Source organism: Uloborus diversus, chromosome 3 (assembly GCF_026930045.1).
Source record: "Uloborus diversus isolate 005 chromosome 3, Udiv.v.3.1, whole genome shotgun sequence".
NCBI lineage: Eukaryota > Metazoa > Arthropoda > Arachnida > Araneae > Uloboridae > Uloborus > Uloborus diversus.
Window position 1 is genome coordinate 102,968,068 of NC_072733.1, and position 72,089 is coordinate 103,040,156.

Consider the following 72,089-nt stretch of genomic DNA (forward strand, 5'->3'; position numbering starts at 1 on the left):
ATTGATATGGTGAATTTTGATTACTGTCATGTGTTTAGTGACACTCCCAAGGTTAAGACAAATCGATTGACGTAAAAATTACCAAAATTGACCAAGGCGTTTAGCCCCTAGAACGCCACATAGAAACAGACATACGTACGTAGACTGATAAACACATTACTCTCCTTTGCGTCGTGCACGCGCAGTCGGGTAAAAATTGTAGGTAAAAATATTGCAAAACCGATGGTATAGGGTTGCCTAAGCAAAAGTGCTCCAATCATAGGGTTGCGGCTATTCGAAGTTTCAATACTGAAACTTAGAACAACGTGAAAGAAGTAGAAATTCTTACTTTCACGTCTTATTTACAACTTTTACTCTTCATATATGGAAACAATTTTAGGGAACTCGATGAGGGTAGGTCAAGCTTAGTGGGATCCTAGACTATTATTACGTTTCATCACAACGAACTTCAAAGAAACGCAAATTTGGTTCATTGTAATGGTAATTTCGTTGAAATGGAATAAAAGTAATGCAGAGAAGATTAAATTGGGACCAAAAATTTATTTCGTTGAAACGGATATTTCGTTGTAATGGTATCTGTTGTAACGAGGTTTCACTGCATTATAATAAAGTCTTGATCTCGTAATCCGTAAGCTTTAAACATTTAAGCATTATTCAATAATCTGTAACGTACAAGCTTTTAGGCTAAATGGCAACCTAAAGGGTAAACGTTATAAACCTTTAGAATTATACATTTGAGTACAGAAATTGAGTTACGAAGCGTTTATACTCTTCCCTCTTTCATGAGTTTAAGATAGCACGAGTTTCAATTTAAAGCATTACAAAATGGGATTTGACTTATCTCGCTAAAGCAGCTAGAGATGACATTAAATTTGGCGTTATCCTTCAATTACTTGATATGGCGTTTTGGATAATGTATAGATAGTTGATATAAACATCCATTGCTTTTGAAACTGTTATGCAAAGCTTACTCAGTAATACACTTGAGCATTACTGAAAAACAGGCAAACTTATTTATGAAAGATAAATAATAGCGAATAATGTTTGTTTCGTTGTTTGCTGGTTTTTATGCATTAGTATCAAAACCAGCTAAATCTATATTTTTTAAATTTTTTTATCATAATTTGATACTTCTTTGGCGATATTGCCACGCCCAAAGCAATTTGGAATGAATCCCTTTCAATCGGGTCGAAAACAAGCGCCAAAAACCAGTTCATTTCAAGAACAGCTCAATTCAAGATTTCACTGTAAAAACGTACGTTTAACATTAATAATATTGTTAAATAAATACTTGTGTGCTAAATAAAACCTGTGTGTAAAAAATAATGAAGTCAAAAAGCGAAGCACAAATTGCAGATTAATGCAAAATGCAGTAATCTGCAATTTGTGCTTTTTGACGTTGTTATTTGTTATTTCAATCAAAAAAATTATTGCATTTTTTAATTGCTTAATCAGCTCACTTTTTTGTCTGTACAGGCAAGCACATGGCATGAAATTGAGATACTACATGAAGAATTTGAATGGAAAATTGAAAAAAAAAAAAAAAATAAATAAATAAAAAATGCCGAGTTAGGTACTTTAAAAGCAGTTTAACCCAAATTATTTTTATTTCTCAATAACTAAACAGCATTGCTACTTTTGAAGAGAAAAAAAAAGACATGAAATCGTACACCAAATGTTATTTAAACGGAAAATCATTTGAAAAGTTGAAGTTGGCTCATCGTAAAACGTATTTTGTTTCGCTTGTAAAGCGTTAAAAAATGAATTGAACTGGATTTATTACTAAACGCTTTAGATCAGGGCCTGATTACTGCATCAGCCAACTAGGCCTGGGCCTGAGGCCCCATCTTTCTAAGGGGCCAATAATTATATATATATATATATATATATATATATATATATATATATATATATATATATATATATATATATATATATATATATATGTGTGTGTGTGTGTGTGTGTGTGTGTGTGTATGTGTTTGTGTGTAGCATAAAAATCACATCTTTTCAAGAAAATAATAAAAAAGAGATTAATGATTTATTAATTACAAAACCTCTATTGATACTTTATTAGTATAGATCTTATTTAGTTAGTTTTATATGAGTAAGGAAGCCTTATTTATTGAGAGTTTCATGCAAAGTTAGGCATAGTTAATAGGTTTATTTTTCCATAACTAAACTGACTTATGATGTAAAAAGACTCTTAAGAAGGAATTGTTTGGTAAATGGCCAATTTTTCTTCTGAATATATGCCTGCGAGGGAAGGGGGGGGGGGCAATATTTTCTTCCTTATGTAGTTATGTTATAAAAGTATTAGTTGTAAAATGGATGTAAAAGCAGTGGCGGTGCTAGGCATGTGCTAACAGTGCAACTGCACTGGGCCTCAAGGCCTTATATATAAGGGTCCCTGCAAGGGCAAGCACCAACACTGTAAAAAATTTAAACGTTATGTTTCGTTCACTAAAGTAGTAGAATAGAGAGGGAGGACCTCCACATTGTTGTGGGCCTTGACCTTCACTTTTAGTTAGTCGGGACTTGCCTCAGATAACTTTTGTGGTGTGAAAACAGTTATAAATACAAAACTCAGTCTGAATATATGCAAAAGCATGTTTATTAGCCAAAAACAAAAGTAACGTAAAAATTATTTTATGTATCCTCACTTGTTTCAGTGTTTTGTGTAGATTAAAAAAAAAATCTAGTTGCGTTTAAGAATTTTTTTGAAAAATTTAATAAGTGTAACCAAAGTAGTAACCAAGTGTAACGAAACCCAAAATACACCAAGTAGCCATAACAGACCAATAGTCTCAAAAAAAGAAAAAAAAAAAAAAAAAATCAAGCTTTGTTCTCAATCAAATACTAGAATTTCGTTAAAAAAACACACAGATAGAGATCATTTTTAAGATTATAAAACCTTCACTTAAGTAAAAATAAAAATTTAAAAAAAAAGTTCCTTCCTGAAATTGGATATTCAATATTGATGTGAGAGTGTCATAACATGAACTTTTTTCTTAAAATTTAATTCCTTACAAAAACTTACAATCAATTAAGATGAAAAATTTCATTTTCTCTTATTTTGAAGCAGTTTGATTAAAGTTCAGTTCTGTTCAAGCAGAAATAAACTTTAGTTCATAACCATTTTAAACTCTTCAACAACTTCCTAATCTTGTTTCATAAATTTCGGAAAACATTTCCAACATCAAATTAAATTCAACGACATGATACTTAAAATTCAACAAATATGCTTTCATTGACATAAAACGAATTTTGAAATGACAGTTTACGTTGAACGAAAAAGTATTTCTACGAGATTGTTTGAATTGATTGTGTTGCCGGAAGTAATTAAAATATTGTTTCGCAAGATCAGAACTGTTAACCTTCACTTGAATTAAAATTCGAGACATTTAGCATAGAGTATTTAAAACCCTTTAAATATTGATTAATAGACAGCAGAATGCTTGGTGTGCGGAAACTTTTTTAATAATAATTAATTTTTATTTGCACCGTCGAATGAAAAATATTCAACACCTGAGTAAAACCGAAATACTTGAACCCATACAAAATAATAGTTAAAAAAAAAAAAAGAAAAAAAAAAAAAAAAACACGCTTTAGCAGCAAATGAACTAAAAAGTTAAAAATAATCTTTGGATAATAAGCATATAAAGTAATTGACCAAGTACTTAATTTTACTGTAATAAAAAAAAAGCGTGGGGGGCTGCCTATTAACATTTTTGTATGGAAAACAAGTGGAAGAAAATTAAGACAACTGATAAGAAGCCCCCCACGCTTTGTTTCTATTACAGTAAAATTAAGTGTTTGGTCATTTACTTTATACACTTGTCATTCAAAGATTCCTTTTAACTTTTTAGTTCATTTTGCTACTAAAGCGTACTTTTTTTAGTGTTTTAAACTATTATTTTATTTTTTTTTTTTCAAATAAGATTTAGATACTAAATATTGTTAACTCTTAAATGAAATCTTTGGGCGTGTGTTCGATTTTTTATAATGGAATGTATCTTAGTATTCAATTGCATTATTTGCATCAGACATTTTGAATACTTTCTGGTAAATTCATGTGCATACATTGTTACAATCCGCACCTCTGATTTGTACGTTGTAAGTAATTCTGATAAGCCACTGGCTATTTGTCCAAAGGAAAGTTGGACCCACAAACATACAATTTAAGCTAATAAAAGCGTGTTAATTAGAATAAACCAATAACTTATCGTTAATAAATTAATTTGATCATAGAATATTGCATTCTCATCGGGTCTGAGGTTGCATTCCAAATTTTAAAGAATCCGATCACCAAAAGTGGGCGAAAATTGAGTTGCAAGATTATAAATTTAATTTCGGTGTAGCCGGGATTAGAACGCACGCCCAATGATTCCCGGAGATGGACGTCAGCGAAGACCTGCGCCTTAGACCGTTCGGCCACGAACGCACTAGCTCTTAGTCCAAAGGAGAGTTACTCACAAACATACAAGTGAAGCTATTAAAAGCGTGTTAAAAACACGTTAAAAAATAAAACGTAAGAGGTTATTGTTCAATTCAACTGTAAAAACCTTAAACTATTTTCCCTGTGCCCTCTTTTGGATTTTTTGAAGCAATAAATACCGAACTAAAAATACTCCCATTTTAACTCTTCTCAATGGTTAATGGCTCTCCGTCGATAAAGGTACCTCGCGAAAGAAGAGACGCCACACTTTTTGTTTGCAAATGGTGAGAAACCAATGCGCAGCCCCGTAATAAACAAACAATATAATTTTTCTTTCACGAGCTGCAACCGATCATTTCTGGGGCTATGCACCACAAATTAGGAAAACATAATAGTAAATTAGAATAAAGGATGAGAGAGAGAAATAAAACTAAACAGATAATGAAATGAAAACCATAATAGCAAATACGAATGACGAAATAATACCTTTGGGCTTGAAAATTAAATGAATGAATTATCAATGTTTTGATGCACAAAAATTGCAAATTACTGCAGACACGTATTTTTGTGTTACAAGGAACACGTTTTCAATGCAAAGATGTGTGAGATACTTCACAGGTTCAAATTTTTATTTCTGCAAATTCATTAACTGTAAAGGAGTATTTTTTGCCAGCATTTTAAAGCCAGTTTCAGATCTTCAAGAATTTCAATCAGGGTCGAACCACAATCTTGATAATGTGATACGAACATTATCGAGCTAGAATTAGAGGAAACAGAGTATTTAGAGGGAGAGAGAGCAGTTGCCACAGGTACGACAATTGGAAAATGCTTAGTTTCACAATATAATGTTGAATTTCAAAGTATTTTGTGGTAACTTGCTATGAAAATGCTTATTAGCATATCTACTATTTCAAATTAAGGTACTACTGAAGACAATGAAAATATCACAATTGTTAATATATAATACGAGGTCTGTTCAGAAAATAAACGAGCAACGGAGATATTTATCGACGTGCGTTGGTAGTACACTATTTTGCTTCATTTCTTCATTTCCTTCTTAAACATATGATCTTGAATAGTTGATATCTCGTTTACTTTTAGTGTTGTTGAGATTTAAGTAAGACGTTTTTAAGGGCTAATGGCCGTTTTTGTGTCTATTGATTATTAATTTACCATCCAGGCGTTTTACAATGGTTGCGAGAAAAAATTCGACCAGATTTGTAACAAAACACATGGTTCCTTCACCATGACAATCAACCCACACATTTAGCTTTGTCAGTTCATTAGTTTTGTGCCAAAAATTAGATGAGTGTCCTCCTTCAGCATCCGAACTCACCATCAGTTCTGGCTCCTTGCGATTTTTTATTCCCAAAATTAAAATCGGTAATGAAAGGAGCCATTTTCAAAACTGCTGATAACGTTAAAGAAAATACGTCACGGACCTCGTACTTTGAAGGGGACAAGGATTAGTAATCTGAAATTAATAATGAAGATTCAAAATCAAAATTTCGGTTATATTTTGTACTGATCTCGTATTTGAGATCAAAGCTTTATTAAAAAGTAATAAAATTCAACAATGATTAATTTAATAATTTAGTTTATTTTTGTCAATGATTATGTTCAACAATTTTTTTCAATTAACTAGAAGCTCGGAAATCATATCATAAATAAAGATTCAAAGCTTAAATAAAAAGTGAAATTTTTGTGAGTAATGCAGAAGTAACTATTTTTCACTAAAACTAGATTGCGTAAGTCCCGCATTTTAACGCAAGGACTCTGTATTGTACCCGTATTCCGTAGTTTCGTAGATTTGTGTAAAAATTTCTTTTTGCCCCACTCACGTTGGTGTTTTGGAATCATGCTCTGCAAGATACGATAGCTAATTTAGGAATGTTTTCTGGAAACAAGCTAGAAAATTAAGATGTTTCTATAAATTGGGAGAAATCTTATACCTGTTCACTGTCACTGACGTAATATTGCGTGAAAGCACAAGTTCAGCCTCTTGAATGTTGTATATAAGGTGTGCGTTCAGATTTGCCTCGGTAGGGGGGGGGGAGGTGTTTATCGAAAGCAAACGAGTTCAATGAGTTTCTTTGGTGTAAGTTTGAGACAATACCTTATAGCCTGCATTATCTCGAATTTTCTTGCATTTACAAGTATAAGGGCAAAAAAAAAAAAAAAAAAAAAAAAAAAAAAAAGAAAGAAAGAAAGAAAACACACACACACACACACACAGAGTTTATTTAAAAAAAAAAGGTTTTAATCTCTCATTGCAAGCAGCAATTAGCTGTTTCTTTATATTCATACACTCGCTTAGAACTTAGCAGATTTCATTTTCATGAGACAGAAAGTTCTGAAACGTGTATAACAACCGCTTCAATTCTTAAATAGTTGTATTAAATTCTTCTAATACAATAACTTGCCCCACGAAAGGTGAACTCCGCTTGAAGATTGGCTGGAATTTTAATGGAGAACATCTGGAATGTAGCCAATCTGTTTACCTTTCAAAGAATTTGTTTTAGAAATCTATTTATGTCCGAATTAAATTGCTAGATTGAAAGAGAAACATTAGAGTTACAAGTGTAGAAGAGTACTGATTGTAAAATTGCTAAGCGAAATCGGACCAGGAAATATATAATTAATTCCAGTTGCTCGAAAGTTTCAATGCGAAATCGATTCCGTGAAAACTTTAAACTTGTGCGTGTCATGTACAATTGCGTTAGTTTAACTGAGTTATTTTCTTTGAAAATTTATTTTATTTATTATTTGTAAGTTTAGTTTTGTACCGTAAAATGACAAAACTTTGTACCAAGGGGGAAGCAATGGGCCACTGTTGCCATGGTTATGATTTTGCTCTCTAGTGGCCTCTTTTTTGAACTTACGAGCTCCAAAAAAAAAAAAAAAAAAAAATTCACCAGGTAGTGTAACCGTTTAGGCAGCTAAAAACGCTTTATCAGAGATTGCCGTTGTTGTTGTATGCCTTAGACAACTTAGTCGTTCTTAGTGCGTGATTCGACTCTCTCGTGGATGAGCCAAAAGTCTCCTTTGGACAGACCACTTATACTGTTTTCCAAGATCTGGTAAGTTCAGATTTGCTTTACTATTTTCTCAGTTATGAATTAAGACGCTTGTTGACTTAAAATGCTTCATAGTTTTTACAAGCTCTCAACATTTATCGAAAATGGAAATGTTTGGGTACAACGACGGGCCACCTATTTTTCAAGGTTTTTACTGGCTTGAAACCTCATTTTATTCTCTATAGGGATGCTTTTGTCATATTTTATGTTATTTATTGTAAATAATGGCAAGAAAAGACAGAAGAAAGCTTGAGCTACCCTATCGCCCGTATTCATGGGAGTATTTGAAGAAGGTGCTGAGAGAGACTGAAATCCGAAACAAATATAATTTGAGATAATTTAAAAAAAATAAATATTTTAATGAGTTTTGGAATGTGAAATGTGATTTTACATTTCAGTTTTCAAAATTTTTGTTGATCTCGTTTAAAACTTGTCTGATCTACGAATTTTCTGAGACCTAAGTATAGGTACCTAGCCTTTAGTTGGTGAGGTTTTCTAGTTTTCAAATGTTTTTATGTCAAAACCTACGCAGAGGAAAAAGAACGTTACCTACATTTACCATGCTGCACCTTATAATTCACTCAAGACGAAAAATGATGACTAAACATTAAAAAGTTTAAAAAAAAAAAAGGTAAATGACGGACTAAAAAAGTTTTTTATGCAGTTTCAAGCAGAGGGTAACTTGTAGCCTCAGACAACAATAGGAGAGATCAAGTTTTAAATGTGTTTTCCAGGTTAAAATGAGGTGGCCCATAGTTGTACCAAAGATATTTCACACGCAAAGATGTCTCACTTCGGTAGAAACGTATGTAACCTTCCTTTCGACCCCTGACGGAATAGTGGTTCGACCAAAAAGCCGACATCCAGGAACAGATTGGCAAGACAAGTTTGGGAAAAAGCGTGCTTGAATGATCGAAAAGACACTAAATCGCCAATGCTGATGTCGCTGCATTTGCAATGCGAATCCGGAGGTGAAGATGTTTTCTCTATTCTCTCCCCTATGCGAAAGGGCTGAAAAGGAGGTAATTAAGCCTCATTTGTCCGATGGTTCATTGCTAAAGGGTAGTAAAAAAGTCATTGTAGAATCGTCAAGCGTAAGTTATTACGTTAGCGACACGTGATTTAAAAGAAATGGGGCGAAATTAGAATGGCGCAAAAGTATGAAACGAGTAAAAATTTTGAATCCTTAAAATAAATTAATTTTTCAGGAAAAAAGAAAACATGCGTTGTTTTTAAATTCGAATTTTTTTTTTCTTTGGTCCTTTTTTTAAATCACAATTTGCTTAAAACCAGGGCCTGTCATCAGTCGGTGGACCCTGGATATCAGATATTATAAAGAAACCGCTTTTGAACCCCCCCTTTCACTTATTAATTTTTACGCGACATTTTTACCTCTTACATATCCCCCCCCCTCTCTTAATTCTAAAATGAGAGTACTAGTGGGTTGGTAAGATAACTTTATATCAAAAGTACTAAATAAACGATCAGCAAAATTTCAACATATTAATTAATTAGCGTACTAATTTACATCAGAACTAGACATCCGAAATCTAAATATTTTATTTAAGTTACTGGAAAAACCAAAGCATACTTTTTCATTGTGTTCGTGTGTTTTCCACTGTGGATTTTTGTAGTCACAATGTTCTAGACTTTTGATAAACGCTAAACACGTCTTATTTGTTCCGAAACGTGCTAAATACCCCTTATGTTGTAGTAAAACAATTGTTAGAAGATCTTCGAAAAAAAAAATCAGCATTTATTGAATTACCTTCTCAAATCAATTTGGCCAGCCTGAAAAATTGAGACGGATGGACATTCTCCCTATCCAATTCTAAGTTCCGCAGTAATTCTTAAAGCACGTGAATCAATTATATCACTGATATAGTAGAGATAGGCAATTTGCAATTATTCAAGCACATATGCATTTTCTTAAAATCTGAGCTCCCGTTATGTGTGTGTGTGTGTGTATCTGTCTGTCGCACTTTAGCGCCAAAATGGATGGACAGCTTTATTTAAAGAAAAAAAAAATTCGAAAGGAGAGTTGATCGGGAGTGTTTTTAGCTAGGTTGCGTCTTTGGATGACATTAATTAACAAAGATATTAATTAAAAACCTCTAAAATGTTTTTCGCGATTTTTCCAGTGAGAACATAGTTAAAAATTTTAAAATTTAATACCAAAATAGAGAATTTTTTTTCCGCGTCTGATAAAATGTGTTTGGAGCTTCTATCTTTCATAAAATTCGAATTATGACGTTTTTTAAAGCAGATTTTAATAACGGCTAAGCCTTTATTCACGCGATTGAAAACCGAATTGGGTTGTTTCCTTCAGTCAAAAGTAGTACTTTTAGTCACTAATATTGATAGAATAAGCAAAATAAATAAATAAATAACACAACATAACCCAGAAAATTCTTTCATTTTCCCAACAGTTATTTTTTAATTATTTTTTTAATGTGTCCGATTTTTCAAACAAGGCGTGGTCGTGGTGACGTCACAAATTATGCTCTTTGACGCAACTTTGTACCGTGTTTCCACGTTATGATAATCAAGAAGCGAATTCTTCTTCTTCTTCTTCTTCTGGAGTTCCCGGAAGAAAATATTGTTGAGGACTGCGTACGGAGCACTTTGCCTCCCTTTCGTATCTTATTTTGAATTAAAAACAGTTGTGTTAAGGCAGATCTTTTTATAGCCGTCTTAAATATGTTAAAAATTGCTTAGAATTATATATACTTATATATATATTTATTCATTTGTTTATTTATTTTTGATGGGTGAAGCAACTGCATTAATGTGAGTATAATATGCAAATAACTGAAGTAATCTGACAGTATAAAAGTAGAGCAAAGAGAGGACGGGATCAGAAGAGGGCGAGGATAGCCCTTCCGTATCTTGGATCCTTAAGCAAATCCAGACTAAAAATGTCATTTGAACATAAGTTATTAGCCTTTATAGTTTTTATAATAAAGTTCCTTTGTTCAATGTTTTTACTACAATTCCATATTACGTGCTGGGTATTTTCTATTTTTTGGCAGGTCTCGCAGATGGGGGTATTTGATTTTCTTAGTTTAAACAGTTTTTCTTTAGTTAAGAAGGAATCGGTTAGGATTCTATTCAATTTTGTTTCTTCGCTTCTGTTCTTAATCCACTTATACTTTTCATTGATTGAGTTTACAATGTTTTTGTATTTGGAGAAATATTTTGATCTCTCCCATATGATTTGCAACTCTTTATTCCTCTCTTTTTTAATATAATTTCGCGTGTCATTCCATGTACTGATAGGAGACATAGGTGTTTGGGAGCATGACTCTGCTTCTTTGGCTAGTTTGTCCGCTTCTTCGTTGTCTGGAATTCCCTTGTGCCCAGGGACCCATACTATTTTGGTTTTGTTCTTTTTTGAGAGTTCCGATAAGTGGTGTCTTGTGTTGTATACCAGTAGGTCTTCGTTTTCGTTTTCTTCTTTTAGTGCTGTAATGGCTTAGGGAATCGGATAAAATAATGTTTGGGGAGTCATTTTTAATAAGGAATTTTGCAGCGTACCCTAGGCAATAGTACTGGGCAGATAGCCCCTAGTTCCGCCGTGTAAACTGAACAGATGGGTGGGATTTTTATTTTCCTTTTTAATCCTTCCTTTTTGTTATAGATAGAAAATGCTGTATTATTTGATTTTGAACCATCAGTGGCCCAGATGTTATAATTGAGGTGTTGTGTTTTGAATTCTTCAAAGGTCTGCCTGATGATGTAGTCTGGGTTTGGTTTTTGAAATTCTTTATTCTTCAGGATATACTCGATATTGCTGATGTCTGTTTCCGATTTTATGTATTCTTTACATATGCAATTTTCGTTCGCCCTGGTTTCTCTTTCTATTTTTTCAAGGTTAGTGACTATTTCAAACATGTGTGGTTGGTTTTTTTTGGAAATTTTTGATTGAAGTGATATAATTTTTATTCTTTTTAAATTTTTGTTTGCTGATGTATTTTATGTAATTCCATTTGATGCGGGTTTCTATGTTTTCTGTATCTGTAATGATCCTGATTAATTTATTTGGAGCGAAGGTATTAACCCCTAGTGCTTTCCGTAAAGCTTTATTTTCTGTTGTCTCAATTTGTTTTTGATTCGCTTTTGTATCTTTGACTCTGATTGTAATTCCGTAATTGGCTTTAGCTATAATTGTTTGCTTTGTGACGTTGAGAATATTAGCGTAACTAGCGCCAGATTGAATGCTCCCAAGCCAATTTATTACATGCAGCATTTTTTTCATTTTTCCATTTAGGTAATTTGTATGAACATTCCACTTTAGGTTGTTTTGAAAATATGCTCCTAGGATTTTGTGATTTGTTGTCCGTTTGATGCTTGTTCCCTGTAAGTTAAATTTTGTGGAGTTTTTCTCGTTTTTAGGGGAGAAGTCAATTAAGACGGTTTTTTTTTTTGTTGAGATAGTTATTTTGTTTTCCTTACTCCATTGTTCCAGGGATAATAAGTTTTTGTTCTTCCCGGATACAATGATTGTCATGTCATCTGCATAGTAAAATATTCTTCCTTTCTTTATATAATTTCCGATGTCGGAAATAAAACAGTTAAATAGAAATGGTGATAAAATTGACCCTTGGGCTATTCCTTGGTTAATTATGGCTTTTTCTGAATTCCTGTTGTTCCAGCTTATTATTATCTTTCTATTGTGGAGGAAATTTTGAATCCATTTTATAATTTTGTAGTCTATTTTGAATTGTATGAGTTTTTGTATCAGCTTTGGTATCCAAACTTTGTCATAAGCTCCTTTAATGTCTATGCACTGCAAAAAAAAAGCTGTTGTTTTTACAGTAAAATACTGGCAGCTCGCATTCCAAAGAAAAACTTCAAAAATTACAATTCTAAACTGTAAAATTTGCAGTAATATACTGTTTTATAACAGACTTTTACTGTGAAATTTACAGCGATAAACTGTAAAATTAGCAGTAATATACTGCTTTTTAATAGAACTGCCCTGTAAATTTAACAGAGATAATATGTAAAATTAACAGTTATATACTGTTTTGTAACGGAATTGCCATGCAAAATTAACAGTATCAAACTGTAAAGTTAGTAGTATTATGCTGCGGAATCAACTGAATTGTGCCATAAAAGCAGCAGTAGTATACGGTTTTATAAATGATTTGTACTGTAAAATTAACAGCAGTAAACCATAAAATGAAGTTATCAATTTTTATGCAAAAGGGTTTTTTCACCCTATCGTTTCTTTTCATAGCCGAAATCACTGCTTTTACAGCTGAAGAACAATATCGAAAAGTAAAGCAATTGAGTCAGTATGTACGTTGTATAAATCAGCCTACATACGAAATCTGTTCCTTTTCTTAAGTTTTTCAACAACAAAAATAATGTTTTAGGCTATGAAAAGCGACAAATAAAGAAATATAAAACACTTTTACATAAAAATAGTTAACTGCTGCTAAATATATGTTTTATTGATATTAATTTCCTTGTACACAAAATAAATCAATGCCCCATCTCAATATTTTATAAACACATGTTAAAGAAGAAAAAGTGGTGGCATTTTCATTTCTACAAAAAACTTTTAGCTCTATTACAGACTTAAAAATTTACAAATTGAAGGAAATTGCAAAATATGGTCTGAAGCTTTATTTTAAGAACAGTTATAGCTTTTTCATAATACAAAACTTTTTGATCCATGGAGGTAGTAAAAATGAGAAAGGTTTTTTATATATAACTGAAAATACTACATCGTATCTTCACTAAAAGTACTTTTTTCACTTCCAGCATTATTGTAATGCTAAAATGTGCAGCATAACGTGAGAAATGTTTTGCAATATGCAATCCATTAAACATTTAAGTTTATTTTAACTTGATGCATGCAATTATATGCATTTATTTTTCTTTTATGGTAAAACAGAATATTTTCATGGTTTTCTTCTTTTTTTAATGTTATAAGTTGCATTTGGATCTACTTTTATTTGAGAAATACTAGTAACAAACTAATTTTATTTCACACCATATATGCAGTATACAGCATTTAGACTGCACAGAATGGTTTTTATTCTAAACTGATTATTATAGATTAGATAATACTTTATCCTATTAACCTTTTAAAATTAACATAGATGAAAACTATAAATATGTGACGGTTTAAAATTCCAGAGCTACTAAACAGAAACAATTTTTCACTCGGTATAATAAAATCTGCAGGTTTATGAGTACTAGTATTAAAGTTAAAAATTGGTTTTACTACTCCAAAAATTATATAACTTTATATTATGTTATACTGTTTTCATGAAAAAAATGAAACATTCACACCATTAAAAATTGCCAAATTATTTTATTTCGTATACATCACCTATAAATATCGATTAGTAGTTTTTACAGTGAAATTGCAGAAATTCATTTAAAACCGAATGCTAATTTTTTCAAGGCCAATATTTTTACATTACAAACTTGATTCTTCTTTGTGACATCTTTGCCGACTTAGGTGCCATCATTAGGCCTTATATCATGAAAGCATCTGTCAAAATAAAAATTGTTAGAATCTCATAAAACTTGTGGACACCAAAAAACATTCATGGAAAAATCAAATTACGTAGGTATAAAAATACGCCCTAAAATGATTAAAATTATGACTCTGAATGATCTGAAATTAAGATTGCCTTGGGAGTTGCTTTTATTTTGAAACCGCTTAACATATACCTAAATTGTAATTGAATCGTTTATTTCAGGAAACCACTTAAGAGCCATTATTTTGAAGTTCAGACAAGGTGTGGCAGTGACCATTTTTGATTTTTTATAATTTTTTTATATGTCAAAGTAGGTCATGAGAAGTGAACATTCTGAAATTTCTAGCCTTCCAAAAAAATTTTTTCGCTCGTTAAAAATTCCCAAAGTTTGACGTTTTGCAGTGCTTTTTAGAAAAATTCTAAAAGTCGCGTTTCAGTGCGCTTTAGCTCTTTACAGAAACTCCACCCCACGGTTATGTTTATATTTATTAGTTGTACTATATCTAGTGATGATGACTTCATAGTTATTTTGGTTGGGGATTATTGCTTTCTTCAGATAAGGGGTCGCAAAGTATGGATTTTATCCGTTTTCGCGCAAGTTTAACCAGCGTTATTTCCCCCCAAAAGCCATCCCCCCGAAAAAAATGTAACATATACTGAAAGTTTTATACTATGAAGAAAGTAAATGACACAAAATTTGTTTGAGGTTTAATTTTTTTTAGGAGAAAAATGCCCTGATATTTTTAAAATTATCAAAAATTGTGCTTTTTTGATCGCAATTAACTCAAAACAGCATCACTAGGAAAAAAAAACCTTTTATATATTATGGTACCTGGCTATGTGTAAAACATCATGAAAAAGAAAGCAGCATGGGATCTCTTCTTGTTTTCCCAGAAAATAATTTTTTTTGTAGCTCATTTTATGCGTTTTCTCGTACGTAAAACATGTGTCCAGTATGCAGATTAGATCTTCTATAACTTTAAGGATGTAGTAAGAATGTATATATGCGTGTATAGAGAAAGAAAAAGACTAGTAATACTTTATTTTCTGATTTTTACAAATTGATGGTATTTTAATTGCAGGTAATTCAGAAAACGATAAATCCATATCATATATATATATATATATATATATATATATATATATATATATATATATATATATATATATATATATATATATATATATATATTTATATATATATATATGTATATATATATATATTTATATATATATATATATATGTATATATATATATATATATTTATATATATATATATGTATATATATATATTTATATATATATATATATATGTATATATATATATATTTATATATATATATATATATATATATATATATATATATATATATATGTATATATATATATATATTTATATATATATATATAAATATATAAATATCATGAACAATATCTGCTTCACTTTTCTCTAAATGTCTATTTTCTATGTCATCTTCAAATACCTCTAAAAGGCTGTCAGTTCTTGATAAATCAGTATTATTCGCTTCTTCTTGCTTGGGATATCAGCTAAAAAACAGTTTGAATTTGACTTTTTGTCAGATATTCGTTCGGTTGGGATATTTTTATGTCTTCAATCATCTCTTGTTCTCATTGCATGTTCTACTTGGTCGGACGTCTGTTTTCTGCCGGTTTTTTACCATAAAGGAACTTTTCATAAAGAAATTCTATTTGTTTCAATGAAAATTGTGTACTTTTACGAGTTGGGACAGCCCACCCCTCACATGAGATTTCCAAAATGTTTTCTTCTTTGTTTTTCTCTTTTGTTGCAGAACATGCAATGAGAATAGAGATGATTGAAGACATAAAAATATTCCAACCGAACGAATATCTGACAAAAAGTCAAATTGAAGCTGCTTTTAACTGATGTACAAAGGAAAAAAAAAGCGGATAATACTGATTTATCAAGAACCGACAGCCTTTTAGAGGTATTTGAAGATGACATAGAAAAAAGGCATTTAGAGGAAAGTGAAACAGATATTGTTCATGATATTTCTTCTATTGCTACGGACATAAATAAGAAAGAATTATTTTGGGATTGATACGATAAATCTATCTATCTATCTATCTATCTATCTATCTATATATATATATATATATATATATATATATATATATATATATATATATATATATATATATATATATATATATATATATATATATATATATATATATATATATATATATGATATCGATTTATAGTTTTCTGATTTACCTGCAATTAAAATAACATCAATTTGTAAAAATCAGAAAAATAAAGTATTACTAGTCTTTTTCTTTCTCTATACATACATATATACATTCTTACTACATCCTTAAAGTTTTAGAAGATCTAATCTGCATACTGGACACACGTTTTACGTACGAGAAAACGCATAAAATGAGCTACAAAAAAATTATTTTCTGGAAAACAAGAAGAGATCCCATGCTGCTTTCTTTTTCATGATGTTTTACACATAGCTAGGTACCATAATATATAAAAGGTTTTTTTTTCCCAGTGATGCTGTTTTGAGTTAATTGTGATCAAAAAAGCACAATTTTTGATAATTTGAAAAATATCACTGCATTTTTCTCCTAAAAAAAATTAAACCTCAAACAAATTTTGTGTCATTTACTCTCTTCATAGTATAAACTTTCAGTATATGTTACATTTTTTTCGGGGGGGTGGCTTTTTGGGGGAAATAACGCAGGTTCAACTTGCGCGAAAACGGATAAAATCCATACTTTGCGACCCCTTATCTGAAGAAAGCAACAACCCCCAACCAAAATAACTATGAAGTCGTCATCACTAGATACAGTACAACCAATAAATATAAACATAACCGTGGGGTGGTGTTTCTGTAAAGAGCTAAAGCGCACTGAAATGCGACTTTTAGAATTTTTCTAAAAAGCGCTGCAAAACGTCAAACTTTGGGAATTTTTAACGAGCGAAAAAAAATTTTTGGAAAGCTAAAAATTTCAGAATGTTTACTTCTTATGGCCTACTTTGAGATATAAAAAAATTAGGAAAATCAAAAATGGTCACTGCCAAAATTTCCGTTTTTTGTCTGAATTTCAAAATAATGGCTCTTAAGCGCTAAATATGTTGTTTTAAGGAGAAAAAAAAAACTGCTGTGCAGCAATTTGGAAACTACGCAATTGAAACGGTGGTTTATTAGTGTCTAATTAAAATAGACCTAATCTGAATACTTTACATAAGAACTCAAAAAAGAAAGAACATAATCTTACATTTTATCTTCCATGTCAAGAAATGCACTTATACTGGTTTCTGAAAACCAATTTAAAAAAATCCTTCTAACTTTCGGTAGTTTTGAAGGATTTTGTAATACATAGGAGACCGTTGATTAAGAGTAATATTTATTTTTTTCGATAGGATAACTGAAGTGATCGGTGATCGGGAGAATATATATCTTAAGGATAATAAAACTTGAAACTAGTTTCTTCTTATTATAGGCTCCAGATTATTGTATTGCAATATGTTTACTTCAAAGCAATAATTAGGATGCGGTAGAGAATTATTTTTTTAGAAAATGGAGCAAGGTCGACGTTTAGGACAACCAATTGGGAAATATTGAGGTATTCATTTAAAATAATGAATACTGCATCTAGCCTCTTTTAGCCCCCCCCCCCCCCTCCCCGAGTTGCTATAGTAGCACTGAAAACCGTAGATGTTTTTTCTTTCTTTTTCTTTAACTCATATTCCATTCCAATACTTGTTAACAGCTCGAGCTATGTTCAACTGATACCAGCTTCATATTCTTTTTCTTCGACAGCTGCCCATAGAAATCTGAATATGAAACAATGTGTGATGTAAAATAATTTAGATTTCTGTACTTAATATGAAATATTTTACTTGTAATTTTTTTAAATATTTTTTTTATATGTTTTATTCCACAATTGTGTTATTATATTGTTTAAATTTAATTTTTTGGAGCTTTTTTTCTAAGTACTAAGGAACTGCATAAAAAATCATTTGAGTTGAAATAAAATAATACCGTAAGAGCATTCTATCTTATATCTGTCTTAATATTTAAGCATAATTTAAGATGTTTCATTTATATTTTATGTCTTTTAAAATGTGGACGCCCCCCGTTTGAACAGCTATCGATATCCCCATTTAATCCACCAGCGGCTTTTTTTTTTAAGTGCTACTTCTTTTTATAGGATTTAGACAATTTATCTTTAAGTTTTGTCAAAATTTACCTGAAACTCGGAGGAAATAATTCTATATTCCCAAAATCAAGATGACTTAGTTAAAGTCAATTCAGTAAAAAGTGAAAATCGATCAGAAAAGTTGAAAGAAATTTTTAACAAAAGAATAAATCGACAAACATGTCAAGAAATAGATTAAATCTGATACTGCCAGTTCTAATCATTAAGAAATTGTAAGTCCACATTTGGCCCGCCGTCCTTGTTGTAAACAATGCTACCCTTCTTGGAAATGCTTGCCAGAAGACCGCACCTCCTTTAACTGTAAATTTAAATATGCTCATATTTGCAAAATAACTGCTTTTTATTTCCATTACAATAAAAATAATCTATAATTTTGTTTGATAAGTGTCACAAGTCTGAATATACGAAGAAAGTTTCATACGCTGTAATACATCGTACTTTAAACTGTAATCTTTATTGTTGCTCTCATTATAAAGTTGACTTCAAATTTTGTTCCTTTAAATTTTTACAAACGTACGTACAATAAATAATAAAGTACTTAACATTCTGATTTGGTTCCTTCAATTTTACTAACATGTAAAAACAAAGAATCAGTGCCCCAAAATTTACTGGAAAATAAAAATAAAATAATAAATAAAATAATAATGAAATAAATTCCGTTTAATTTAGCACTAACAGAAATTTCTAAATTCCGGTGATTCTTGAAATGATATTATTCAACTACCCATAAAAACCAATATTGAATTACAAGTTTAAAAAACCCAGACGTAAATGAATTGTATGATCCATCACATTTAAATCAAAACAAAATTTAGTTTATCTTGTTACAATACATAGTTCTTGATTGTAACATAAAACCTGACAACGGGCACACAAAAATCAGCTTCAGGGGCCCAATATGGCACACAGACCGTAGGATAGGCTTTAGTGGCTAAGAACGCTCTAAAGCTCAAAAGCATTTGTGATTACAAATTACATCCTAAAACATAAAAATATAAATGAAAAAGGTACTTATAAACTTCCATTACCGGCATTCATATCACTAAGTGAATCATCGCAACATCGTTCAGACTAGAGGCTTCTTTGAAATTCAAAGCGGAACACAACCACGAATTGCCATCTTGATAAAATGAGACCATCCATTTAATTCTGGTCACAAGTTACGTAGTTCTTTACATTTGCATACCACTAAACTCATAGAAATAATATTGCATTAGTGAATAAATTTAGATGAAGGAAATTCAGGCGGCTGGAATGAAATACTTTAAGACATGAATAAAAAAAAATAGAAATATATTACAGGTCATACGTTTGTGTGCACAAATTATAACTTAAACATAATGGAATAATTGAAACATTTCAAAAAAAAAGAAAAAAAAAACCCTAGAAAAATATGTCATTGCAATTCAAGCTTTATGTAAATTTTCCCTAGAGAAAGGTTTTGTAAAACAATCAGCTACATTAATTTTAGTTTCAACAAATTGTATTCCAAATTCATTTTTATCAATCAAATTCCTTAGGAAATAGTACCCCACATCAATCTGCTTAGTTCTGCAATTTTCTATTGCAGAACTAGAAAAATCGATTGCAACTAGATTGTCACAGTACAGAGTACTATTAATCAATCTAAAATTCTGAACTATTTTCGTAGCCAATTGATTTAAAATTCCTTTAACCCACATCCTTAGATTATTCACTAATTGAAATATACTTCGCTTCCATCGTTGACAGTTGTACGCATTTTTGTTTGAATGTACCACCATATTATTCATACCCTATCCAAAAACACTACAAGCCCCCCTCCCCCCCCCCCCCCCCATTGAAATCCGGTCGTCGTGATTCGAGGCGTAATCTGTATCAGAATGACAATGATTTATTCAATTTACAGACAAAATTTAGATTTCAGGGACGGACAAATCTTTCAAGTTGTCTCACAAATCTCCTCTTTTACATCCGCATATAGATACGCATTGCAAACATCTACATGGAAATGGACTCAATGTAGCTTATACACAAAAATTGAAAAGAAAGCCTTAATCAAAGGAAAGGAAATTACTGGAGAGAACACTTTCGAAAAGTACCCCCCCCCCCACCCGGTGGGTATTTAAAATTACCAGTCTGGTTTTGAAGCGCATTATTTCATTCTGCTCATTTGTTTTTTAATAAAAAAAACCATCTGTACCCTTTTTTCTTTCTAAAACTTTCATTCAGTGGAACCAATACGTAAACGTTTCTTTCTCATATCACCTGAATTTCTTGAGCCATTCCGTTTTGCCAATTTTAAATCTCGGAAATGTTAGCTTCTAGCATACTTGAATTATCCCCCCTATCTTCATAAAAATCCTATACTTTTCTTGAATTATCATCACAAGTGAAATTAAAATATTTTGTGTCATATTCAATGTTATTTTCAGAACAATAAACCTCGGCTTCACGATTCGGACTTTAGAACCGTCGTGTCAATAGAATAATACTTATCCCTGTATTCTTTATTTTGCCTTGGACTTGCTTTAACCCATTTAATTCTCAACATGCTATTTTATGATTTTCAGGATATTCTTCTTCTACTTCAGATTTACTCAGTAGTGAAATAAAACTGTGTCCCTCTGTTTCTCGTTCCTGGGGGGGGGGGGGGGGGTTCGTCCAGAATTTATTTTCATCGAATTTAACATTCAGCGTTTCTGTCACTTCACGATTTTTGAGATCCCGAATTCTGTAACCTTTCGTATGAAACGCATATCCTACCATGACTCCTTGTTGAGTTCTCATATCCAATTTGTTTATTTTCTGTTTTGGAAGTCCAATATACGAAATGCATCCAAAAAAACCCCGGGAGTGTTTAATAGATGGCTTTCTTACCCCAAATAGATCAAAATAGGTTTTGTTTAATAGATGGCTTTCTTCCCCCAAAAAGCTCAAAAAAGGGTTTGGTTTTTCCTTTTAAAACCGCTCTAGTCCGTAAGCAGTGGAAGTACATAGCTGCTTCGGCTCAAAACTGCTGAGGCAAACTCGATCCATTCCAAAGTTTCCATTCAATTAATGTTGACTTATAGTGTTCTATGACGCTACTTTGTTAACTAGAGGATTTGTTGGTTTTTTCGATTCTTATGCTTTGGTCGCTAAGGTAAATTTCAAACCGGGAGTTCAGAAATTCCTTTCCGTTATCGGAGCTTTGCCACAAATCTCTCTTATCTTTTGAAACCTGACAAAATGTTCTTAAACCTCACTTTTCTTCTTAAAGAAATAAACTGGAGAGTTTCTTTGAAAAATCGTCTATTATTGTGAAAATAATCCCCCCCCCCCCCGCTTTAAAGAATTCAACTGCTAAGGAACCCATCGTATTCAAATGCAAAAGATCTTACCGGGTGTTGGCTTGAATCTCCGTTACAGGTTTAAACGAAATTCTCCGATTTTTTCATTTTACACGGATAACAATCTGACATATTTTTACTTTTGATAAGCAGTGAAAGACAGTGAAGTACAGAATCACACTTTTCATTATTTATAATATACTTCTTGTCTTCATCCTGAACATGTTGATGCCAAAATTTAAGACTCAAAGTGTTCTAAAAGTTAAAATGTAAGGAAACTGATGAGTTTCAAGGTTGTAAGAGTTCCAAATTCTACTGTAGTTCTCGAACATCTACTTTTCTAAATGAGCATGCCCTTCAAAGCGAATAAAATATGACAAACATTGCATAATAATGTAAATATTCTACTTTAAATTTAAAAGCTGTAATTTTGACGAGAACGAAACACTGTCAGATCAGAAATGATAAGCTGAAAATTTTGAAATATAGCCAGGCACGGCCTGAACTTAAATATGTTGGGAAGGCGTATAATCTCAATTTGCCAAATCGAACTTAAATATTTGCCGATTAATAAAATACTGGTAAATGCACACATTAAGTACGCACAAATAAGTACAATATCTAATGAAATTTGCACATTCGAGAATTTAAAAATTGCAACATTACAATTATTTCCCCAAATTTGCCGAATAGCCAGACAAAAATTTCCCAGTATGGCATTTTTGGGGAGGTCATAGAGACTTCCCGTGACCTCCAATCGAGTGCCTTTGAATATAGTTTCTAAAATTATTTTTACGTTCCCAAGTTTCAATGGTAGTAGTGCAATTTTCCTGAAGTAAAACTTTAATATCCTGCTGACGCAAATGTAAAACTTTTAAAACACAAGGGTTTCGTGTTTGTATTTTAAGATGCTTATTTTTTGATTTTTTTCTTTTTTTTTTTTTGAGTTCTTTATTGATGATTTTTTCAATTATTATTATTTTACTTTTGACCGTTAAGTATGAAAGCTGGCTCCAGATTTCGGAGAATTTTGAGTCGTTCAAACATCAGAGTATTGTATTTCCACAATGTCAAATTCTTCAACAAAAAATATCAGTAAATTGTATACTGTTTGCATGTCTCTCTGTCACGTTGTTATTTTATTTGGAACAAATCTGATATACCCCCCTCTTGGCGACTTTTTCCTGTTGGCGACAAAAAAAGCGTCGCCAAGAAAACTATGTATGACGTCATATGTCATACATCGTTCTTAGCGATGCTTTTTTAGCGCCAACAGGAAAAATTCAAATTATGTCATTAATTATTTAATGAAATTAATGCATTAATTTTTTTCCGTTGTTTCTCCGGGATACGAGCCCTCGGTCTCATAGTACTTTCGTAATGAGACCTCGGCTCGCCGGCCCTGCCTCGGTCTCATTACGAAAGTACTATGAGACCTCGGGCTCGCCAGGACCTCGCTGCCGCTCGGTCCGTTATCCCTCCGACTTTTAATATACATCACAGTCGGATATAAGTCACAGATCTCCTCCGTTCAGTATACAATAAAGTCACAGATTTTATGTGAAATTAACACCATTTTTGTGCTACAAAAATTCCAACCAGACCAAACTACAAACTACCAGAAACACACTAAAAACACAATAATTCAAAATATGTTCACTTACCTTTTTTACTTTTCTTTTACTTCCTCACGTGAGGCAGTGCACATATGTTCCGCTCTTAGGGAAATTATCCCATTTTTTATTATCATTACTTTACAAAAATATTTAAATATAAAATATATATATAAAAAATCTATTTAGGACTCCGGTACGTCCAAACGTTGGACGACCTGACGAAAAAGAAAAAGAAGATTCATTCAAAAATTTCAATTGATACATTTGGACAACATCACAAACCGAACTCATAATTAAAATAGAAAATTCAACTAAATTAACATTAAAAAACAACAAGAAAAAGAATACTCTAAAATAAAGTTTGAATTGAAACTTTATTTTAGAGTATTCAACTTAAAATCTCCCTAAGAGCGGAACATATGAGCACCTACCTCCTACCACACACACACGTGCAAAAAGAGACTTCGAGAAACTACTTTCCAGCGTTCAAGTTGCAAGACCAGGGTTGCCAAGTTATCGCCTTATTGGCGATTTTCGTATCGAGCGAAAAATTAAAATCTCGCCAAGAGGGGGGCATATCAGAGGAGAGCCTTTTATTTATTTTTATTTTATTTATCGAATTATGTATAAAAGCTACTGATGCTATAACGTAAAGTTTTTCAATAAAATGGTTAAATGCAAAATGTTAAAGAATTTAAAACTGAACATAAGAAAGAAAAAAAAAACAGAAGAAAGAAGTCAATCGCGATATGTTAAAAATTCACTAGAGAAAATAAAAATTTAAATTTTAAGTACTGACATAGTATATAACACAAAATATAATCGTATACAAAGTTTAATGTTCTAATAACTTTAAACACGATCAAGAAAGGAATTGATTTATTTTTAAATAAAATTTGAGTTTCAGAAAATGTTTAAAAACTATCACACGTGCAATAAAATATTCAGAATCACAACAACTACTCGGATTTTTGCTAGAAAGCAATCGCTACAACTTAGCAACTATAAGAAATTGCAAAGTCAGCATCAACGAATATTAGGATACGAATTGCGATTTCAAAATAAACTGTTATTTTACATACATTCTCGATGATAAAGAAAACTATATTTTGAGGAAAAGGGAATGAATATAATATAACCAGCACTTACCTTTAACTTGGATTACAGTTGAGCAGTCCTGCCTCAGCACACCCGAATCATCAAAAAACATGGCTGCCAATATCTTGAATTCATTAGTTTCTGTTCCCGTATGAAAGAAACACCTTTTGCGCATCGTTTTGCGCAATCTAAAATATTTTTACAGTTTTTCTCTGTTATTTAGTAGAGCAGTATTAAACTGTAGGAAAAAGCAGTATATTACTGTAAAAACAACAATTATTTTTTGCAGTGTGGCGATGGCGTACACAAATCTTTTTTTTTCCCCTTAAGTAATAAATTAAGTTGTAAAGGTCATAAAGATAATCTTCCGTACCTCTTTCTTTGACGAAGCCATATATGTAGTTTGGAAACACTTTAGTTTTTCTTCTGTTGATTCTGTATAATATTATTTTCTCTATTAGTTTACTGATATTTTGGGTTAGTGCAATAGGTCTATAATTGTTGATCTGATTGGGGTTTTTCCCAGGTTTCTTAATTGGGACTATTTTTGAAATTTTCCAGTCTTCGGGAATTTTGGCAGTTTGAATGCTTTGATTAAAGACGTTTCTTAATACTTCCAGTCCCTCATCTGGTAGAATTTTACGAACTTTGTTTGAGATTTGGTCTGGGCCTGGGGCTTTATCCCTTGTTGTTTTTAAGGCTTTTTTTATTTCTTCAATGGTAATTTCCTCAGACATTTTAAGTTCTCCTTCTTGTTGAGAGATGTTGACTGTGTCGACCGTTTTTTCTGTATTGTCACTATTAGAGAAATGTTTCGGAAATAGATTTGCCTGTTCTTGAATATCTGTTACCTTGGTTCCATTGATTTCTATTGTTAGGTTGTTGTTTGTGTATTCCTTTTCTAGATTTTTTTTAATTCTGTTAACTGTATTGTAAAGCTCTTGAGGATTGTTTATTTTATAATTTTGTTTTCTCCAGTATTCTCTTCTTGCTTTTTTGATATGGTGTTTGAGTACGGCGTTAGCTTTCTTGTAGCTAATCCAGTCCTCCAAAGAGGAGGATCTTTTTGCTTTGTTTCTCTTCCTATCTCTGTCTGTTTTTGATTTTGCGCATTTTGGGTTCCACCAAAAGTTGTTGTTCATTATTTTGTAACTTATGCTGACAGAATGTTGTCTGATCGTTTCTTTTATATTTTTGGTTATGTGGTTGTATTGAGTGTCTATGGAATTTAGTGGAGGGTTCGTGGGAAGTTTGTTTTTTAGATCCTCTGTGATGTTTTTCCAGTTTTTGTACGATTTAATAATATAGGTTTCGCCTTTCTTTTCTATGTTTGTTTTTATTAAAAATGGGTAATGGTCGCTGCTTCCATGTTCGTCTAGGCGTATCCATGAGAAAATTTTATTATTACTGTTTTCTATTATTGCTAAATCTAGGATGCCATCTTCTTTGCCTTTATTTATTCTGGTTGGTATATTTTCGTTCAGTATATGTAGATTATTGTCTAGGACCCAATTTTCTAGTTTTTTCCCACTAGGGGTGGTAAGCCTGTCTCCCAAGCTTTGCGTTCTGCTATTAAAATCTCCGACGAAGATTGAAAATTTGTCGGTTATATTGTTGAGTTCCCCGATCGTCGTGTCATTGAAAACTCCTGGAGGTCTATAGCAATTAATTATTTTGAAGGTCCTTTTGTGCAGAACTACGTGGATCATCAAGGATTCCATGCCATGGATATCGCAAGGAATACTATAAGAGGGTAAATTGTCTTTGACATATGTACACACTCCTCCACCTTTATGGGGAAAGTCCTTTTCCTTACTATAAACTGTGTATCCTTTAAGTCCGGGTATTTTGCTATCGGGTAACCATGTCTCTTGAATGCAGATGATGGGGGGGTTGGACCAAGCGACAATGAATTTGAGAAAATCAATGTTGGCAAGAAGTCCTCGTAAATTCCAACAAAGAAGAAAAGTAGACCACGACGACATAATTACGACAGCAAAAACAACAGAACACACAACAGCGAGACTAAATATCTCCCGTATCCAATTCAATGTCTTCTGTGTGAAATTCGTTTTGTTCGAATGGGCTCGAGTAAGGTAAATCGGTGACAAGAGAGTGATCCCTCGCTTGTCACTGAGTTATTCAGTTTGAAGATTTCTATTTTTAATTTCTCTATTTCCGCGCTTTTTAGGTTGCAGCTTTCGCATTGATGTGATTTAATTTGATTGGTTAATGTTATCAAGACTTTTAATTTTTCGATTTCAGCTCTCAGTTCTTTGATTTCCTTATCTCTGCTATCTAATTTGTCGCTAAGTTCCGTTATAGTGATATTTGCATTGTTTTTTCTTTCTACCTTGTTGTGCCCCTTCGCAGGTTCTTCTGCCTTGGCAACGCTGGCCCAAGATTTATCAGGGGTGTCGGTTTTTAATTGTGTTTGGGTGGCTTTTTTGATTTTTTCTTTGTATACTGAGCAGTTTTTGTCTGTTGATAGGTGATTGCCTTCACATCTTATACATTTGGGGTCATTTTCGCAGTTAGCATGATCCCCTCCGCATGTCATGCATTTTGTTCTTCCCTTGCAGTCTTTCTATTGATGTCCTAATTTTAGACAGTTATAGCAAACTTTCGGTTGCTCAATGTATTTTTGCGTTTTGTATATGATCCTCCCGATTTTTACTTCTTTTCTGTCAGTTTTCCCAAGCTCTTTGACTAGAATAACTGGTATCGGCTCTTTGGATCCTTTCCTGTTGAACCTTATTATTTGTGCTATTTGAACTTTGTCCTGTGTCAAGTATTCCGCTATTTCTTCCAATTTTATTTCTGTGTCGACATTTTTGATTATGTACTTTGAGGTTACAGTCTCGTCAATTATTCTGGTAATGATTTCTGTGTTGCAAATTTCTTTGGTTTTAGAGATATTAATCACTGTATTTAAATTCTTGGTAGTGATTACTAGGTTTTGTTTGCCTGTAAGATTGATGGTGTCATCCGCGGCAATTATCTTGTCTAGTTGCTCGTTAAGGGTTTTAGTGTTATTTGTGGGGATTTTGTTGACAACGCCTGTTATTATCAGTTTTATTGTTTCACAGTCATTTTTGGATGCTATTTTGGCTTTTTTTACTATATTTATTGCCGGTTCATAAACGTTATTGTCAGTTTTTATTTCTTTTTCTCTGCTACTTGCAGATTCAACATTCTCTACTTTTCGTTTGGACGAATTTTTCATGTTGAACTCTCATAATAAAAGAAAAACGGGACTTACCGAATGTGGTTCTAATAAGAAATAGATCAGTAGAGTTACCTCCGCACGTGTCGAACGTGCAGACAAAAGTATAACACCTCCGTACGCAACCTTGTGCAGGTTCCTTCTTTCCAATGCAACACTCCGCCACGCACAGCCTGAAAGCCTTCAATTCTCCAAAAATTTTTGACATGCAAAAAACGCCCAAGAAGCGAATTAAAATTGCGCTCTGCGCTTGCTATTAACCATATCGTTGCCAATACACGTGAGTAAAGATGCGAATTAAATATTTTGCTCTGTGAATGGCAACACAGAATGGCATTTCATCATTTGTGATGTCATAGGCAAGAAATGTAAACAATGAAAGCGCGCAGATTTTAGAGTTTTTTTTTAAATATTAAACTTAAACAAATTATTTAAAAAATGGTCAGATCCTGTGTTTTTAAGCATGCTCTTTCAGAAAAAAAATACTTTAAAATTTTGGAAACGACCCCATTTATTGTTGGCCAACAAGGAAATTAAAAACAGTGATTTAAAGTTTTTATCTGTTGCCAGTTTCTATTTAATAGCAAAAAAAAAAAAAAAAAAAAAAAAAAAAACTTGATATTGATTTTTAATAATATAAGACTTTTAAAAGGATTTTCAATTTTCCCTCTTGATTCTGCAGTTGCGACTCAATCGGGGTTTTTTTAAATTTTTAATTTTATCGTTCCTTGTCAATATACGCATTTGCGTTTTATTCCGCAATTTTAACTTTAGGACAATAAAAGTCTTCAGATTTCAAACGATAAATGTTCGCATTGTATCCTTATCAACTAGAGTTCAATCCGCAGACCTTTTCCACGACATATATAGTGACCTTTATAACTTTTTCCTGAAAATCACCTTTTCGGACAGCGTTTTTATATGAAGAAGGTTTTCCAAAAAAAGTACAGAAATAAATACAGAACGTCATGTAACACTTTTAAGAGTTTTTTTTTTTTTTTTTTTTGAACTACTAAAGCTTAACAAAGAGTAAATATTAGGTTTATTTTGCATTCAATATTATAATGCTACTTGAGAACACAAAAAGAGTTTCCCCAATAAGAAAAATATGCATGTTTGAGCACTCAAAGTTATGATTGAAAGCTAGATAATGATAAGAAATTCTCTTCATGATTTGAGCCGCACTTTTCTTCGTCTGTGGTGTCATTTTCTTGGAATTTTCGAAAACTACAGGAATGCTTAAATTGTCCTTTCTGACCCAGAAAGGTTATTTTGTCCTTTTGAGGTGCGTTATGAAAAGTGCTTAGTATTTAAAAAAAAAAAAAAAATTCTGTTATTTAAGCACTTTTATTATACTTGGCCTGATTGTCTCGGAGAAATCTGAGGCCTGTTTTTGCTTATATCTCTGCTATTAGACCACTTAGAGACTTCGGGATTTCACTAAATGATTTGCTTAATCTTAAGATACAACTTAGCGCTGAAAAAATAAAATTCTAAAATAAAATTATTATTTCAGTTAAGATGGAAAACAGCAAGTTTCATGTAATTTTCCCATTAAATGTTTAAATATAAAACCCATTGTTACAAATTTTGTTGCCTTTCAACACTAATGTTAAAAGCAATCATAATGAAAATTTTGAATCAAGGCTCCTCTGAAGCAAGCATGAAATTAGCAAACATAAATCCTACAGAGGAACAAGGATTAAATTTTAGTGCCTACTGATTAAAGTTTTAGACACGTACATTAGTAGTTTGAATAAAATATTTTCTAGATCTATCTCCAGTTCCGTCCTTTGGAATATTTTTAAAGGAGGGGGAGACACAAACGACGTACTCTTCATGCAAATTTTGTCGAAAAATAACAAAAAGCACTTCCACTTTTATGTGAAAACATTGTTTTTTCAAAGTCATGGTGTGCGTGGGGGGGGGGGGGGCACTGACACCCCGTTGAAATTCCTTAAATGACGGGCATGCCTCTTTCTTGCTGTCCATCTGCTATATCGAACTCTATATTTGTCTATCTATCAATCTATACGATCTGCGCATATCTACCTCCTGACAGTACAATATTTTTTTATTTATATAAGTACTAAGTCGAAAGCAAAAACATTATGTGTCCACTCAACCTCTATCCATCTCTGTATCTACCTAACCTAACCGCCAATTCGTAACAGAAACGAAGATCATGCAAAAAATCGCGGGCTTTATTTATTTAATCAAAATAGCCCTCAAAAATAAAGGATCTATGTTCCCCGTAGTGTTCAAAAAGTAGCGCTTGCAAAAAAAAAAAAAGGTGAAGGAAGGCAAACGATTTCAGTTGGATCACGTGATGAGGTAAGCTCAGAACTCAGCCGGCAAGCGAACAGCTCGTGTTGTGTTCTGCCATTTAAAAAATTGTAAAAAAAAAAACTATTGCGTATTTTTCAAAACTTTTTTCTTCTGAAGGGGGCGGAATGTTTTTACTATAACCAACTAAAATTTTAGAATTGGGGGTTCAATACTTGTCGCAGGATGGGTTTCGAAAAAAACTAAACCCGGAAAAAAATGTAAAATAAAGGTTTTTTCAAAAATCTATAAAAAATACAAAAATTGTTCTATCTTCAAAATTTTTTCATTCATCATATTTAAAATTAAATTTCCTACACAATAGTAGAAAAAACATCGGTCTGGCGCGATTGATTCGGGATCTGTGAGGTCAAGAGTACTAAAAAGTGCTAAAAATAACATAAAACATTAAATAACTTTTTTTCTAATTAAAATATCAAAAATCGAAGCCCGAGGTGCACATTTTCAGCAAAAACTGCACCTGTGTACCAAATTTCATCTTTCTAGGCCTTACCGTTTTGCCAGGATGCGCGCCACAAACACACACACACACACACACAAACATCTTGTTTTATTATATGTATAGATATGAGAGTAAAATTATTCTATTTCTGAAATACATTTACACTAAAAAGAATAAAAGAACAGAACGTTTTTAAAAATACCAAGCACTTTTCATAATGCATTAAAAAAGACAAAATAACTTTTCTAGATCAGAAAGGGCAATTTAAGAATTCTTACATTTTTCGAAAATTCTAAGAAAATGACACCACAAACGAAGAAAAGTGCGGTTCTAGTCATTTCAAACCAAACTTTCCCAATAAGAAAAATATGCATGTTTCAACACTCAAAGTTATGATTGAAAGCTAGCTAATAATAAATCCTCTTCATGACGTGAGCCGCACTTTTTTCGTTTGTGGTGTCATTTTCAAAAACTACAAGAATTCTTAAATTGTCCTTTATGACCCAGAAAAATTATTTTGTACTTTTGAGTTCATTATGAAAAGTTCTTGGTATTTTTTTAAAAAATTCTGTTATTTGTTTGTTTACAAAATAAGTCAATTTTCGTTCTGCGCACTTGATTTGTAATGGAAACACAATGTTGTCAGCCCCGCTTAATCTTGTAACGGATAAACGAAAACCCCGCTTATACGAATAAAATCTCCAGGAACCGAATATTTCCCAATTTAGACATTTCGCAATGTTAGGGATCCCGCTTAATCGAACAATTTCTCCGGTTAATCGAATAATAGTGATCAGCTTTCGCATATGTTTTAGCTGAGAATTTTTTGAATACATTAAAAATTAATTAAGAGCAATTACTGACGCAAAAATTAAAAATTGTATTTTTCGGCAAACAACCGGAGGGGAAAAAACATTCATAATCCATCAAAGCATATCCACTATTCTATTTATTTTCTTTTATCGTTGCCATTACCAACAGACAGTTTATAATTAAATTGAAAAACACAACGAAATATAAACATTGCAGAAGATAAGAAATTGATAGATATTAATTGCGTAAAGCACGGTAATTGAAGTTAGAAAGGTGTTCTCAAAATTACCTTGAGCAAGGAATTCACTATTATGGACTGTCTCCAAAAAATATTAACTGAAAAAAGGTGTCGAAATAAAGATTCACTACCCACAGTTGTAAGTGACATATAATTTTCATACGTACTTTTATTTACTTAGCTTATTTAAAACGCTTTTTAATAAAAAACATGTTTCTTCTATTACTTAGATATTGATTTATTATAACGTTTTAAGACAAACGTTGTCAATCAGGAAAAATAAATAAAATTTCCCCGCTTAGTCGAATAATATTTCTTGGAACTCACGGTATTCGTTTAAGCGGGGCCGATTACCAGTTTTCCATTCAGTAGGGGAAATTCATCACAGACCGCCAACGATCAAGAAAAAACCATCGTTCAGCTCGCCTTAAAGCTTATTATAGTATTGCACCATTAATATCCTTAGACCTCATTAACAATTTCGGGGGAACTAACCTTACGGACATAGCTTTTTCTTCCGTGCCTCTGGGGGTGATGGGGTAGTGATTGATACCTGGATGGAAACAATTAAGAACTCATGCTTAAAACTATTTTCGTCCAGAAATGTACTCGAGAGAACTCGTACTGAAACTTCACTTTGACAAATTCAACAGGTTCTGATAAAAGTGAAAGTGTTTTAGATTGTGCAAAAAAAAAAAAAAAAAATAAATAAATAAAAATAATAAAAAAAACAATTTTAACAAAGGTCGTTAACATGATAATGAGTGATAGTCTTTCAATGATGAAAAGTAATGAAAGATGTCTAATTAAAAAAAAATTTCGCTTATTATTGCCATCATTTTGCATCGCCTTCTTCGAAGCTTGTTGCGTATTCTAAAGAGAGTTGATTGTAGAAACATATATGATTTTTTGAGTAATTTAAAAGTTAAAAAATAATAATAAAATAAACCTCACAAATTAAGAACATACCCGTGTAGGTAAAACTGCATTTAAAGCACCTCTAATCTGGAGACGAGTCCGCACAAAGAATAACCAGTGACTTTCACCAGAGAGACAGTTATGAGAATTTTCAACATTAAAAAAAAAAAAAAAAAAAAAAAAAAAAAAAAAAAAAAAATCCAAAATAAATTTCGATACATTTTTATGAATAAGTCGTATGAAATTTTTAAACTTTATGCAGCCACAAGATGTCCTGTGTCAGAGCTTAGTTTGCATAGGAATTCTCAGGAGCTAAAAACTGTACTGATTTTATTAGGTGATTTTTTTACACGTTAAGTAGAATTCAGATGATTTATAGCTAAAGCTTGTTGTCAGAAGATCAGCATAACGCATTTATTTCGCTGTACAGGTTCGTATTTTCTTAGCTCCCTTTTAGTTGCGTTTCTATTTGACAAGGCTAGGGTAAGGTGGAGTCTCGTTGGTATATGTTCTTCCGTTGACTCGATTAACTTCTCGGTGGACTTGAATTCTACGTAAAATGCCCTAGTGAAGTGTGAAGTATTGCATACGATGTAATTAAGACTTTGCTTGTTCCTCCTTGTTAAGGAAAACAGGGAAATCGGAGTACGGTTGTGTGTGCGGGGGGGGGGGGGAGGGGTGAGATGCTAACACATTTTATTTTAGGTGTAATCTTTTATTAGAAGGAATGTAACTAAATAGTCTGAAGTTGCATTTTCACGTTGCATCCGTTTCACCAAAGCATTTCTTACGGGGCATCAATTTTTGCGCAGGAGCTAAAATTTCTAAAGCATAACATTGAAATATTTGTGACATAGATTAAAGTTACATCTATAGATCAAATGAAAAACAAATAATGGAATTTTTATTCATAGTGTATTATACAAAAGAATCAGAGCTCAATTACCAACCAGACCAATTAGGCTGTTGACCATGGGTCCCCAATTTTTAAGAGCCCCAAAAATACTAAAATTGCTGTAGTTTCTATTTAAGAAAATTAAGGTACCCTTCTGAATTTATCTGCAGTTTTTTATGTTTACAAGTGTGGGTTGCTATGAATAAGTGCTTTAACACCTCAACACCCCTGAAACTACCAACCCTGATTCTTTATTAATGCTTTTGTTTATAAGGTTTGACTGTAGAGGACCCCCAAAAAAGTTTGTTTAGGGTCTACATTAGTCGCGCCCTGAAAATATAACATACAAAGATCCGTCACACATCACGCAAAGCGAATATTTGCATTGCAAGAACTTACAAGTTGACCGTAATTCGTTGAAGCCTTGTTACTAAACTTGCTACATATTTACTCCATGTAGTGAGTTTTTCTGAATGTAACTAGACTGCAAGGGCGGATACAAGGGAGGGGCGATGGGGGCGATCGCCCCCTCCTTGAGCCGAGAAACTAGTACTTTCTTCAAGTATATTTTCAATATTAAAGTTCCATAAACGCAATTTTACATAATCTTCGATGGTGATAGAAGAAAGGGAGCTATTCTTTGGAATTTTTCCGGAATCGAAGTTTTGAAAACGCAATCGTAGCCCATCTCTTATTACTCTGGGGATAGGGACTTGAACTTTCAATAGGATTTTTTTTTGAAATTGAAGTTTTAAAATCTCATTTTTAGACGATCTTAGATAATAACTAGGTATAGGTTCAAAGGCTCACCCTGAATATGTTTTAAAAGAAACACAACAACTATAGGACACCTTTTTTTACATAAGGGTAAGCGATGGGGTTCAGTACACTCCTTTGAAAGTTTTAAGAGATCGAAGTTCCAAAGAGTGAACAGTAAAAAACAATCGCCCCCTCCTTGAACATTTTCTGGATCCGCCCTTGCTAGACTGCAAACTGACTATAGCAGAGCAAATATGCTGGAGGCAGTCCTTGTTTCAGAAGCCTACACTTTGATTTAGAAATGCATAAAATGGAGTTAAAACTGCATAATTTGGGTAAAACAGCTGAAATTATCTGAAAACTAGAGCTGCTAGAGAAAAACTAATTTCATATTTTGATTCAGAGACCCAAACAAATCTAAAATCAGTCCTCAAACTCTGGGCACCAAACATACAACATTTTTTGTGCTGTAAAGTAGATGCTGGGACACTTGGTGTTTCTGTCAAAGGGGTAAAATTAAGCAAACAAAATATTAACTACTTTTAAATTTATTTCTTCGTTTAAACCATTTCTTTAAATAAAAAAAAAAGAAGAAGAAAAATACTCCCCTAAAACTACTCCCGTAGCAGAACAAAAAGGTTATTTTGTTTTTACAACCTCAATGATATAAATCAGCAAAAGTGGAAATAAATAATAATGTTTCTTCCCTCAACGATCAGTAAAAGGGGAAATTTAGGGCGAATTTATTCTGATTAGTAGATGCATCAGTTCGGAACTCCGTAATCGACACAACGCAAAGCTGCCCCAAAAAGAATGAAGAAACAAATTTCCCCCATCAACACAACGCTCAGGGGTCGAACGGCACGATGACACTTCTTCCAGGCGAAAAAATTTTTCGCTCCAAAGAGAAAAATCGCGGTATCAGTTGCGGTTTTTCAACAGTAGCAAATGAGTACATTAGTTAAAAGAGAAGAACGATTGAACATCTGGAACTCTTCAAATCCTCAGATACAAAAGGTTTTAGAATCTACAGAGGGGTCGTGTCTTTCGACTCCCGCGAGGAAATGGCAACCCTCCGCCAAGCCAGTTCACCGTTTTTGACGAATTTGTTCCTAAATGTCGGCTTTAGTCCCAAAACATGTTTTCGTTAGTATTTCTTTTTCTCTGCGGAACTTACAAACTCGCCTCGAAGTGGAACTTCTTCTCCCTTTATCTATATTCTTTGGTTGTACCTCGTAGAGGTACAGCTATAGGCCACAGACAAAAAAGTCCCTTTCTCAAGGCCGTATCCAGAATTTTTTTTTCGGGAGGGGCCCGGATTCGCACATTGTCCTAACACATGTCAACGATTTGACATGATGATACATGATGATACATATAGTCACACCTATGCATAAAAATATTAACACAGAAGATGTTTTTTGTCTCGATTTTTAACGATTCCACTGTTTTTGGACTGTTTTATTTTAATTTTCTTCTTATTTTTTTATTCACCTTGTAGTGGTAAGGATAACAGGAGAGTGTCCCTTTAAGTGGGATGTAGAACATCCATAATTTCAGGGGTCCGGGGGTTTATCCCCCGGGAAATTTTTTGAAAAATAAATATAAAAATCTGTATTTTGAGGCCGTATATGGGGTAATTGAGACTACAAAAATATGAAGAAAAATAGGCAAACAAAGTCTTTTAAAAGTTTTGCATTCTTTTGCAAATCAAGATCAATCAAAATAAAAATTGCTTGCTCGACAAATCGTTGACATTAATCGACAGAGAGGAAAAACGAGAGAGGAGAAAAGAGAAGCATTGAATTGAATTCGGAAAGAGAGCAGGAAATCCTTATTATAAGGGTCTAAATTTCAAGTATGCTTTGCAGCTAATGAGAACTAGAATTGCTTTTGCTGTATTTCTTCAAATTTTCACTCATTTAGTTGTTTCAAAGTTAAGCATAAAAAAAACTTCGTTATTTTCCATTTCTGACATAAGACATTAAAAAAAAAAAAAAAAAAGACTTTCGTATGTTTTACGGTGCAAAATATTTCGGATTTCGGGAAGGGGGGGGGGCTTCCCCCCCTCTGGATACGGCCCTGCCCCTTCCTCTTCTCTCCAACTTAGATTTTTTTTTTTTAATTTCATTTGAAGGATGAGATGTATAGCTACCGTAAACTGGGACTACTTGAGCCTCCAGGAGCTACTGAACCCATAAGGAAAAAAGTGTTTAAAATCTATCTTGGTCCTATAAAACATGGTAGCAGTACTAGGCAGAGGCTGGAGCATGAAACAAAGTTTCTGCTTTTTCTGATTGAGGTTATGATTGCAAGTTGTTTTAACAGTTGTTTTTAGTGTTTGCAAACTTTTCACATGTAACTTCCTGGAAACATCTGATATCATCAAGGTGAAGATAGTTTTATGTTTGCATTCTATTTCTTAATAAAATAACAGTGTTTTAAGGCTATAGCTATATAATTAACACGGTAACTAATATAAGTCAGTAAAAGTGCATTGCTTGCCTTAAAATGGGGCTACTTGAATCCAGCGTTCAAGCAACCCCAGACCACATTTCATCACTAAATAATGTTAAGTAACGTTTGTAATCTTTTAAAGTAAAGAGGTTAGTTACTATTTATACCCGTATATTTGCAGATCTTGAGATAAAAATTGTTCGAACGTAAAGAGAACCCTTGGAAGTAGGAAATATGTGGATTCTTCAGAGGAAAAACTACAATTGTGTCCAGATTCAATTAATTTCGGAGAAATGTCTCAGAGAGTGGCCTCAGCCCATTTTGACTTAAGTATATCAACTCTAAAAAGGAAATTAAAAGATCGTTCACAAAACAAGCCTGGGAATCCTCTAGTATTTAGTAGCGAGGAAGGGCAAGCATTCAATATTATAATATTAGAGAAAATAAATCCACCCAAGCTATATATTAAAGAGAGTAGTTTTCATTCTCTCTAATGTTTAAATAATGCACATTTTAATTGGTTTTAGCAGCAATTTGATTATATTCCTATTTGAGAAATTGTGTTTACCTAAAAATATTTTTTATATATACGTTGATTTTATAATAATTTATGTAAATAGTTAGCTCACTAGAATGTAGTTTTGAATTATCTTTCAGTTATTGGTCTTTCTTGATCCTACCACCTATTTTACAGCCTTTTCTAATGGATTTGCTGAGCTGGACCATGGATTTACTGAGCTGGGTTCAAGTAGCCTCAGCGCGGGGTTACCTGAACCCAATTTTTAACGAGCTGATGTGTGCATCACATGACTTCCTTTTACTCCAATTTAATGTCATTTCCCCATTATTCGCTATTTTAATGTGATTCAATATTTATTCTCTAAATATCACCAACAATGGCCAAATTGAAACCAAAAAAAAAAAAAACTCCGCCAAATTTGTCGCCAACTTGGCGACAAAACTTGGCGACCAAAAGACTGGCGATATATCGCCAAGTGTCCGACAAATTATAACGCCACTTGAGTTTACATCGAAATTAACAATGATTTCCCCCCAAAAAGGTGCAAAAGACCCCCTTAGGAACATCCGAAAGCAACCAAAAGGGGAGGTGCACAACTAGACCCCACTACGAGTCTATGTACCAAATTTCAACTTTCTAGGACATACCATTTTTGAGTTATGCGAGATACATACGCACATACGCACATACGCACATACGCACATACACACATACGCACATACATACAGACGTCACGAGAAAAGTCGTTGTAATTACCTCGGTGATGGTCAAAATGGATATTTCGCGTGTCTATACATTCTTAGGCACTTTTCCGCATGTGGTCGAATCGAAAAAAAAACTCAACATTCATTTGGGGGTGAGCAAAATGGAAATTAAGGGCGATTTTTGAGTGAAAATTTTTTCGCGAATACAATACTTCCTTTTTTGTAAAAGGAAGTAAAAATAGGAAAAAAATATAAAGGTTCAAAATTGTTTTTTAGAAAAGACTTAAGGTGGTAGCAGAACGTCTGAAAAACGGTAAAAACAAGGTTATCAGCGCATATTATGTGTTTAATCAACAAATCAGTATAAAACTCGATAAAAATCTGAAATTTCGGGTCCAAGTAGCCCCAGTTTACGGTACCACTGCTAAAGTCCTTAAATTTCTAAATCAATGATGTACACGAAATTTTCATTGAAAAAATCGAAAAATGGCCCATAGTTGGACCATTTTACGGTATTTTCTCACTTGACAATTAATATAGATAAGTAAAGGAAATGCAGACCAATTGTTTGAAAGAAGAGATTTCACACCTAAGTTTACAAATCATTTGTTGTTTAAAAAAACATCTTTTTAACTCTCAATTTCATACCAGGGTAACGGCACCAGTAACAGACATGCTTATGACATCGCTCTCTGGTTAACTCAATTTTCTGAACCTTCTAATGTATTTAAACTTTTAAAACTATTTTTCTGTCATGCAACTACATCTAATCTAACGTTTGGCTGCTTCTGAATATTCTGAATTATTCAATTTTATTTTTATTTTCTCAATTTCGAAAAAAGGTCCAACCTCCAGTAACAGACAACGAAAATCTGATGATACCCAGTAACAGATAGGATAAAGAAAAGATGAATAATAGACAAAATTCTCTTTTTCTCTTCAAAATGTGCCAAAGTTCTTTATTTTTAGAATTGAAGCCTTATTAAATTTAAATGAACGTGAAACACCATCTGACCTCTTGGTGGTTGTTCCTAACCTTCCACCACTGCTTTCTAAATACCAAATGGCTCATAAAATTTACTCTGATAACACTAGATGGTTGCAACGTAGTCATGGGCCACAGCAACATCAATTTTATCCGCCCGAAATTTTTATTATTAAAACCCAAACTTACGACTGTCTGTTACTGGACCCTTGTCTGTTCCTGGCGCCTTTAACCTAACCCCTTTCAACTATTGCATCTGTTATACATATTTATTTACCAGGGATGATCAAGCAGGACTGGAAATAGGGATATATCGGACAAAAAATGTTGAACTTTGCCGCTGGTAACAGCAACTGGCCGAACTGTGTCGTTTGTATTGAGAAAAATTAATGTATGTAATAGGTGCAAAAGAAATGACAAACAAATAAGTACTTTTAAAGCTTAGGTTCATTTTATTGCACTGATTAAAAGTCCTCGTAGTTTTAAAACGCGTGTCTGAAAATTTTATTGAAATCATCAATTATATTTAAAGATTAAAATCCATGTACTACACAACTTTCAAAAAATAATATTTTCTGAAATACTGCAGATTCAAAATATTCTTTTTAAGTATTTGTTGGATAAAACAGCATCAAAAAATAAGCTTGCGATATATTTTATTATGTTATAAAGACAGGTGCGTTTCGTAAAATTGAACTTGCTCCTAAGATTTGAGTTTTTTATTCATTCAAATGTTATCATTTTTTAACTGTGAAGGGATCGAATACCATAAAAGGTTCTGGATAGTCTTAAAAGCAGAAATATTTGTGAGCATTAAGTGGAAAGTTTAACTGTATCAGTTTCACAAAAGTGAGAAATATTATCTTTACCACAGTTAATCTTGGAAATACGAAAAGAAAAAAATATCGTATAACAACTTCTAATCATAAATATAATTTCATTTAACTGCAATGTACTTTTGTAAAAAACTTTTCTAAAGCTTTTCCTCTCAGAAACATTTTATTTTAATTCGATTTATTTTTCATGCTTGATTTACAACAAATAAATACATGAAACTAAAGAATGAGTGGTGTTCGTTTTTCAAATTAAAAGATAAAATGAAAAGGAGATTAACCACATTGATGTGAAAGCAAGAAAAATAATGTTTCCAGCATCTGAAACATCCCTGCTGGGATATGTTGTAGAAAATCTTTTCATTATACTCAATAGAGTATGTCATTTCTTTTTGTTAAAAAATACATTGTTTTAAGTACGATTTGATGTGCCGCATTATACCAGCGATTAGCAAGATTTGAACTATAATAAGTACAATCCCTTTTTTAAGTACATACGGGTACATCTAATAATATTCCACATACAATTAAAAAAAGACAATTTTTACTTTTAGAAAACAAATGTAAATGTCTCATTGCTTTTTTCTTCAGTTCTTTGTATATAGAGTACGAAAAATCAAATACAGAGTGAAGCAACACAATTTCGTACATGGTGTAACTTTTAAAAAATGAATACCAAAAAGTGAAAGTATTATCTTACAGTATTATCCAGGGATTGAACACTTTACACAAAGCGATATAAGTATTTTCAGTATTTCGATTTTTACGCTGCACTGCGTGACGCTACTTAGCGTATAAGAAACAAACTGGAATACTTTTATCCTTCAAAAAACGTAGCATTAATCCTTTGGCATTTTTCTTCGGTTGTTATTCCGAAAGAATTTCTACCATTTTCAAACTCTTTCATCTTAGTTTCGAAAACCAAGATTCAAAAATTGTGTATAATATTCCAAAGTTCTAAAGAAATAATAGATTATTTTTTCATCTAAATGATGTAATCCGCTCTTTCTCCCTTATTTAAAAATTCCAACGCTTTAATAAAAATACAGATTTAGATTTATTTCAAAATTCTTGTTTAAGAAAAAGAAAAGACATTTTTCAACGTAGAAAACTCTCCGTTTATTTAGCTCATGATATAGTCAACCAAGTTTCACTATTTTTACTTTTTATTAAATAAAATGAATAAAACCGTACGTCGTATTTATCAAAGTTTTTTTTGAAACGCATACTTGTAATTTTTTTATTAGCAATACTAATCTTTAAGAAGGAAAAAGGCTTGGTTTTTTATATTATTCCTCAAATTTTGTTTTCAGTGATTATTCCTCTTTAACCTGCTTGGTGACAGGTACATGCTCCCTCAATGTTCAGCTCCATAATGCTGCCCGGTTTTATTCAGGTTTGCCGTTTATGAGGTTAATGGTTAAAATAACTGTGGTAAACTCCCGATTATCGGCGGTCGAATTATCCGCGGGTTTTTCAAAAAAAAAAAAAATGTTTTTTAAACTTATGATTGTGTTATTGTTGGCTTTTAGACTTTACACACATTTTTTTTCCAATGCTTGTAGAGGCAAGGTAGCAGTGCTTTTAGTTATAATTTAAATGTCTGTGTGAGTGTTATCAATATTTTTTAGCTATTGTATGTACTAAGTACCGTTTTTTTACCTATTATTAGAATTATCTGCGGTTTTCGCTTATCCGCGGTTACCGTGCCACCTTATTCCACGGATAATCGGGAGCTTACTATATGCTTAAAGGAGAACGTCTAATCAAACAAATGAAAGTAAAATTTATAAAAATAATAAAAACTTGAATTATAACATAAATAAAAAATTCCTTTAATCCTTCAAAAATCGGTTCCAATTTTTCCCCCAGCAAATATAAATGAATAGGCTTTTATTGTTACCGGGGAGCAAAATACATTTCTATTTGCTGATAAAGAAAATTGGAGCCGAATTCTGAAGGAACAAAGGATTTTTTTATTTATGTTTTAATTCAACTTATTATTATTTATTGTTTTTATAAATTATACTTTTATTTGTTTGATTAGACGTTCTCCTTTAAATACCTAGTTACTTAAATCCTCAGTAACAATAATGTCATATATCAAATAAAGATCATTGGAGAAAATCAAGGTTTTTACAAAATACTGCCTTTTATTTTATACTATTTTTAATATTATAACATATAAAAAAGTGAAGCTTTTAAAATTTTAAATACCCTTATTGTTACACTTCATTTTAAAAATAACAATGAAGAAAAACAAAAAATAAGAAGAAAAACATCGTAAAAAACAATGCAGAAGATGAGCCAAATCAAGTAGTTATTCAGGGTATTTTTCAGCCAGTACGGATAATTTTGCGACAGCTCATATTTTCTAGTTTATTTTACTTAGGGGAATAAAAACAGAAGTCTCAGTGATACAATCTTGCTGGTGAGATTATAAAATAAGATTTCTGCTCTTTATGATTTTCAAATGTATTATAATATAAAAAATACGAGGAGGAGCAAAGTTATCCGGAATGGCTCAAATGAATGACTGAAAGGAATATTATAACAAATAATAAAAGAGAACATTGAAACTCCTCCTATTACAGGAGAAAATAATCTTAGGAGAAGCTTCTGATTTTAAAAGGTGGAAAAATGCGGAAGTCCGCTCTCAATTGTGGATTATCCCCATTTTTCCCCAGTGTATAGCGATTGAAGTCAATTGTGCTGAGCGGCCGAATCATCGTATTAGAGGGATTTTCGTAATAATATTATTCGAAATAAAATGGGTTTATTAAGTCATTTCAAGATTATTCTGGCATAAATTTTTGTACAGAAATATGTCATTGACAGTAGTTTTTTCTGGAAGATTGAATAAATAGTTATGCAAATATAAACATGTTTGTAGACAAATAAAAATCATTTTAAGTTTTTACTATAAATGTGAGGAACGGCATGTCTAGGAGATTGAACCACGACACAATGACGACATCGTAAACGAATAAATATTCAATTACTGACGGCACAAGACAAAGACATGAAGAACATAAATCACAAAACAACATCAACCTTCTCAACGTCAACGCTTCAAACTTCTCATCTCACGACATTCTCTCACCAACTAAAGCCGCGCTACGCACAGTCTCACTACGTGCCTAAGAATATGGAAATATATTTCATAAGAGTTCGAGTTCTTAATGTCCATATAAATGTCTCATTAATTCTTACATAAATGAATATGACCATTCTTCAACACATAAAAATTCTAATGCCTTAAGGGGAATATTTAGACAAATACTATTTAGACAAATATTTAGACCATATGTTAGACCATTGATTAGACTTCCTGTTGCAGATAGAGTCGGTGTTAGTGGTAATAGATGTTATAATAGAGGACAAAAATTAAAGCTATCCTTTAAATTTGAGCTTAAATGTTGAAGTTTAAATAAAAGCTTCACTTATTTTTAAAAGACTTTTCCCTGAAATTAAAAAAAAAGGCAAAGCATGAATATTTCTCTTAAAAATATCAATGAAAAAATCTTGAAATATTGAAAAATTAAAAATCTGAAAGTATACCTGTGAGATGGGGAAACGGATGTCTGTCGGTCAGCCTGTCCCTTTAACTTTTCGAGCAGAACATTTTTTTTAGTCGAAGATAACATCATAGCAGGTAGATTTGCTTTGAGAACACTTCATTGGAAAACAAAAGCAAGAAATGGTTTTTCAATTGGATTATTTTAACGCTGTTTTTGAATAGATCACAAACTTTGAACATTAAAGTCTTTTTAAAACGCTTAAACATTTTCTTCTAAGAATGATAACATTAAAAACCATATTTTTTGCTAGAACACATTGAAAAACTTCTGAACATCTGAATTTAAGTTCAGTTTTTTTCTTCTAAGTAGTAGAAAAAAGTCATATGGAAAAAAGAGAAGAGTTCGAATCAAAACAAATTTTTTCCTTGGCATAAAATTGTCGAAAATTAGGTATTGATTGTTTGAACCGCGAGTACATTTGAACTTAAAACTTTTTTTAATAATACTTGACACAAGAAAACTGTTATTTAACAGAATCTTTTCAAACTCTATTAAGGAGCTTGTTCATAAAGTGATTACCACAACCTGTTGAGTTTATTATGAATTAACTATTCTTACAGTCTTTTCTCTTATCTGAGTTTTAACTGTTTACAGCTCGAAAAATCATATTAAATATGAAGCGCATAAATAATTAGGTTCCCTTACGACCCTGGCTATAGTGCTATATGATATGCGATTTAATGATGTGCCCCTGTCTATAGATAACACTGTAGACCTCAAGTGCAAAAATAGTTTGGCCTCTTTTGTCAAGCAAAGATAAAAATGATAATAGTAGGAGGTCAAATTCTGCGCACTTAACTTCACATAGCTGTAATACCTTAAATATAACCACGACCTGTATGATTTTTTAACATTTAAAATCTTTCTAAAATTTGCTTTAAAAGCATTGAGTAATTTCGATTTATAATATGAAGTAAGGGCTCTGCCCTCTGCACGCTTCGCTCGCCAATCCCCGTTCGCGATAGTTCATTGCCACTTGCGGAGGGTGACAATTGACAACTTTATTGCTTTTCAGTGTGTCAGGACATCCCTGGATATCTGCAGAATAGCCTCAGGACTAGATATCCCGTCCCTTAAAGTTTAGAGGGGCGACAAGGCAGAATTACTAATTGGATGTCTTGTGTCCAACTGGACCTGCATTGACCTGGTAGCCGTTACCTGTCAGGAGAAGATTAGGGTTACAGGCATACACACAGACGCGCTCAGCTTTTAATAAAACAGATTAAGAAGACAAAAAGTAAATACTCGCTTTCCACAGAGTTACCCTACCTAATCGGAAAATCCTGCGTACCTCATCTGCCTAAGAAAATAAAATAAAAAAAATTGAAATGTAATTGCAATTATTCACTAATAAATGAGTCTTTACTTTTTCAATCACAGAAAACGCCTTTTAACGTATTGCAAATTATTAGATTTGTTTGTGTTGAATGATTCTCTTTACCTCATTGGAGAGGAAGGCGCCATAAACAATTCAAGTCTAATGGTTTGAGTTTATTACTTGTACGAAGTAGTAGAGTTAACACTGTTGTTACATTTGTTTGAAATTGAATGTTTTAACGAAAATGTGGCAGGAGTGATGATCCAAGATCCACAAAATAGGATCTACTTTCCTTGGCTAAGTATTTTGGACAAAGGGCTGAAGCCAATCAAAAAAGAAATATTATTTATCCGTCCGATCTTAGAACAGCTATAAACAACTCTGATTGGACCTCCATGTTGAAGCTCAAGAGACATTCTCAAGATCGAAGATACACTTAATAGGAATGAACTGTTTCGGAACTAAATTGCGAATCAAATGGACTTCTTCAGAAATTTTCGAAAATGGATGCTCTACAGTACTTAATAATTCAACTGTAAACACATAAAACCCGATATTAAAACATTAGCGCTAGTAACGTTTAAAAATCTTTCCAAGTTGTTAATGAGCAGAATCACGCCACTAGGACTGTTCAGAATTATCTTTAAAGACAGACAGTCTTCTATTTTGCAATTCGGTTGCAAAACGTGTTTGATTTGATTACATTTGCTATGAAAACTCAAAACCCATCACACAACGCCAATAATTATGTAGCTGAAATAAAAGAAATACACGTAAACTTTTGTAGTTACATTTTATTTTGACAAGAAGATTTCTATAAGAGAAATGAGAGGCGAAAATATTATCATTCATTCAGACAAAACAAATGAGTATAATGTAGAACTCTTTCTTCACAGTATGATCTTAAGTTTTCCTGGAAATGGCAGTATTGTACACACGACATATGTGTATTATGTGAACACGGGAAACACTAGTGTGCAGAATGAATATTCTGCGCAAAATTTGACCCCTTTCCCCTACTCATTCTTGATATAAGCCGCATATTTTGAAAGTAGGGAAAGTGCATGTCTGAAAAAGAATTTGAAGTATAAATTTTGCATGATTTTTATCTGTAACAATTTAGAGCCAAAAAAAAAAAAAAAAAAAAAAACAGAATCATAATTTTTTGATAAATGGAAGTTTTAGCTTATCATAATGAAACTAAATATTTAATTGCCTAACTTTAAATATTTCAGAGTAATAAAAACTTGATTTGCCTACACTTTCAGAATAAACAGCTCATGTATTCAATTTATGTTCAGTAAACTCAAGTTCTCAAGTTCTTCCGGACATAACATGTAATTAAACTATTTTGGCACATAAAGAGCAATGCACATAAACACAAAATTTAATGACAAATGGGGATTTTACTAAGCATTCTTATTAATAAAGATTTTCACCTTAATGTCAGGAATGTGTGAGAGTACTTATTTTACCTAAGAACTGCTTTTGTTCGCAATAGATATTCTTCTAAATTTTCCAATGCAACGTTTTAATTTTTTCCATTCAACCAAATATGACAATTAAAATTAACTTGGATGACATTTCAAGAGAATGCACCTAACGCATCCATTTTATCCTTGACATCTGTTTAAATATTTGAATTTACTGATGCGTTCACGGAAAATTATAAAAAGCATAACATAAAGAAAAAGTGACTGCAAAATGTTTTTAAATACGCTGGTATTGATCAAAGCCTTCTCTTTTCAGGAGCTTTCTCTTTTGCTAAACTTTTTAATTAGGCCATAGCTTTCTTTGCTAGCTTGACTTAGAACTTCATAATGAGAAAGTATAAGCGGCATAGGGTGTCTGTTAAGAAGTTACGTAATCTTTCTTCCATACTCCTGAATGTTTTAATAAATTGCTTTTTATTATTGAGACTAATTGCTTACAAAAAGTTTATGATTAGTTTATGATTTTTTAAGTAAGAAAGGTTTCTGATTTTTCGCTATAAACTTTGAGCCTGTGTTTAGTTTCTTAAAAATGAAAATTAGCATTTATGGATCTATGCATTTAGGTTTGCAATTTTAGGTTGCCTAATTGCGTATTGAATTAAGTTCAAATGTCAAATGTATGCAGTTTATTTTCGAGAAAATAGAACTATACTTATTCTTACGTTTTAATATATAACTCAAAGATTTTTAAGTGAGAATACGCATCAAGTTATTGGTTTTTCAACATCATTTAAATTTTTGCCATTGAAACAATTGTATTCAAGCAACAAAAGTAAAAGGAAGTGCAATAAGGCATAAATTGTAATTTTAATTGAAATTTCTGCCATTTTATGTTGTTGAAATTCGTGCTATATCCACTGCAAAACTTTTCTTCTTTCAATAATAATAAATGTTATTAAAAAAGTTAAGGTAATTATTACCACAGTGATTAGTGTGACATTCTGAATCAAGAAAATTCATAAGGGATTGCTTTTATGAGGGTTTGAAAAAAAAAATCAAAAGATGGTAATTTGACCACCAGGTTAAATTAGACACAGACTTACGCACCTCACCCGGTTAATGAAAATTTTTTGTTCTGCTGAAATTAATTGAGAACGTTGTTAAATTGTTCTTCGTGTCAGAATGAGAAATTTCTCAATAGTTCCACTCATCCACTGGCTACAACGGGAACAAATGCAGCTCTAATTCGCTTTGTCTGCGTGGAGGAAATACTCTCCTTTTTCCTCTTCTAGCTTTTTGTGACGGCTTTTTGTGAGATTTCTATGTCCGGCTTTCCTGCGTCTCGAATTTCAGAAAAACAAGAAAACGTATGTTAGATAACTTATATATCAATCGTACATGTGACTCACTACAACTACAGTCCAAGGTCCCACAGATATTAATATTTCTTCGTTTTTTCCAACATCGTCTTCAACTCCCGAATTACTTAACTTTTACTTTAACCAAAGTCTGTAAGAGGTATTTTTACCATTCAACGCCTGCCTTCTTAGTTATGAATTATTATGTCTTCTATAAAAGATGTTAAAGCCTGACAGTCTTTTAAATGACCACTGTCCATTCTTCCTCGATTGCACCAAGGGCAGATCTTGTCAGTAGTAAGTTTATTATGACGGTTGTTTTATAAGATAGCCAGTTATATATGAACTACCTATTCTCATTGGTAAAGCATACACTGCAAATAAACCTGCACAATTTGGCACACTTTGTTTCAGAAAAAGTGATCCTAATATGTGAATGTGCGCTATGAAATGTTCTGAATAAGCTCCGTCAGAAGGAAAGTGTTCCGAATGTGTTCTGGATACTGAACCTCGAGTGCCAACACACGAGTCCAGGCAGCAGATGGTTCGTCAACACATTTGAAAACATGTTTGGTCACATTTGGGCACACTTGTAAAATCATTGCTTTCTTTGCTGCAATGAGAATGGCTAAATGAAGATTGGTTGGGTGTACTATATACTGTATGTATGCACTATTAAATTAAATGACGTTATTTTTACTGTAAATTTTGTTACATTTTTTCAATACCCTCACTCATAAACTTAATTGAAAGAACTTTGTGCTATGAAATTGTGACGTATTTCATCACGTGTGCCAAATTCTGCGAAGCTTTGCAGAAAGTATTAGTAAACATTGATGTCGATTTCAGAATTTTCATCTGTAACTGTTTTGGTCTGATTTGGAATAATTTCATGCAAGTTACTTATTTCCATTACTAATCATTACATAATGCTCAAACATTTGAAAATTGACTTAGCACTCGCAGATCGTTGAGCTCCATATTTTGTGTTTATTATGCGTTAGCATTTGTACATTAAGCATTTGCACATCTCTGAGCATTCACATTTTGTTTTAAATAAACTTTTATTGATCATACAGTGTAAGTTGTAGAAGAATCTAAATAACTAAATTTAAAAATCATACATTTGTGATCCAGATGTTTGACTATCGATTATGCTTGGAACAAGGATCCGTAACCTTTATTGTTATTTGTTACACTTTATAAATTTATGAAATTTGAGTTTCACAATTTAAATTTAACACAAATGCGTAGTAAAGCAAAAAAAAAAAATGATGTTTGAATTTCTGCTCTGAGCTCGAAATATATGCAAAAAGTTACATCAGCTATCTTGGTCTGATTTCTGAAACTACTGAAGCTTATATAGTCTTGTATAAATGTATGTGTGTCTCAGTACATATATCGGGCCTGAAACTGTTCAAAAATAGGACTGGGAAACAAATCGTTTAAAATCACTGGTTTAAAAGATAATTCTGAGAAATTTACCCTTTTTTGCCTTATTTTAATCAATTTTTCAATTTGCTGTTCGACAAGTTAATAAAAAACTTTATATTTTGAAAAATTACCATGTCTTATTTAAGAAAAATGTACAACTTGATGAACTAAAATTAAATAACATATGATGAAAATTTTGACGAAACACGTGTAATTATTGGATAAGTAAAAAAGTTCATTCTGTTGCAGATATTAAAGAAATATTTCAATGTTATACATATATTTCATGCAAACTATTTAACACTATAAAAGAGAGGCTCAGGGGACCACAGACTGGAATACTCGGAATTTTCAGGGCTTTAAATTAAAAAAATTCTAATTTTAGCTTTAATAACGTAATTTTAGGCCACATTTTGAATGTTCGGGCAAAGGTGTAGGGATACCTTCCCGAGATATTTGCTGAAGCTGATGTTTTGAAAATAACGTTTAAACTGTCTTTGGGTGATGTAAAGGTGAGAAAATGAAGGGGGGGGGGGGTTCTAGAAAAATGAATTAAACTGGAGTTTTAAAATTGCAATTTTAGAGGTAAGAGGGGGGTAAGAGGTAATTTAAGGGTAAGAGTTTCCATGAATGATCCCCTCCGAAAACGATTCAGAGGTGAAGAATTAAGAACATTTTTAGGGAACTTAAGGGGATATTCAAGCTCAATGTTTCAAAATGTAATTTTAAAAGTATAGTTTTAAGCTGAACTTAAAGACGTTAGAGGAAGGAGACTCGGAGAATCTCACCATAAATTAAAAAAAAAAAAAAAACAAAAAACAAAAAACAACTGATATCTCAAAAACATTTCAGCTGTATTTGATGATAAAAGGGAAGGGAGGAGGGGGGGGGGTCTAATTCTAGAAAAATATCATCCAAGAGAATTTAGTGTCAAAGGGGACATATATTATTTGTGTTCAACTAATAAAGTTTATAAATGTAAAAAATAGCTTTTATAAATTAAATTTTTATTTAATTTTACAATAGAATCGACTTGCATGTAAAAACGAGGATTCTGCAATACAACTGTCCAGCAATGTGGTGTAAATTTTAAAATCTGTACATGTGTCAAATAAATTAATTTAAAAAATATTGAGTTAAATGACTGTTAGGTAGTAAAACTGTAAACGATTTCTGCAGATGTGTTTCAAGATTTCCTTGTATTGAAGAGAAATGAACATACTTCTGTTCAAGCTCAAGTTATGTAAGACTTTTTCCTGACGTCATTTGTATTTAAATTTTCCGAAATTTGAAACTGAAATTCATTTTTTTCGTATTTTGAAAAGCTTTGAAACAATGAACCTACCACACTAAATTTAATTAAACGTTCGACTAAAACAAAATAAGTCAAAGTTGACCAACACTCAATTAATTAAACTTTTGCCAAAGACGATGAGGATTCCGCAATACTACTTTCAGCAATGTGATGTAAATTTTAAAATGTGTATTTATCAGGGGCGTAGATAAGGGGGGGGTTTTGGGGACAAAACCCCCCCCCGAAAAGTTAGTCCCAAAAAAAAAAAAAAGAAAAAGAAGAGAGAAGAGAAAGAAAAAAAAAGAAGAAAAGGAAAAAATTCCAAGCGATTATACATATATATATATATATATATATATATATATATATATATATATATATATATATATATATATATATATATATATATATATATATTTTATATATATATATATATATATATATATATATATATATATATATATATATAATCTATATATATATATATATATATATATATATATATATATATATATATATATATATATATATATATATATATGTATATATATATATGTATATATATATATATAAAAGAAGTAACCCCCCCCGAAAGTCGGGTCTAGCTACGCCACTGGTATTTATGTCAATTAGGTTAATTTAAAAAATATTTTGTTTTACGACAAGACGTGTTTAGTAAACTGCAAAATAGTAGCTCAGAGGTTCTAAATGCGGCAGTTTAAAACGTTAATTAAATACGTGTTTTAATTTTTAGTTGCATTAGGGAACTTATTTCTTGCTTCAGACAAGTTAACGTTTTAAACAGCACTCTGTATTTCAACGTATAATTAAGCGAGTTTGACCAGGGATTTCTGTGAACTAGTTTTTTTATTTAAAGAAAATCGCACTATTGAAAAAATTCAAGTACAGCTGAAACTTTTTAAGTTGAAGTGGCTCATTCAACTGAAACATAATTCGATCCAATCGAATAAGATTGTATCTACCATTAACACAGCCAAAAATTTGCATTGCCTTATGCAGTTGAAATTTCTCACTACTCTACTGGTAGATAGCATTCCATCGAATTGAACACAGTCGAGTTGAATATGCCATTAAAAGAAAGCAAGTTACGTTGAATACCTTTTAATCAACCCAATGATTGGATTTTTACAAAATTTTATTCCAGAAGTAATTTTTCCAAAAAATCATACTGAAATAACAATTTTGAAATAGTATCTAGTGAAATATTTACCGCTCAATTTGTCACCAAGTGGGCGTCCATTCAAGTGGGCATTCATTTCAGGGGCACATTCAACTTAACATAATTGATGATTTGATTCGAACGAATTCCATCAACCAAAAGTGAAGCCAGAAATTTCCTTTACTCCACCCAGAAGAAATGTCTCGCTACGTGACTGGTAGATAGAATTCGATCGAATCGAACATAATCGAGAAAAATATGCTTCTTAGTCGTCATTGAAAACTAGACCGATTTAGCTCAAAAAAGAAAAAGTAAACGCTTCGTTTGGAACCTCTGTGCACACCGAAAAGGAGATGCATAACCAGACTCAACTCAGTCTACATACAAAATTTTAATTTATTACGGCATACAATTTTTCAGTTATGCGAGATACATTAAAACCAGGGGTGAATTCGTGCTTGGTCTTACTGGAACGCCGTTACTTTTCAAGAAAAATCATTTCGCTTCCACACAAAACTGGCCAAAAATCGTTACTCAATCATTTATCGTTAGCGTTTCTGGTACTGGAACATTTACGAGTTCACCTCTGATACACACGTACTTACTGACGTCACGAGAAAACTCGTGATAATGAATTCAGTAATTATCAAAAATGGGCATTTTGATTGCCCGTACATTCATATGCACTTGCAGATAGGTCGAAAACAGTAAACATACATCTGGGAATGAGTTAAATGGAATTTTTTGGCCTAATTCAAAAGAAATTGTTTTTTTTTTTTTTTTTAAATTTAATGCATTTACTCCTATACTTTGCACAGAGGAAAAATCTAAATACTAACTAATTGGTAATTCCATCTTTGCAGTGAAGTTTCACAGAAATGATTAGTTATTAAAGAAGTTCATTGCATTTTAATGGTATAAAAGAACACTACATTCTTTAATGGTCATTGATCATAAACTGAGCAGAAGACTACTGAGTAGCTAAGTAATAGGAACGTAAACAAATTAGATTTATATACAGTAATAAAAAAGTTTTTGTTCTTGAGGAATTATTTTTTTTAAATTAATTTATATAACCATTTGTTTTTGACACATTTTTGTTTACTTTTTACACTATTGATTGGCTTTGAAAACTTATTTATGGAAATTTATATTTCAAATTTAGTTGTCATTCCTGTAGTAAATATGATTTTGTACTACAATGTCCTGCTACTTGCTTGTTTGTCATTTTGCTCTAAACTATTCAATTGGTTTTGAGATGCCATTAGATTTTAAATTTTCACCCTAATAATGCAGATTAATAATCATATTCACTCAAAGCCTAAACACATTAACAAGCCTGCAGTCTCAGCAAAAATGAATTTAGTGAGTATTTTTTCTTTTTATAAGCTTCTTTTATATTTGGGTAGCACACATTCCGGGAGGGTATTAGTGATTGGTAATTGTTCCGAAACATATCCTAAAAACTGTACTAAAACGTGTGCCGCAAAATGTTTAGCGCAAGTGTTCAAAAACCATTCTTTTACACTATCCATGAAATGGCTAAAAAGGATGTACATGTTCCGAACAGTGTTTCTAGAAGTGTTTTAAAAACTGACCGGAAAAGGTGTTCTAAAAAAGGGGACAAGTATACGTATTCAAAAAATATCATGACATTTGTTCCCAAAACGGTTCTAATAACTGTTACAAAAATAGTGTTCTTAAAAAGGAGACAAGTGTACGTGTGCAAATAGTGTTCAAAAAGTGTTTGATTATTTGCAGTGTACAAAATATGCAATACTGTTATATGTAGACAGTTCTTATAAAAGTAAGTAAACCGCTTTCATCCTTTTTTTCTACAAACTGCGATACCTAAAATTTTATTCTTACGATTCTTTTCGTCACGTTCATGTATGTTGAGCTTCGTGAAGCAAATGACTTTTTTAGACTGCCACTTGAATGTTTGCATATTGGAAATTACTTTTAAATACTTTTTTGTAGTTTCTCAAGCAATTCAAAGCTTTCTATTTGTGTTTTGATTCATAACGGATCTGCTTTCATAAGCATTTAAAAAAATTTCATTATCATATAATCATGTTATTGAGGAGCTTGTGGAGAAAGAATTAAATCATTTTGATTTTTTAAGTTTTAACGATTGCTGTACATAGCTGTTGAAAAAATGCATTATAGATCTGGTTTGATTTTATTTCACAACGAATTTCGTGACTCAATTTATATGAGACAGTTGAGCTTATATGATAAATATATTTTCCTCAGTTGCATTATAGTTCTTAAAAATAAAATTTCAAGCATTAAAGTTTAAACCAAAAAGGTATTTTCTTTGAATTATCCATATGTACGTTACCTACCACGTCATTCACCGGACTTTTCATTTAGGCCACACTAATCAGCGGTGACTGACACTAAACTTCTCATTCAGGTCATGGGTCTCATCAGTGATTGACAGTATAAAATGTGATTCAAAACTAAAAACTTACTTTGTCAGCAATTTCAGGTTTGTATCATTAATAGCACTTAAATATTATTATTAAAAGCTTGAATCAATTTTGTCGAAACTGCTAAAAAAGAGACGGTTGTCTTTAAATACCTTTACACCGAGGGCTTGGCGTGGCAGCAATTTCCTCATAAATGTTTACATGTAGTAATATGTTAATATCCCCAGTTGTTACGCTATTTTTACGTTGAAGTCACTTTTACAGGGTTACAAAGTTTTTTACTTGTTGAAACCGCAAAAAAAAAAAAAAAAAAAAACACTTGACAACATGTGCTTTTTAAAGATGTTGAAGAAGGATAATGAATTTTATTCTCGCGGAGTTCAGGTTTCTTAAACTTTTTTTAAAAAGTTAAATTCTGAAAAAAGCTCTTAAAATAATTATAGCGATGTAACAAGTGGTTGGAGTTAAAACGCAGAGCATCATCTAAAATGGAAATACTGCTTTAAGAACTTTTTGAAACTAAGACTAGCAGTAATCAATAAAAGCATTCCAATTAAATGAAAATCAAAAAGTAACGCTCAGTTCTCTCATCGTGTAAATCAACTATTTCAACTATAAAAATTAAACTAGCCCCAGTAATATAGAATAAAAGAACATAACCGTGAAATACGTTTTGGTCACATTTTCCTGTTTGGTTGAGTTTGTACTATAGTTTCAAAAGACAAGTATGAACAAAAGAGCAAGTAATCAATGGACTAGACCTAATAATAGAGAAATAAAAAAATCGATTCTTATGTCCCTGAAACATAAAAGAAACATTAATTATAACAGATTTTCATAAGTCAAGTCAAAACTTTAATCAAATGCCTAGAAAGTGAAAAGCGCCGATGTAAATAGCTAGTTGGAGAGTAATTACTTAAATCACAGCTCTAAAGCTCCTCTGACCTTATTTGCCATGCCCTCATTAATCTTTACTTAGACATCTAGATTTACTTTCGCAAGCAGTTTTACATCGTATTCTGATCAAATGGCTTCCTAAATTAGGAGATGAAATTAAATATCATGAACGAGCGGTTTCAAGTTTGTTCAGTCAAATGTAAAGTGGGAAACCTTTAAAGATTTAACGACTTTGATCATGACTCTTAACGCGTCCGGAACGTGCGAAACGGAAAATTGAGGGAAGTGTTTTAAGTAATTGTTAAAAAAGTAATAGTAGTGTTGCATTTTTAATTCAAGAGAATGAAACATAAAACAGAAGAGAAAACTTAAAAAAAAAAAAAAATACATTACAAAAATAAAAAATACTGCCTACAAAAAAGACATAAATTACGCTAACTCGCATTTTATACATATACAGTATCTACATTTAAATGGCTATTCGGAATAATTGAAATCCGGTTTAATAGGACGGGGATTATATAAAGTCACCGGTAAATTTGATAAATATTACTAAAAATTAATCACATTTACCAATTTTAGTGGGTATTGTAATTAATCACCGGGAATTATAAAAACTACTGGATTTACCACACTTATCGTAACATATAGATACGAAGCAAACATGTGTTTGTACTCGTGTACGTGTTTTAGAAGTTAGACTTTTTAACTTCCTTAATGTATTTTTTATTGATATCAATGTAGTTAAAATAAGAGCAATTTCAACATAAAGCGAAAGGTGACAAACAATGTACGATATAATGTAATTAATAAGTAACCAAAAAATGTAAATAACTCATAGCTAACAATGAAAGCTAATTTTTCGTTGAGTCGGCTCATTTCATCTTATTTTTGCTAATGTATTAATTGACACAGAGATATGAAAAAGAATGTGAGTGTAGGATTTTTAAAGTTTTGAGTTAAGTAGGTTTTACAAGTCAGGTTGATTTTCACTGAAATTGTTTTTTAAATCATACTACCTAGTAGTATCTGCAAGACCTACTTTTGCATTCCCTTGTTCCAAAACTGCTGAGGGTTTGTCCTAATATTTGAAATGTTATCTTCAAATTTTTAGTTTTGGCACCCGCACGTCTTTGCTTCTAGGTGCTTCAATTGATATTATGCGAAAATGAGCATAAAACAAACTGTGCTTTGAATATATCAACCAAAAATAAAATACTATAAAAATATCTGTGCAATATTCTTGGTTATTAACAAGTGTCAATGATATAGTGGTTAGAAATCACGCATTGAGTGGAGAACCCATGTTTAATTCTCGACTTGGAATTTTTTTGCTCAATGTAGATCACATGATTGAAAATTTAAGAGATGAATGCAAAATATAGAAAAATAGGCTCTTGGAGCGAGTAGGGTCAGTGAAAAAAGGCAAAAAACAATCTGAAAATTTATCCTAGGTTAGTTAGTAGTATCCCTAGTTACGACTCCCAAATAAGGTCATCTAATCTTTTGTACATGTATGAGAATATTTTTTTTTAATCGAGCATCAGACAGCCCAATTTTAGACCGTCTGTTTTCCCAGGTACTTGAAATTACGCTACTGCTAATTTGGACTTGGTGCAGCCTCTTCGTAAACTGTCTTCCTCACAGGCTGAGTTAAGGGCTTCTGCCCTGGCTACTATTCATGAAAGGTATCCATTTCAAGATTGACTTCACGTTTATACCGATGGATCTGCCACAGTCTCCACTGGTAGGGCTAGTGCTGGCGCTTTTTCCAAATTTTTCAGCCTGAAGGAATCTCTTAGTGCCTGGTCAGATAATTTTGACGGTGAAGTTTTTGCAATTTATATGTCCCTTAGGGCTGTCACTGAGATCTCTTGCCAAAAAATTGTTATTTTTGTTGACTCTCAAGCTGCAATACAATCAATCACAGACTATAACCTTTTCCCAACAGAGACTGAGTTTGAATGTAAACTCATTATTTGTTCACTTCTTGAGACCGGTAAAGACGTTGTGCTCCAATGGATACCAAGCCACTGCGGCATCCATGGCAACGAGCAAGTTGACTTGTTGGCTAAAGAGGCTTCAGTATTAAATCCACCTTGCTTCCCGATCCCTCTTCGAAACGCCAAGCGACATCTTAGGAGCAATATCAGGCTCAAAAGAATTTCATTTCTCCGTGGCATTGCCAGCGGAAAATCTTGGGTGTGTCTTCTTGAAAACCAAACAAGACTGAAACTTTCCCTTCTCCCTAGAGTTGAAGGGGTTACATCTTTTCGTCTCATTACTGGTCACGATTACTTACAAGCCCATCTTTTTAAAATCGGACTGGCCGGTTCCCCGCTGTGCCCACTATGTGAAGGGACTAAGCAAATGACAGGAGAGCATCTTTTTGATTGCCCCGTTCTTCTCGACGTGCTGAAGGATGTCGACTTCAGGGAGCTTCCCCGCTCTGCTACTGCATCTTTGTTGTATTGGACTGCAAGGCACCTTGTGTCCGAGAGGACGTTGGTGGGCGTAATTAAAAAAAAATATATATATATATATATTTTTTTTTAATGTTAAATGAAGACGTTATTAAAAAATTAACAAGCGGACATGTAAGTATATAAATTTTGTTTGACGAAGATCATACAGGGTGTCCTGAAATAGACCCTTGAAATAGACTGACCCTAAAATAGACTGACTGTTTTCAAAAATTTATAACAGGAAAACGGTTAATGATAAAAAAACAAATTCTTGCTGAATATTCATGTGACGGGTCGTAATTTTTTTTCCCGATGAGTTCCAATATTTTTAGTTCAAAAATTTTTCAACAAATAGTTATTTAGATAGTAATCTCGTAAATCAAAGAGGAAGAATTGAAATTTACCAGTTTTTTCTCCGATTGCGTCACGTAATGTAACCGACGGAAGACATTTTGAAAATAGTGTTAGGTAATTTTGCTCATTAAGCTCACTTTCTAAAAATGTATAACGTAATTTTCCATTCTTCTTTGATTTAAATGGCTACTATCTGCAGCGCTATTTATTGGAAAATTTTTGAACTAAACTTGCAACTATGAGAAGAAAAAAATAGACTACCACATGAATTTTCTGCAAGATTTTTTTTTTTTTATCATTTACCGTTTTCCTGGTATGAATTTTTGAAAACAGTTTCGGTCTATTTCAGGACACCCTGTAAGTAGAGTGTGAAGGGAACAAAATTTTGACACATGCAATTTATTTCATACAACGACAAAAAAAAAAAAAAAAAACAAAAAAAAAAAAAAAAAAAAAAAAAAACCGCATGTTTAAGAAACGTAATTACAATTTTTTGAGCACTGAATTTCAGTTTTACATTTACATGTACGCGCCATTGTGGAAGATCACTCATAGCACAGTGATCACATGTAGCATAAGGCGCATATGTGATCAATACTTTGCTAGTCACAAATCATCTTTGCAAAGTCACTAAAAAGTGGTAGGAGCTTGCGAATGTCAAATTGCAGCGGCGTCATAAATTGAAGTTGCAAAAAAAAAAAAAAAAAAAAAAAAGAAAAGAAAAAAAAATGTTGAGTTGAAAAAAGTAACATTTAACTTGCTCTTATGCTGGACTCAAAATATAACTTATTCTCCATGTCTTTTCACATAAGAATGATAAAATGTAGTTTAAGATACTCTAACTTTTGATACATTTTTTAAATAAGTGTTAAAAGTATTCTTTCATGTTTTCAATGTTTCTAATTTCATGTGTGTGGGTAAGTGCGATCCTATGACAATGTTTTTTCATTAAAATTCTAACATCAGGCTCAGTAAATTTTTAATAACATAAGCATACACATTATTTTCATCACAATAGGCTAATACAAGTCAATGTGTCTTAATTCTCATATTCCTTATTTTAATAGCAAGCATGGAAGACAAGAAGCAAGGACTTAAGGAAAGCAAAAAAAAAGCACTATTTAAATAACTTTTATATTATTTGTAGGTACATTATATAAATAAATATAATTTACTGGTATAATTTCGAAACTCTTTAGAAATAGAAACGCGTGGTTTTATTCATAACTTTCGGAATAAGTAGAAAAGACATTTTCAGTATGGATAATCTGAAAATTAATTAATGAGTAGAAAAGTAGGGCGCCAGAAGCACATTATCTCCATTTATAAAGACTTCAAATGTGTTACTATTTTTCAAAATTGTTGTATCTGATTACCCCTCTTTCTTACTACCTCTCTCTTTCCTATTAATAAGATTCCACGTTTCTCACTGTGAGAAGTTCTATGTGTTGCGCACTGGATGGAATTTGTAGTATAAAAGTGGTCTTTTCAGAGCGAAATACAAACGAGTTCATTTAATTAATGTTGAAATAGTTTGAGATACTTTCTTTCAAGCAGTTCACAAGTTTTAAGGATTAATGAATGTTTTGATTGCGATAACGGAGAAGCACAGGCAAAGCGACTTTATTAGTGACAGTATGCTGAGTTAAGGTCCAGTTCCGTTAACGAAATTTCTTCCCGATTTCTTCATAAAATATTTTTTTTTTTTTGAGAGGCATTATTTGTTTCGAAAGTGTCACGCAAAATGTATTTTTTCACAAATAAAAAAAAAAATCTTCTTCTTTGTTATTTTGTGTTTCTCCAGATACATACTGAACAAAATAACTCAATTATAGTTAGAAAAATAAATTTTTGTTTAATTAAGCTTCATACTTGTTTATTTGCTTCTCAATTTCATAGTTTACTTTTGCCTTGATGACCTATTAAAATTCCCCCGAAAAAAAAGTTTAGTTAAGAGTTGATGCTGCTAAATGAGAAAAAAGGTCAAAAATGGATTCTTGTTTTGTTGTTCTTTATTCATCCAGCTTTTTTTCCTTAATACTAGTATCATCTGTGAAAGCATTGGATGATTAAAAAAAATAATTTTTGAGAAAAATATTAATAAGACGTTTAAAAATAAAATGTTAGTATTTTGTTTACTTTGTCCCACCCCATGAGTAAAAGAAAATATGGCGCTTATTGAAATCGCTATTATTTCAAATAACTCTGACGGAAAAAGCTTTCTTTGTGATTCCGAAATAGAGGTTTTAATTTTTCCTTGTTCATGCATTGTCTCTACTACAGCTTACTTCTGTAGAATTTTCTATACCTACATTAGTGCAAAAATAGTACACATATTTTGCCTACATATTGAAATGTCTTCTTTCTTATGCTTTCATACTTCTACTTTTTACTTTTCGCATTCCACGCTTGAAAAGCGTTTCAAGAAAAAGAACTAAGTTCTAAAATTTAGTACCTAAAAATAATCTCTTCATACGCATATTTTGTATTAGCAAGAGTAAAAACAAATGCTTTCTTCCTAATGGAAAGTAATCCGAAAAGGTAAAAAGCATTAATTGTATTTCCAATGCAGCTACTTGTTTGACTTAATGTTAGCTAATTTTTTCCAACCCATTACCTTGCACTACATGAAGAAGGAAATAATTTAACTTAGGAAAAGTAAAAAAGAGGAAAACGAAAATAGGGGTATTTTGAAGCATCTGCGTTTGCGTAATTTGAGGACAAGGACATTTAGAACGTCTGCAGCGGTAATACATTAAATTTTGCATTTTGAATTCCATTGTAAAAATGTATATCAGCCAGTGTTCCATAAAACATGTATTTCATATTATTATCCAATGTCTTTTATGTAATTAAAACAATAAAAAATGATTTTGTATGTTAATACATTATTTTACATTACATGCATTCGACTTGTGAAAGTTCTTAAAGTAAAATAATGATTAAAACTTAATACAATGTATAATAGTAAAATATGCATTAATTTTACTTCAATAATTTATATTCACTTTTAATGCTTTATAGTTGGTCACAATGAAAGAAACACTCATGCCATGAGTGAGGAAGATGACGTTTGCGGAAGACTTCACTGTAAAAAAAATGTATCAAAACACCAGTATCAACGGGTGTAACGTTACACGAATTATGGAATGTGTAGTATCATTGTTTTTAAAAACTCAAATTGTTAGATGAACCTTGCTCCTGCTCGTACACCCTGAAAGTAACTTCTTTGCATTGACGCATAGTAAATATGTTAAACTTTTTAATATCAGTCCATGTTGCTTTTTTTTTTCGTTTCATTAATAAGCGTAGGATGCTCTGCTATATATATATTTTTTAAATTCATGACATGCTTAACGGTTATCAGAATAATTCTTAAGTCATTATGCTACAATAAGACAAATATCTGGCGCTAGAATTTTTAAGGCAACTCATCGTTCAAAATTTGCTTTTGTAAAAGGTTAAGACGATTTCAAACATGAGATTTATAGACATTTTGAAACCCTTAACATTGACAAACACAATCATTTGAAATGCATGATGACTGTATAAATAAAAAACACACTAACTAATAATATAATAGGTATAACCAATAATGATATTTTAAAAATAAATCCTGTGCATTCTGGTAAAATCATTAGGATTACTCTCTGATGTAAAAGATACAATCACAGTATTTTTTCAAAAAACCGTTTTTAACTGCAGATATTATGAACAGAGCAAAACTTTGACCTATTTAAATTAGTGCTATTTTTTAAGTAAAAAAAAATATTGCTGCATCAAATTCCTTACAATATTAAACGCAGTGGAAATGACTTTCAGCTATCAAAGAAGCAAAAGTCTTTTTGATCTCAAAGAATTTCTTCTCAGTTAAATATTTTAATATTTAGGGTTTTTTTAAATTTCGAAATTTGAAAGAACAAATTATTCCATTGTTATTTCCATTGTAAGTATCTCTTACTAAATATGAGTAAACAAATTGAATAAATAATAAGAACAATGAGACTCAATTTTCTGAAATAATTTACCGATTTTACGAAAGAAGCTTCAGACCATAAAAAACTTCCTTCCGAATAACTTCCTCTGCAGTAATGACTCTAATCAGACTTTTCGCCTGCTTCGAAGTGTCAGACGTTTCTATTTACATTTATTCAGACATAATAAATCATTTCAAAAAGTTTGTTTCAATCGTGTCCTGATTTAATGGGCTATTCTACTCTAGGGATAAAACTTAAACGAATAATGTACTATTATAGTACTAAAAACTTCCTAATTTGAAAACCGGTCTATGAATTTAAATCAACTTACTTTTTTTTCGAGAGCTTTTAGAAACAGATTAAGTTTAATGTTATAGATTTTTTTTCTGTCATAAGTACTGTTTTCAAATGAAAGTATAGGTGATTTGTTTTCCTGTTATCCTTATATATATTTAATAGCCAATGATCGAGTAACACTCCAGACGTCATCAACAATGAAACTCGCGCCACAACATGATAATTTGATAATACGTTTTCGTAATGTTTAACATTCAGGGAAAGGCTTTATTGTGACAAGGCTGAACTGGATCCGGTAGCTTAACTGTTTTACTGATAGGTACTAAAATACTCATTTCAGGAGAATGAAGAAACTAAAAAGTGGTCAAAAATGACAGCTTTCTACTGGAGTTTAGGGTGAATCCACTGGAGTTAGGATTAAAATTTCAACTTCCAAAATATCACCAAACAGGCAATTGCTTCGTTCAGATGTAGAAGTGATTTTCATCAGTCATACCTTGACGGGTTGATTTTATAGTTAACTGATAATAGTGATTGTTTTTAAATACCATGTCTTTAAATAATACTTTCAAGTTTTCTTCAAGAAATGATTTGATTCAAAATGCTTCAATGCTTTTGTTTTTGGCAACATAAATAATTAGTGATTGTTGTTTGTTATAGGGAGTTTTTTCATGTAGGGAGCCCACCAGCGTCCTTAGTTATTACAAAGAGTTAATAAATTAGCAACAGCTGTTGTCATAACATGAGAACTTGACACAGAATAGGGGCTATGCTCTACCTACATGTTGAAATTAGTTACGACGCTGCATTGCAGAAGAAAACGTAGACAGTGTTCCTATTTCAAAAACGGTATGGAATAGGTAATAGGAAAAAAAAAGCAGTTGTAAAAATCTTAGCTTCCTACATTTTTCAGAACATTACCATTTTATCTTTATTCTATAGATTTACATAATTTGAATATCGATTGATTTAGACTTTGGGAATTTTCGAAAACGTATTAAAAGATGAAGGAAATCATTAAGCTTTAGCTCCTGAACAGAGTATGCAGAATCGTTTTCCGTTTTCAATTAAGTTGCAGTGCCGATTCACTTCCCGTCATGCAGGTGGTAAACTGATACAAGAAACCACTTTTTTCAATGCAAAATAGTGAGCTTTTGGATGCAAAGACATCCATTAAAAGCTTTAGTTTTGGCTTTTACTAGATGTCTTTACATCCAAAAGCTCACTATTTTGCATTGAAAAAGGGGTTCCCTGTAACCCTGAAGCACGTGTATACAGTAATCTGCTAATTTTGTGCGTTGAAAAGTTGTTGATTATCATTTACTCCTCTGCCCAAAGGTATTTATTTATTTCGCATATACATATGTTTAGTTATAATTATCAGGGTATCATTAATTTATAAAGACGGATGAGAAACATGATTTCATTGAGAGACTAATAAATGATAACCAAGCATTTGTATTAAATGATGGTTTTAGAATTATGATATCTTAACTTGACGAAGAGTTTAATATAGTGCCTTAGTTTTAGGTAATTTAACATTAATTTGCATTCGTAATTTGTACGCCATTATCAAAACTTTAGGATTAAGAATGGTAGAGTAAGTTCAAGTAATAAATTAGTTTCTTAATACTCTAAATTTGAATAATGCTTTTATATCCGGAAAAGTTTAACTGCATTTTGAAACTGTTTCATACTGTAGCATTATGCATAATTTATGTGCTGGAGAAGATGCTCTTAGTGCCTTTAAATACCATACTTAAAACTCTACATTCGCTTTATGAAATAGATTTAAATCTTTATTTTTAAGACACTTGTACAATTTTTCAGTATTATTCTCCACTATTGTGGTAAGCATTGTATTCTTTGAAAGATGAGTTTTTTTCAAGGAAACTAATAAATAATTTATCTGTACTAAATGTGAAATGGGAATTTACAAGAAAAAATGTTGGATTTTTGAAAAATAAAGTTCCACTCACTCAATCGATAATGGTTTAGGTAATCTTTGAATAAAACTATTAACAATGGAGACACACTAACATAAAGCTGAAAGTTTGACGCTTAAAAAAATAACGATTGCATTAGGGTAACGGCACCAGTAATAGACAAGGGTCCAGTAACAGACAGTCATAATTTTAGATTTAAATAATGAGAATTTTAGGCGGGATAAACTGATGTTGCTGTGGGGCCCATGAATACGGTGCAATAATCTTTGTTATCAGAGTGAATTTTATGAGCCATTTGGTATTTACAAGGCAGCGGTGGAAAGTTTTGAACAGCCACCACGGGGTCAGCTGGTAGTCCAGTTGCATACTTAAGGAAAAAGACATTCCGTGGGAAATTTCGTGAGGAAATTGTGAGACCAATTTTAATGCATTCCTTGTATCCTATGTAACTATGCCTCACCGGGTGTTTTGCTTGAATTTGTGTCAGACGGCCTGTGTGACGTCATTAATCCAAGATGGCGGCTGCACTAGATGTCGATGACAATTTTCGGTTTTAACTCATTTTTGAGGCATATTATGAAATGTTTTCAACTTATATTACATATTTAACAATTTAATACTATTACATTTCAAATTTAAAAACAAATTGCTTATATAAAATAAGTTATTTATTTTGCTATTTTCGACTTTTGATACTGATTTTATGAACTTTTTTAGTAACCAATAGCAGTTAAAAAATATTTTGGAAAGCTTGTACGATAAAATCAAATTTATTATTCCAAAAAAACCTGTGAAATTATTTACATACACGTGTTTTGGTGTTATAAGAAGCATTTTTATTTATTTTTTAATGTAGAAAAAATTTACAACTTCGGTTACTTCATATTGGGAGCAATGAGGATTTTATTTTTTACATTTTATCTACTCTAACCTAAGTAATGAATAATTTATTAAAACTCTGATTTTAATTCAAAAATATAGATTTAGAAGTAAACAAACAGTCCTCACTTAAAGTTCTTCATCTGAAGTGTCATCAATATCACTTTGTTGGCTGGGGAGGGGGGGGGGGGTGCTTTTCACATAAGTCCCATCACCTCCACACACACAAAGTTCAGTGCATGAAATGCGTTTTGAGATTTGCATTTGCATGAAACAAAGCATTTGCCTTTTACACAGCTACATCGAACTAGTTTCAAGATGGATTCAGGCGCACAAGGAAGTAGCCTAGAAGTTGTCTTTCTTTTCCCATCCGAAGTCTAACGGTGATGGTGATTTCGGGTGCTGCTGGTCAGCAAGACGCTACTTTAATACCTGATAATGCGCTCTTAAAATGTATGGGGACAAAGATGCTCTTGTAGGAGGCAAATTTTCATTTTGAGCCTCTTGCTTGGAAAACATGAACCAACGAAGTACTTCAATATCTGAAATCTTAGTCAGCGGCACATACACGGAGCAAATAAATCCTTCAGTAGCAACTTTATTGTTTTCACTAAATTCTTCGGTTGACTCCAGATGACTCAAAGCATCAAGAGTATTTTTGTCTGCCGTCTTATAAATTTTCAAAAAAGGTGGTTTCCCTTCTTAGCAAGTGAACCTGCTGTATCACATCCTGATAGAGCATGGAGTCCTAATATTCCTTTAGTTTTTTCTGGTCCTTTAATGTGGTCATAATTCCTTTAATATCTCACTTTCAGTTTTCTTACCTTTTAATACTTCCCCAAATGCTGAACATTTGGGTTTACTTGTCTTTACAATTTTATAGGACGTTATTTCAGTCAGGGACTGAGGTAATGTCAAAAGGGTCAAAAGGGAACGGGCTGCTGAAGGTGTGGTAAGAGAAAGTGGAATTTTTCTGTCCAAGTCTTTTTTCTGTTGATAAAGTACCATTACAATGCCATGCAAAGTACCCTTCCTATAAGATGTGTCTTCAAGGAAATCAGTGTTACCTGCAGCATAAAATAATCTTGCTTTTATTAGATCAGGAGGAATATAGATTCCGCCACTCTCATCCATGCGCCTTTATTACCTCATTCGCTATCTGTGTTTCCAAGCATAGAACTTAAGCATGATCAATCGAACCACCTATTTTATGTAAAAAAAATCAATTATATATTTGCTTTGGGTAGCAGAGTGCATATTAAGGCCAACACCAACTTGTAAAGGCATATCTCGGGCTTGTCGATGAACAGTTTCTTTCGAAGCTTGGTACGGAGACAGTATTTTATACATGAATATGTGTGATAGTCTTTTAGCTTTATTCAGCACGATATTGTTCTGCACCTCATAAATAGAATTTATTTCGAATTTTACGTTGCAGTACCATTTAAAAAATGATCAACTTCGGTTGGAACGGCATCAACTATCTGATTCTGTTCAAGAGATCCTGTAAATGTCAATTTCTGATCAGATAAAACTGCTTTGTGTAAAATGTTTGCAGCTTCAAAGATAGTTCTCATGTTTTTTCCAATGGCTATAAAATCATCTTCTGCATTAGATAGGGTAAAATCTACAGTTGCTTTTAAAGATACGCGTTGCGACTCATTTACACTTTTTTGGATTACTAAATATAGCGTCATCAATTTCTTCTTGAATGAGATTTTTAATTTCTTTTCACGTTTTATTTTTTCTTCTATTTTTATTTACAATTGACTGATAATTCATTTCAAGTCTGTTATTGTAGTAACATTTCCCTGAACAAGAAAATTATTTAATGCACACAGAAATTCTACGTCTGTTGCTTCATTAGAAACGTCTTGTGACTTTGTTACTACATCAGGATCGCAGTTTTTTCGTAAAATATTAAATACATGTTTTGCCCAGCAAGATTTATGGTATAAAATGTTCTTTGCATGAGGGTCTCTTGTATCTGTACAGTCACTGAGTTTAATTTTGAAATTGGAAATTTCAATGGCTTTTTTTAATTGCTGACCTGCAGAATCTTTTTTATCGCCACCAATGGTTTTTTTACTCCGCCTTTTCCGATGCAGAAAAAAACTTATTTTTGTCACCAACGAGAATTTTGGATTTCGTTGTGTGTAGCCTACAACATTTTCTTCATGAATGGAAGTAGAACAAGATGGTTTATTCTTTTACATTTCGTGTAATTTCTTACTTCTGTCCATACTTGCTTTATGAGTGCACTTCTTGTAGCATTCTGCATGCCATGATGCGTTTTCATTTTTCAATTCTTTTACGGTTACATTCGTTAATCTATCAGTAAGTAATGTATATACTCTTTGTCATTTCATTCTACTCTCTTCTTGATACATTCTAATACTTTATCATAACCAATGGGTTTAACTAATGGACACTTCTTAATCTGACAAAAAAGACGTAGTTTATAATTAATTTGTAGCCTTGCTTTTTTGAAGATGGAGGCAAAGAAACTTGTAAATGAGTTTCTGGGAGAGAGAGACATCGTGAATAAAATAGCAGTGCTAAGCTACGGAAAAATAACCGTACTTGTAGATTTGCAGACTATTCACCAACGAACCGGCAAACAATATTTTCTCTACTCAGAAGCTTTATCTTCTACTCTCCCTACAAATTCCTTAAGGGCACCCCTGATGTACGATATTCACACCCAGTCAAAGAGTTTATGGGTCAGGGGGTATACAGGTTGTTAGAATTCTGTTAAACGATTATACAGTTGAACCTCGTTAAAACTAACTCAAAGGGACCTTCAAAGTGAATTTGTCTCAACAGCAGCTCGTTTTATCCGAAAAACAATAGCGTTAGGTGTGTTAATTGATTTTAAACAGAAGGACGGGGATTGCAAATGTAGTTCGCTTTAGCAGTAGTTCGTTGTGATCGTGTTCGAATTAACGAGGCTCGACTGTACTAATGTTTAGTGATCTTAGCTTGAAAATTAAAAGCATTTTTAACTGCGGAATCCCACTCGAGGTACTTTTAAAGCAGCTAATTCTGAGAGCCAAAGTGAAAACAGAAGATTTATCAGAATTTTTTTAAAAAATAAGTTAATAAACAAATAAATCAAATATTTTGCTTTTAATTTATAGTAAGAAGATGAATTGAATATTAATCAAGTAAATTCACCAGAAAATTATTAGAAAATACCCAAAAATTAACTCATACTTGCAAAAACTCATCAAAGCCGCCATCTTGGACTGATGACGTCATACAGGCCGTCTGACACAAATTCAAGCAAAACACCCGGTGAGGCATAGTTACACAGGCCATAAGGAATATAAAAAAATTGGTCTCACAATTTCCTCACGGAAATTTCCCACGGAATGTAGTATGCCCCCCTACTATGGTGTTTCATGTTCATTTGAGTTTAATAAGGCTTTATTATTTCTAAAAATAAAGAACTTTTGCACATTTCGAAGAGAAGAAGGGACATTTGTCCCTTTCCTAATCCTATCTGTTACTAGATATCAGCAGATTTTTCGGGTGTCTGTTACTGGGGGGTCGGACCTTTCTTCGAAATTGAACAAATAAAAATAGACTTAACGAATTCAGAGGATCCAGAAGCTGCCGAACGTTAGATGAGATGTAGTTGCATGAGAGAAAAATAGTTTAAAAAGTCTAAATACATTAAAATGCTCAGAAAAATTGAGTTAACCTTAGAGCGATGTCTCAAACATGTCTGTTACTGTCGTCGTTATCCTATGTTGTTTACGAAACATTTAAAAAGTGAGTTCTTAAAAATTTTATCTCTTCTCGTTTCTTGATTTTTAAACCTTTTTTTTCTAATGGGCTGCGTTAGGATCACTGCATTTTGCAGACCTAGAGATAAATAGCATACATTCTTTCATGTATCACCACTATCGGCAGATGCTTTTACCACGAGAATTTGACGCCCAGTTTCCCAACCAGATGGAGGCACCTAGGCTCTATTTGATGCGAAATTGCTCTAGGAATTTAATTTTGCCAAGAACACTCTGAGTCAAACGTGTGCTCGACGTATCTTTTACATGCCGCATAATCATACGATATCGACTATTTTCTGCTTCTTGAAATTCCACCAACTGGAGACAGGACCGAACCTGCGCCTGTGGAGGTAAAAAGGGTTAGTTTTAAAACTAACAGCATAGCTTGCTAGTTTTTGACCACATTTATGTAATTAAAAAAAACCCTACAAAGATTGGTTTTGGTTTTGATTACGATTTTAACTTGAAAGTAAAACACGCTTAGTGAACTTTATTATTTATCAGTTTTTTTTTCTTCGAAATTCTTAGTTAACATGTGATGGGATACGTCTATTAACTACTCAATTTTTCAAGGTGATCTTCATTGAAATCATTAAATTATCTTCTAGACCTGATATCGATATTTATAACAGAAAACGTAGATTGCCACTTTGCGGTTTCATTTACAAAGCGATGACAAATTCTATACTTTGACAAATTAAATATGTTTACTAAAAAATATACTTTTTATGTCAAGTTTAATAACAAGAGAAAATGAATAAAGGTGTAAAAACTTTTGAGAAGTCAAAAAATATGTACTCTTACAGATTAATGTTACTGGTTAAAAACGAGAGAATAAAATGGTGCTCCAACTCATTACAGTTGACATGTTTTATAGAAGAATTTTGAACTGGAAAATTAATTAGTTCGTAAAGTGTCATCAAGTACCCAGTACAGCCCTTTAATTTAAGATTACTTAACTTTTACCATAAATAACCTTAAAGTATGCTAACTGTCGAAAAAGCCTAGTCTACTATAAACGAACTTTGAGATTAAATTGAAGTGACTTAACCCACTTTACAAAACACAGTTCGTAAAGCAGATCGGAGGTAATCATTGTATATAGATGATAACTATAAAAACTCAACATATGATGTAAAACTATGTTGCGCATTTGGGGATGTTATTTGGTAATGAGCAGGTCGGAGGTAATCATTGTAAATAGATGATGACTATAAAACTCAACATATGATGCGTATCTTACAGTTTTTCATTCGGGGCTGATATTTACAGTAATAAGGTGTAGGTTTTAGTTGGTATATATACATGTAGAAAGTAAAACTAATTTAAAAATAACATCTTAGTTTTTTTTTTCTTTTCTTTTTACGATCCAAGATGATCGAAAAAACATCTTTGCTTCTTCAATTTTCGGTTGATCCCTTCTATAATTTTGAATAACAGAAGTTGCTAGACAGTTGCCCAGGTTCTCTTAAATTTCAAAAAAAAAATGTCAATTTTCGAGAGTTTCCGGGTATTTTTGTATATTTACGAACATGCACACATATACGTGCGTGTAAAAGAGAGACAGAGAGATTTCGATTTTAATCTTTAAAAAAAAAAGAAAGAAAAGAAAAATTATGTCATGTTATGTACACAAAATACTTTGTTACCGCAGTACCTCCAACGAACATGCACTGGTGATTAGTAAATCCCCAGGGGGAAAAATCGCTAACCTTAATTATTGATATTTGCACATTTTACCGAAATAATTGATCTAAAATGTTTACTGTACAAACTAAACTCCAGTCTTTAGGACACTTTGTGTGTTTATTGAAAATTGAGCAGCTTATTTTCAGTTAAACTGAGCTTTTTAATACACTATAAATAAAAAAGTAAGAATATAGATATACAAAATAGGAATTCAAATGCATTTTACTTGAAGACAATGATATAATTTTCGTTTTTCAAGTCTTTAAGAAGTAGGTATTGTGTTCTTAACTAGGAAAGTTGACGTCTTTCATTGCTGACATCAAGAGAAAAACTTGGAAGTTTGCATTATCTTTTTCCGCCATGCTCCAATTAAAAGTGAATTCTTATTACTGAGGGGAAAAAATTCATATAAAAGTAAGAAGAAGAAATGAAAACATATGCTCTATGCATGTATAGATTATACTTACATGAATTACATTGAATCTATTAAATACGAGAAATAAATGAAATGCAAGTTAGTTATTTCATTTCGAAAAACAATGGATTAAATGTAATCATAAACTAAGAAGAAAACGTAATAAATGATGCACTATTTTTATCTATATGTAGAATAAAAGATAAAATGCATCGTAAATCAATTATTTTGGTTATATGAAGTAATATATTTGAGCTGAGACTAATACTGATCAATATTAGTCAAACTATCAAATTTATTGATCCCATAAGAAGGATGACTTGATCCATTTATAAGCGGTCAGATAAAGATTTTCTTATTAGTCCATGAACAATTTGTCTTTCTTCTTATTTGTCAGAAAGTCTTATAGAAATTTTTATCTGCACTTAATGATAAGCTACAAGAGTAGCGTTACGTCTTAAAAACAAAAATTAACGTGCGGATAGAGAAGAAATAACGTTACTTTCAACTGATATTCAACGCCTAATTTCTTAAACAGTCAACTTGAAATTAACTTCATTTTTTCATTCGTGCAATTTGGGAATCAAATTGGAGTTTAAAAAAAAAGGAGAGAGATGCAAACACTTATTAAAGAAGGCTGGTGTTATGTTTAGAAGCTTGTAATCAATAAATTACAAACGCAATAGCAAATAAAAATTATAGCTACGAGTAAGTATAAGGCATTGTTTGAAACTATAAAAGCAAATCAAGATCCTAAACAAGACCTGAAATTTTTAGGGTTCCGGTTGTAGACACTAAAGGCAACTGAGTTGAACAACTTTCCCTCTCAAACAAATTTCAGTGAAAACTTGCCATCATTATTTGCACTGTTATTAAATGTAAAGGAAAGCAGTGAATTTTCTTAATTACCTATTATTAAAAAAGCCTTTAAAAACAGATCACGGAATAATATTTAAAAATGTGTTGTCTAGTTTGAAAAATCAACAGCTGGTATGAAATTAACAAAGCATTTATTGTCAGAGAGTATTTATAAAGTAACAAATACTAATCCAAATTTCTTCAGTAAACTCCTCCACATTAAAATTCGAATCCACAAAATTTCCTCCATAATGAGCAGACTTGGGGGTTGAATAAATATTGAGTTCGACTTCAAAAAGAAAACTGTGTGTAAAACATGTCTTATGAAATTAAGAAAACTTTGACTTGTTAGGTGAATATTAAAAAAAAAAAAAAAAACATGTCCCACAGCAGTGGACTCAAGAGATGTTCATAAATGATATCACACTTTTTTTTTTCAATGCTTTTGACACCCTTCCCTGTTCCCCCTCTCTCTCACAAAATGTCACATTTAACCAAACATCCTTTCTTCATTGTAACATGTCACGCTATTTTTCGTAAACATATCATAAAAAATGCGTGATGTTACGCTTCATGTTACCTTCTCCTCTTGCCCTTGTCACAAGCTGTTACAATTTCATGACCCCCCCCCTTTAATGCGTGACCTCATTCGTGGGCAGCTCCAAAGCCATATTTATTCAAGCAGCTGCTTCATAAGCACTGTTAAAACTGAACCGAGTTGACTCAGCTAGTTAATTGGTGAGTAGAGCAAATTCTTGGAAAATTCTTTTAGTTGATTCAACTCATCGGGATGAGAATAGCAGCAACACATATAGCCTCGAGTGCCTGACGAGTTGACCGTTGCGCGAAGGATGCCAGCCGATTCTTCACTTTTCTACCAGGTTACACTTAGTAACCGCGCGTTAGAAAGTTAATATAACTAAGTTATTTTGTGTGAAGGAGGTTTAAATCTAACCTACTTACTGTTACATGCATTCCAAAAAACCATTTCAATGCTTTCATAATTCGATGCTGTTGCAATACGTATTCTGGTTAGGGATTGGAAAATTTCAAACTAATTGGAATGAAACTCCAAATTTCGCCGAATGATGAT